At 35.7% G+C, this 72,089-nt stretch overlaps 1 protein-coding gene and 1 long non-coding RNA gene across 2 annotated transcripts; both read left to right on the forward strand.

Moving 5' to 3' along the window:
- Window positions 1–7,841: 7,841 nt before the first annotated feature.
- Window positions 7,842–40,345, forward strand: snx21 (sorting nexin family member 21). The gene is made up of 6 exons (XM_061925791.1): window positions 7,842–7,919; window positions 9,876–10,113; window positions 15,761–15,942; window positions 16,003–16,144; window positions 16,207–16,372; window positions 39,753–40,345. Exons 1-6 carry the CDS (start codon window positions 7,842–7,844, stop codon window positions 40,192–40,194), a joined length of 1,248 nt encoding a protein of 415 aa, XP_061781775.1. The 3' UTR covers window positions 40,195–40,345.
- On the forward strand, window positions 16,711–18,846 carry LOC133572782 (uncharacterized). The gene is made up of 2 exons (XR_009810576.1): window positions 16,711–17,121; window positions 18,340–18,846. It is a non-coding gene; the product is annotated as an uncharacterized lncRNA (long non-coding RNA).
- Window positions 40,346–72,089: the final 31,744 nt, after the last annotated feature.

Genomic DNA, 72,089 nt, shown 5'->3' on the forward strand with positions numbered 1-72,089 from the left:
TGTCAACAAACTTGTTAGCTTGTGTTGCTAACTGTTGCTAACGCAGCCCTTGGCGCGGCTGAGCTCCAAAGTTCGGCGTGAGAGAGTGACAAATGTTATGTTGGGGGTGATAACGAAGTACTTTGTTCACTTTACATGTCCGAATATTTCACATTATGTCGTCAAATGTTGCTGTCACGGAGCTAGTTAGCATGACGTTGTGATGCCTTCACGGACGCACGGGAAACGCACGCTCCCCTCATTTTGCCGGAAGTTCAATCCAAGCAGTGTCACAATATGACATACTTGCCAACCCTCCCGAATTTTCCGGGAGACTCCCGAAATTCAGCGCCTCTCCCCAAAACCTCCCGGGACAAATATTCTCCCGAAAATCTCCCGATTTTCAGCCGGAGCTGGAAGCCACGCCCCCTCCACCTCCAAAGGGACCTGAGTGAGGACAGCCTTTTTTCATGACCAGGGTGACAAGAACTAAATCATCCAGACTAGAGATGAATTGTATTATTATGTTTATTTTACCTAAAAATAAATATATTTATTAATTAAAAAAAAAAAAAAAAAAATACATTTTTACTATATTTTGCTAAAAACATCAAAATTAATTGTATTTTTATTTGTATTTTTTTGTGACTCCTTATTACATCCAGCCATAGAATTATACATTAAAATAAACATATTTGAAATAATTGATTTTAAATTATCATAATAATTCATTTAAAATGACCATATCTAATTATTAAAATAATTGCTTGTTTATCAACAACTTTAGCATTTTATTCATTACATTTTGAAACTCTCAGAAGCCAAGTTATGTTATATTCCTTCATATTTATTTATGCAAGTTTGAAGTATCTAAAATATAGATATAAATATCTAATTATCTAAACACAGTTTTGTTTGCATATTTTCAGGATGTAGATATCTATATATATATATATATATATATATATAAATATATATATATATATATATATATATATATATATATATATATATATATATATATATTAAGGCTGAAACGACGCGTCGACATAGTCGACGTCATCGGTTACGTAAATACGTCGACGTCGTTTTTATGCGTCGACGCGTCGCATATTTACGTCACACTGCCGTCATGGCGGAGCGCAAAGCAGACGATGCGAGCGGTGCGAGCGAGGGGAAAAAAGCACGCCAAAAGTCGTCAAAAGTGTGGGAGTATTTCAATAAACGGCCTTATAATGTTGTAGCGGCGAACAGCTGTCTCGTCAGCTGACGCGCGAGCTTTCAACCGTGGCTGTTTAGCAACCAGCCAAACCCCACTTAATAAAATTATATTTTATCTTAGAGCACATCCGCATCCCTATTCACCTAGGCAACCCCAGGAAATGTATATAATTGGGCATTATTTCGGCCAGTCGGCTTATATGATCAGAGCCGATCAGTTTACGTTCACGCGCAGGTATAACGCGGCGCGCTCCCGTCTCATCTGCTGGTGCGCGAGCCCGGTAATTAGACCGCTGTGTCAAATCAAGGAGTACAAAAGACGCCAGCGCAGAGTGGAAAAAGGTTTAGTTCATTACAGATAACCAAGAGTTGTGCCAAAAGTATGTAAGATTTAATATTTCTCTTCGTGGGTGTGGCGCACTTGTTGCGCTGGTGAGATGGGGGGGGGGGGCGGGGGAGTTGTGTGCATGTAGCGTGCTTAGTCTGGAGGCTAAATACACACAGTGTGTTATGTAACTGTTGTTTAGTGTTGATATTCTTTGCTTAGTTTGATAAATGTTGGAGCAGTTTGCTTCATCAGGAGGGTGAAGTCACTCAACTTCAAGTGTTGGATTTAACTGTGTTGGATCATTGGCTGCTGGTGAGGGCATAGAAAAAGGGGCATTTTTCTACCAGTAGACAGCGTTTAAGATTGAGTGTTTCACTGCTAAATTAATAATATATTTATATTGAATATGGATTTTAAATATGTATCTAAATAGGTGGTTAATTGGTTAGGTATTTATGTATTTGCATATTGGGTTTTCTGCTGCATTTATCTATTGTGTTTCTGGGTTTAAATGTATTTTATATGTATCTTGGTGCATTTATGTTGAGACCATTTATTTAAAATCTGTTTTAACTTAAAGGGAAAAGATGTGTCCATTTTCTTGCACTTGTTTAATGGTTAAGAGTTTGATTGCCTAATTAATAATTGTAAATTATGGGATTGATAATTGATTGATTTTTTACAGCATGTTTATCTTGTGGTGTTTTGTCCTTAAAGGTTTTTCACCTACTAAAGAAGCTAAAGGCTACTAAAGGCTACTAAAGACAGCTAATGACAACTAAAGAAACTAAAGTCTACTAACACTGCTAAAGACTGCTAAAAAGACTAAAGAAGAAAAAAGAAGCTGTTTCTTGGTTGGAAAAACTGTTGCAAACTAAAGGAAAATAAAAGGAAAAAGTAACTACGGTCTGGTCTTTTGAGTGAAATCCAGAAGCCACATTCAGCATTGGTACATCCCTTCAAGTGTGGGATAAGCACAGCGAAAAAAGCAAAACACTTGACAGTTGTTGTATGCACACTGTGTCGAGCGGAAATGGCCTATCATAGCAGCACAACGGCTATGAACGAACATTTGAAAAGAAAACACCTGACAGCGTTCTTGCCATCACCATCAACTAGTCAATGGTCCGCGTGAGTATACGTTGTCATCATTACACAAAAACATGAATGTGTCATTTGTATCTGCGTTGTAAATTCATAAACTAAAGCACCGTTTTGCTCTGAGAGGCGCGTTTGGCGTGCCTGTTCAGTGTTTACAAAGACGCGCTCCTCTTTAACGCTAACGTTAACTAGTTGTGCAAATACCTTTTACAACATTAACAGTTACATATACTATGTACAAACCAACAATTAACTTTCACTTTAATCATACTATCATTGTTGCGTTATTAAGCAAAATAAGCAATACTTTTACTTTTGTTGAAATGTTTACACTGTTACAGAATATTTCCTTTTGCACTTTTTTGTATTGGATGTTATTTTTGCACATTTTAAAGCAAAATAAGCAATACTTTTACTTTTGAAATGCTTATACTATTGCAGAATATTAAGATTTGCACTGGATGTTTACTTTTATATTTGCACATTAAAAAGCAAATAAGCTACTTTTAATTTTGTTAAATGTTAAAAGTTTTAAATGTTTACATTGTTACAGAATATTTTGTCATGTTGTTGTCAATGTTGACTGAGTGGCCATACTTTTTTTTTTTGTAAATAAAAGCCATGCCTTTTGAAAAAACTGGCCAACATTTATTTTTTCATCTTCATTTTAAATTAAAAAAATAATCGGTAAAAGGAAAAATAATCTATAGATTAATCGAAAAAATAATCTATAGATTAACCGATTAATCGAAAAAATAATCTATAGATTAATCGATAGAAAAATAATCGTTAGCTGCAGCCTTAATATATATATATATATATATATATATATATATATATATATATATATATATATATACATATATATATATATATGTATGAAATACTTGACTTGGTGAATTCTAGCTGTCAATATACGCCTCCCCTCTTAACCACGCCCCGCCCCACCCCCGACCACGCCCCCACCCCCACCTCCCGAAATCGGAGGTCTCAAGGTTGGCAAGTATGCAATATGATGTAATGATACATGCATTTTAATGGGAGCTATTTAAAAAAAAAATCTGTTTAAGTCGTGACTCACAAATAATAATAAGCACGAGAATCGTGCAACCGTGATAAGATCGATATTTTATTTTTATTTTCACATGTCTTGGGAGGTCTTTGTAGGCCAAAAGACTGGAATGTGTGTTTTTATATTACATTTTAGCAAACAACTGTGTCCAATAAAAGGGAATACTTGCAATATTGTGTTGATATTGAAACTTTGTGTCCTTTACTGTTACATTGTTACATACGTGACAAAGATCTGGCAGTCGCTCGGAAACTGGATCTAGTCCATCCTGCCTGTGGTGGTTCTGACCCGTCTTCTGTGAGTGTGTGTGCTAGGGTTCTATGGTATACCGGTGCTAGTATAGTATCGCGGTACTATACTCTATTTGAGAAGTACCGGTTCCCCCCCCTTTTTTTTTTTTTTACAGGCATTACAGCGCATCGTCACGTGGTGACATTGCTGGTTTTACCAGCAGAGGAGCATGTATGGCAGCGCACACACACAGAGTACTTACAAGCAGACACAGTGTGTAGACAGAAAAGGGAGAACGGACGCATTTTGGTGTAAAAAGTAAAGATAAAGTTGAAGTTATAACACTGAAACACCCTCAGGAAGAGCTGCTTTAACACATGGCTAACTAGTTAGCAGCTAACGTCCATCCACAGTGTTTTAGCTACTTCTAAATCACTCATCCTGGTCTCCATGGCAACAAATGAAGTAACATTATCACTGGAGGAGGAGGAATAGCTAAACATGCTTCACTACACACCGTAGGAGGATACAATAGCTCACCAGCATCACAATGTAAACAAACGCCATGGGTGGATCTACACCTGACATCCACTGTAATGATACCAAGTACAAGAGCGTATCTAGTCGATACTTCTATGATTACATCGATATTTCCTTTTTTCAAATGTATATTATGTTTATGAAGTCAGTAAATACGTCCCTGGACACATGAGGACTTTGAATATGACCAATGTATGATCCTGTAACTACTTGGTATCGGATCCATACCTAAATGTGTGGTATCATCCAAAACTAATGTCAAGTATCGAAGAAGAGAAGAATAAGTGATTATTACATTTGAACAGAAGTGTAGATAGAACATGTTAAAACAGAAAATAAGCAGATATTAACAGTAAATTAATCATCCATTTTTACAGTTTGTCCCTCATAATGTGTACAAAATAATAGGTGTATAAATGACACAATATGTTACTGCATAGACTAATTAGGAGTCTTTGTTTGTTTACTTACTACTAAAAGACAAGTTGTCTATTTTATTGAAGGACTAAATGACAATAATAAACATATGTTTCATCTACACTAACATTTTTTTGTTAAATCAAGACAATAATGACATTTTTTGTGGTCCCCTTTATTAAGAAAAGTACCGAAAAGTATTAAAAAGTATCGAATATATTTTGGTACCAGTACTGGTACCAAACTATTGGTATCGGGACAGCCCTAGACACAATCCAAACAACCTTCCCTAGTCATGGTCCCAAAAAAAAGAAATGCAAAATTGTGGATACGTGTTGAACGTTGTGGATATTATGAATAACATCCAAACACCATAAACATTTTTTTTTAAATACACTCATTTAAATCCATGAGAGTGCATGATGGGAAAAAAATATAAAACACTCTCCACACTTGTCCTTTATAATGTGTACAAAATAATAGGTGTATAAATGACACAATATGTTACTGCGTAGACTAATTAGGAGTCTTTGTTTGTTTACTTACTACTAAAAGACAAGTTGTCTAGTATGTTCACTATTTTATTTAAGGACTAAATGACAATAATAAACATATGTTTCATGTACACTAAAATAAAGACAATCTTGGCACTCAGCATCAAGGGTTGGAATTGGGGGTTAAATCACCAAAAATGATTCCCGGGCGTGGCCACCGCTGCTGCTCACTGCTCCCCTCACCTCCCAGGGGCGTGATCAAGGGTGATGGGTCAAATGCAGAGAATAATTTCGCCACACCTAGTGTGTGTGTGTGTGTGACTATCATTGCTACTTATTATTGTAATGACATTTTTTTGTGGTCCCCTTTATTTAGAAAATCAAGCAAAGTCCGTGTAGTTAGTCCGCCATGATTATCAAGCCAAACATCGCTAGTGCGCATGCGCCCGACTTTGTGTTGCCTAAAACGCATTAATAAATGATGTTTTTTTCTGTAATTAAAAAGAAAATAGTGAGTGTGTTCACTAGTGATGGGTTGATGAGGCGTCATGAAGCGTTTCGACACATTGCAAAACTGTATTGATACTGTGTCGATACTGTGTCACTAAATACTGACATCTGCTGGACATTAAAAATCCCTACAGGCAACCTATGGACCGACTCAACTGACACTGATTTGATGCCCTAGTACAGGGGTCACCAACCTTTTTGAAACCAAAAACTACTTCTTGGGTACTGATTAATGCGAAGGGCTACCAGTTTAATACACACTTAAATAAATAAATATATTGTCATTTGTAAGTGTGATTTAAACAAGAATAGCTAAATAAATACATTTATATATATAAAAAAATGGGTATTTCTGTCTGTCATTCCGTCGTACATTTTTTTTTCCTTTTACGGAAGGTTTTTTGTAGAGAATAAATGATGAAAAAAACACTTAATTGAACGGTTTAAAAGAGGAGAAAACACGAAAAAAATTAAAATACAATTTTGAAACATAGTTTATCTTCAATTTCGACTCTTTAAAATTCAAAATTCAACCGACAAAAAGAGAAAAACTAGCTTATTTGAATCTTTTTGAAAAAATAAAAGAAATAATTTATGGAACATCATTGGTAATTTTTCCTGATTAAGATACATTTTAAAATTTTGATGACATGTTTTAAATTGGTTAAAATCCAATCTGCACTTTGTTAGAATATTTAACAAATTGGACCAAGCTATATTTCTAACAAAGACAAATCAGTATTTCTTCTAGATTTTCCAGAAGAAAAATTTTAAAAGAAATTCAAAATACTTTGAAATAAGATTTAAATTTGATTCTACAGATTTTCTAGATTTGCCAGAATAATTTTTTAGAATTTTAATCATAGTAAGTTTGAAGAAATATTTCACAAATATTCTTCGTCGAAAAAACAGAAGCTAAAATATTTATTATTCTTTACAATAAAAAAAAAAAAAATTTTTTACTTGAACATTGATTTAAATTGTCAGGAAAGAAGAGGAAGAAATTTAAAAGGTAAAAAGGTATATTTGTTTAAAAATCCTAAAATCATTTTTAAGGTTGTATTTTTTCTCTAAAATTGTATTTCTAAAAGTAATAAGAAGCAAAGTAAAAAAATAAATGAATTTATTTCAACAAGTGAAGACCCATCCATCCATCCATTTTCTACCGCTTATTCCAAGTGAAGACCAAGTCTTTAAAATATTTTCTTGGATTCTATTTGAGTTTTGTCTCTTTTAGAATTAAAAATGTCGAGCAAAGCGAGACCAGCTTGCTAGTAAATAAATACAATTTAAAAAATAGAGGCAGCTCACTGGTAAGTGCTGCTCTTTGAGCTATTTTTAGAACAGGCCAGCGGGCGACTGATCTGGTCCTTACGGGCTACCTGGTGACCACGTTGGTGACCCCTGCCCTAGTATATACAATAATATAAACCAAGTCATTCTATTTCATTTAGGATTATTTCATATCTTCATTTAAATAAAAATATATTTTTATCTTTTTTAGATACAGTCAATAAATAATGTGAACATGTATCATAACATGGAAATCTAAGAGAACGTGTTGTGGATGATTGTGGACTGGGAATTTTTTTTAATTTTATTTTTTTACACATTTTTATTAAAAAAAAAAAAAAAAAGTTTTTCCGACGTATTACATTTTAGACGATTTCTCTTCTTAGTTATTATTTCTCCGGCTGTAGAAAAGAGCCGCTCACAGGGCACAGAGGAGGCGACACAGTTGGCGTATCGGTCACGTGACCAAAACAGCTCATGATCGGTCACGTGACTTTCTAAAAGCGGTACGCGCACCGGCACAGGGTTTCGCTCTATGAGCTCGACGCATGCGCCGATGCATCGGTGTTGCCGGACCCATCACTAGTGTTCACAAACCTCCTAATGGAAGATGGCTAACTTTTCCCCTCTGCATGCCCTCAGGCCTGGCGGTGCCATGGCGTCCCGGCTGCTGGACCGCTTGAAGCGCTCGCTCTTTAAAGGCGATCAGGGGGCGGGGCCTGAGCAGGAAGCTGCGGTCGGAGCGGCGGCGGAGCGGGGGCGGAGCGAGGACCGCTGGGAGGCGGAGCTCGAAGAGGAGGACGAGTGCGTGACGGAGCGACTCGGCGGCACGCTGTCCTTCGACAGCCGTGGCGAGGCGGAGGATGAGGCGGAGGCGGAGGGGTCGGGGCTGGACAGCGACTCGGACTTCCTGGGAGAATCCATAGAGGAGGGGCTTAGCAGTACAGGTGAGAAGGCGCCACCTGTAACGGCCAGTGACGTGCGGTGAGGTTGATGACTGGTGAGGCACTGACTTCATCACAGTCAGATTTACAAACATATGAACCCTAAAGAGTATCTTATTCACCATTTGATTGGCAGCAGTTAACGCAGTGGTTCTCAAACTTTTTTTGTCATCCCCCACTTTGGACAAGGGGGAGTTTTCAAGCCCCACCTTCCCCCATCGCCCCAACAGAGCGCTAATGCCAAGCTTTAACATTTTCAAATTTATTGAACATCAAGTTGTATACATTCGAACTCAATAACATAAAATAACATTAAGTTCAATAATAAATAAAATAACTGTGCAGCTGTGGTATAACTTGCATCAAGTTCAATAATAAATAAAATAACTTCCATCAAGTTCAATAATAAATAAAACAAAAGTGTTATAACTTGCATCAAGTTCAATAATAAATCAAAAAAAGTGTTATAACTTGCATCACGTTCAATAATAAATCAAAAAAACTGTTATAACTTGCATCAAGTTCAATAATAAATCAAAAAAGTGTTATAACTTGCATCACGTTCAATAATAAATCAAAAAAGTGTTATAACTTGCATCAAGTTCAATAATAAATCAAATAAAAGTGTTATAACTTGCATCAAGTTCAATAATAAATCAAAAAAAGTGTTATAACTTGCATCAAGTTCAATAATAAATCAAAAAGTGTTATAACTTGCATCACGTTCAATAATAAATCAAAAAAAGTGTTATAACTTGCATCAAGTTCAATAATAAATCAAATAACTTGCATCAAGTTCAATAATAAATCAAAAAAAGTGTTATAACTTGCATCAAGTTCAATAATAAATAAAACAAAAGTGTTATAACTTGCATCAAGTTCAATAATAAAAAAAAGTGTTATAACTTGCATCAAGTTCAATAATAAATCAAATAAAAGTGTTATAACTTGCATCAAGTTCAATAATAAATCCAATAACTTGCATCAAGTTCAATAATAAATCAAAAAAAGTGTTATAACTTGCATCAAGTTCAATAATAAATAAAACAAAAGTGTTATAACTTGCATCAAGTTCAATAATAAATCAAAAAAAGTGTTATAACTTGCATCAAGTTCAATAATTAATCAAATAACTTGCATCAAGTTCAATAATAAATCAAATAACTTGCATCAAGTTCGATAATAAATCAAAAAAAGTGTTATAACTTGCATCAAGTTCAATAATAAATAAAACAAAAGTGTTATAACTTGCATCAAGTTCAATAATAAATAAAAGTGTTATAACTTGCATCAAGTTCAATAATAAATCAAATAAAAGTGTTATAACTTGCATCAAGTTCAATAATAAATCCAATAACTTGCATCAAGTTCAATAATAAATCCAAAAAAGTGTTATAACTTGCATCAAGTTCAATAATAAATCAAAAAAGTGTTATAACTTGCATCAAGTTCAATAATAAATAAAACAAAAGTGTTATAACTTGCATCAAGTTCAATAATAAATCAAAAAAAGTGTTATAACTTGCATCAAGTTCAATAATTAATCAAATAACTTGCATCAAGTTCAATAATAAATACAATAAAAGTGCCACTTTGCAATCTTTGCAAAAAAAAAAAGGAGGAGCTATGCATTTGGCAAGACAGGGCAAGTGACAGCACTTTCCCCCAGGAGAGCCACCTTGCTTCACTGTGAAACAGCACGGCTGCTGGACCGCTTGAAGCGCTCGCTCTTTAAAGGCGATCAGGGGGCGGGGCCTGAGCAGGAAGCTGCGGGCGGAGCGGCGGCGGAGCGGGGGCGGAGCGAGGACCGCTGGGAGGCGGAGCTCGAAGAGGAGGACGAGTGCGTGACGGAGCGACTCGGCGGCACGCTGTCCTTCGACAGCCGTGGCGAGGCGGAGGATGAGGCGGAGGGGGAGGGGTCGGGGCTGGACAGCGACTCGGACTTCCTGGGAGAATCCATAGAGGAGGGGCTTAGCAGTACAGGTGAGAAGGCGCCACCTGTAACGGCCAGTGACGTGCGGTGAGGTTGATGGCTGGTGAGGCACTGACTTCATCACAGTCAGATTTACAAACATATGAACCCTAAAGAGTATCTTATTCACCATTTGATTGGCAGCAGTTAACGCAGTGGTTCTCAAACTTTTTTTGTCATCCCCCACTTTGGACAAGGGGGAGTTTTCAAGCCCCATCTGCCCCCATCGCCCCAAAAGAGCGCTAATGCCAAGCTTTAACATTTTCAAATTTATTGAACATCAAGTTGTATACAATCGAACTCAATAACATAAAATAACATTAAGTTCAATAATAAATAAAATAACTGTGCAGCTGTGGTATAACTTGCATCAAGTTCAATAATAAATAAAGTAACTTCCATCAAGTTCAATAATAAATAAAACAAAAGTGTTATAACTTGCATCAAGTTCAATAATAAATCAAAAAAAGTGTTATAACTTGCATCACGTTCAATAATAAATCAAAAAAACTGTTATAACTTGCATCAAGTTCAATAATAAATCAAAAAAGTGTTATAACTTGCATCACGTTCAATAATAAATCAAAAAAGTGTTATAACTTGCATCAAGTTCAATAATAAATCAAATAAAAGTGTTATAACTTGCATCAAGTTCAATAATAAATCAAAAAAAGTGTTATAACTTGCATCAAGTTCAATAATAAATCAAAAAGTGTTATAACTTGCATCACGTTCAATAATAAATCAAAAAAAGTGTTATAACTTGCATCAAGTTCAATAATAAATCAAATAACTTGCATCAAGTTCAATAATAAATCAAAAAGTGTTATAACTTGCATCACGTTCAATAATAAATCAAAAAAAGTGTTATAACTTGCATCAAGTTCAATAATAAATCAAAAAAAGTGTTATAACTTGCATCAAGTTCAATAATAAATCAAAAAGTGTTATAACTTGCATCACGTTCAATAATAAATCAAAAAAAGTGTTATAACTTGCATCAAGTTCAATAATAAATCCAATAACTTGCATCAAGTTCAATAATAAATCAAAAAAAGTGTTATAACTTGCATCAAGTTCAATAATAAATAAAACAAAAGTGTTATAACTTGCATCAAGTTCAATAATAAAAAAAAGTGTTATAACTTGCATCAAGTTCAATAATAAATCAAATAAAAGTGTTATAACTTGCATCAAGTTCAATAATAAATCCAATAACTTGCATCAAGTTCAATAATAAATCAAAAAAAGTGTTATAACTTGCATCAAGTTCAATAATAAATCAAAAAAGTGTTATAACTTGCATCAAGTTCAATAATAAATAAAACAAAAGTGTTATAACTTGCATCAAGTTCAATAATAAATCAAAAAAAGTGTTATAACTTGCATCAAGTTCAATAATTAATCAAATAACTTGCATCAAGTTCAATAATAAATACAATAAAAGTGCCACTTTGCAATCTTTGCAAAAAAAAAAAAGGAGGAGCTATGCATTTGGCAAGACAGGGCAAGTGACAGCACTTTCCCCCAGGAGAGCCACCTTGCTTCACTGTGAAACAGCACGGCTGTATGATCAGCTCCCATTTCCTCACACAGTGCAGAGAACAGTCGCGCTTTCAGTGGTCGTGTTTTGATCAAATTTACCGCGCTCACAACGTCTGTTAAAACCTCATTGAGTTCGGGGCTGAGCTGCCTTGACGCGAGTGCTTCCCGGTGAATGACACAGTGTGTGCCCGTCACATTTTTGTTTCTCTGCAGGCGCTGGCTCTGGCTCGACGACCTTTGAGGTGTGAGTCACAAATGTATATATTTGTGTAATTGTGATCCACACATTAGCCTGCTACCCATCCGCTCGAAAGTTTGTTCCGCTTAGCCCCGCCCCCATTAGTTACTGTTGCTATGTCTGTCAAACTTTCGCTCGTACCGAGAAATATAAAGCCTACAGTAAAAATAAGTACCGGTAATTTCCATTTATTTATATAGCGGATTTCACAGACAGAATCACAAAGTGATTTACAGTGTGTATAGAAAATGAAAGCATAGTAAAAAAAATAATCTAAGAATATAATAATTTAAAAAAAAATTTAAAGTGAAATTTCCTCCCGTTCCTCGCGCCCCACCTGTCATGTCTCCATTCCCCACCAGTGGGGCGCGCCCCACACTTTGAGAAACGCTGAGTTAACGGGTTATGTTTAAAAGCTCATACCAGCATTCTTCCCTGCTTGGCACTCAGCGTCAAGGCTTGGAATTGGGGGTTAAATCACCAAAAATGATTCCCAGGCCGCTGCTGCCCACTGCTCCCCTCACCTCCCAGGGGGTGATCAAGGGGATGGGTCAAATGCAGAGGACAAATTTCATTACACCTAGTGTGTGTGTGACAATCATTGCTACTTTAACTTAACTTTAACTTTATACATACAAACTGTAGCACACAAAAAAGCACATTTAATAAAAAAAAACGTTATTATGGTCTTACCTTTACTTAGAAATGAAGTCCATGCGCCGCAACTAAAGCCCTCACTTCAACTTTCCACGTGCAAGATTGAATCTATTTAAAAAAGTGTAACCGAGGGTTTATAAATGTCGCCTATACTGTATGAAACTACAAAATAGCAAACACGGAGGCTCCAGTTTACACGAGGACCACTTTATTTACCTTCTTTCAAAAACCTCCGCTCCTCTCCAACGTGTCATCACTTCCGCTATTAGCGCCTTCAAAATAAGAGCTCAAGGCATATACTGTATAACAGCGCATAACAGGAACTTAACATCACAAAGAGGAAAGCCCATGAAAATAGGTTACAAAAGTTATTTAATAAGAAGCCAAAAAGTGCAAAAACAATAATAATCGTGTTGGAGGAGTTGTGAATTAGGTACACTTGCAGTCTGCAGGTGTACCTAATGTTGTGTCCCTGCAGTCATTCACAACTCCTCCAACACCCACATTATTGTTTTTGCACTTTTTGGCTTCTTATGAAATAATTTTTTAAAATAGATTCAATCTTGCACTGTCAGGACTTGATCTTGGGAGTTTGCTTTTCCAGGATGCAACAGAAAGTTGGCTCGTGCGAGACGGGAATGAAGGTACATGATTTATTATTATCAAAAAAGGGAATAAATGAAAGCGCGCACAGTGGCGCAGAATAAACTATAAAACCAAAAGACTATAGCAAAAAAAGTACAAACAAAAAACACGCACAATGGCGGAGAACAAACTATGAAACCAAAAAGACTATAAATATGGAACAAAAACTTACTTGGCTTGGACAAAAGTAGTTGCTTGAGGAATTGACATGAAAAGAAGTATCAGGCATGAACAGAGCATAAATGTGTTGTGGTCGTCAGGACGAACAACAGAAAATGAATGAACTTAAATACTATGGACATGATTAGTGAAAGCAGGTGCGTGACTCAAAACGTGAAACAGGTGCGTGACGTGACAGTTGCTATGGTGACAAACAAGAGTGCACAATGAGTCCAAACGTGGAACAGGTGAAACTAATGGGTAATCATGCAAACAAGACAAGGGAGTGAAAAGCCAGAAACTAAACAAAACATGACTTAGAACAAAACATGATTACACAGACATGACATGCACGTGGAAAGTTTAAGTGTGGGCTTTATGTTATGATCCGCTGCCCGGATCATATTTTTGTTTACGTTTTCAAGGTACTTGTGTTTTTTGTTAGTTTTGGACTCCTTGAGTGCCTGTTTTGTACACCTGAGTTTGTTGCCATGGCTGCTTATTATTTTCGCCTGCCGCGTGTGTTCCCTGTTTGTCATCACTGACATTATTATTTAAGCCTGCCTTCCCTGTCATTCTGTCTTGCTTCCTAGTTTGTTTTCACACAACAGATGACGACTTTTGTTTCCTGCTCTGAACCTGCTAGACTCCTTTTTACCTTCTAGCTCCCACGCTAGCTCTTTTAGTTTTTGCCTTCCGTGCTACGAGCACGTTTTTGTTTATTCCAGTATAATTTATTTCTTAAATAAATCATTTCTTACCTGCACGCTGTGTCCGAAGCCCGATCTGCATTCCTGGGCCCCGGTCGTCACACTTTAGTTGATATAACAATTCTACGGCGGGGGTGCAGGAGGCGAGCCTCAGCCAGTGCGTCTTTTGCAGCCGTTTTATGATCGCTCAGCACAAGAAATACGTTACACACATACAGTTGTTGACAAAATACACTGTACATTATATACCTCAGCTAACTAAACTATGGAAATGTATAATATAATTCATATAGCAATACGGTCTCACTGCACAGCAGGCCAGCAGTTAGCCGAGTCATTGCGCAATCCATGTTGAGGCACTGAGTGACGTGCCTCAACTGGCTGCTGTTCACCGCACCGTCTCTTCTCAGTATTTGAACGGCAAATGTGAAAATTCAGCGATTTTGAATAAAAATAATCTAAAACTGGTAAAGTTAAATGGAAAATAACTTTATAGTATAATCACTGGATACTAGAGATGCGCGGATAGGCAATTATTTCATCCGCAACCGCATCAGAAAGTCGTCAACCATCCGCCATCCACTCGATCTAACATTTGATCAGAACCGCATCCGCCCGCACCCGCCCGTTGTTATATATCTAATATAGACGATGCAAGGCATTAGTGAGGTTATAAAGCTTTTGCCTGTTAAAGAAAGGAGACTGATCCAATGCAGCACAGACATTTGCGTGCCACGCTGTCACGACCCAGACGCACACCAGTGCGCAATCATATGGGAGCCGCGCTGAGCGCACCTCCAAGCGCGTCTCACTGCCGGCGACGGCCGGGTATATGGGCCCGACGCTCCAGCGCCATCCATTTTCAGGGCTAGTTGATTCGGCAGGTGGGTTGTTACACACTTCTTAGCGGGTTCCGACTTCCATGGCCACCGTCCTAGCTGCTGTCTATATCAACCAGGGTGAGCCCCACCCCTTTCGTGAGCGCACTGCGCGCGGAGTGACCCCTGTTACGCGCCCCCGGCAACAGGGGTGGCGGGCAGGTAAGCTGCGCGGGCGGAGCGCGCGGAGTGACCCCTGTTACGAGCCCCCGGCCACGGGGGTGGCGGGCAGGTAAGCTGCTTACCTGCTGCGCGTGACGCCGGCCGCGGCGAAGGCGGACGAGGCGGGGTGTCGGTGCGGTGGGCGTGGTGGTGACCCTGGACGTGCGTCGGGCCCTTCTCGCGGATCGCCTCAGCTACGGCTCCCGGACCCCGGCGAGGCGTCCCTTCTCCGCTCCGTAAAAGTGTCCATCTCTTTTTTTTTTCTTCTTCTGTTGTGGCATATGCTGCAGGTGCCTGCTCGTTTTTCGTATGTGGGTAACAACATTTAACTATGTATATATATTTACCAATTGGTTTAACTGCCACCCGCCTGAATCTATTTAAAATCTAATTTTTTTTAATTTCAACCACCCGACCCGACCCGCGGATAAAATCTAATTTTTTTTAAATTTCATCCGCCCGATCCGCGGATAATCCGCGGACTCCGCGGTTGTGCCCGCAAACCGCGCATCTCTACTGGATACATATAACAATTTAATTAATTTTTTTTTCCTTTTACATTTTTTTTCTTTCCATGATGAGGCGGGGCCTCACCTGCCTCTAGTGACTGCACGTCACTGGTAACGGCGTACATATTTATTGATTGAGCTCATCGTTATTTTAGACGCCAGTCCTGTCGGCCCCTCCCCCTCCGGCCCGCTGACTCGGCAGCTGCAGGACAGCTGGCGGAGCCTGCGTGGGCTGGGCGGAGGAAGCCCCGCCCACAAGATGCATCGCCAGGCGGACGGTTTGTCGTTTGAGGTGACGGACGCCAGCGTGGTGCAGGACGGCTCCTCCAAGTACGTGGTGAGTTGGGAAACGGGAGGAAGGTCATCGGGCTTTTTCACTGCTGCGCTCTCCCGCCAGCTCTACACCGTCCACGTGGTCCAGTCCGGCGGCAGCGACAAGACCCCGGCCGTCATCACCCGCCGCTATTCCGACTTCCGCCGGCTGCACGCCACCCTCCGCCGTCGCCACGGGGACCAGATGGAGCGCGTGGTCTTCCCGCGTAAGCCAGCGTCTTCCGTCACGTGGGCGGCGCCGTGGTCACTCCCTGTTTGCCCCCCGCAGGTAAGAAGATGCGCAAGAACTTCACGGCCGAGACCATCGCCAAGCGCAGCCGCGCCTTCGAACAGTACCTGTCTCACCTGTGCGCCCTCTCTGGCCTCGGGGGGGCGCTGTGTGTGCGGCAGTTCTTCTACCTGGCCGACCTGCAGACTGGACAGCTGCTCATCAGGTGACACCTTCTTCTACAAGCAGGAAGTTAGTTTGATGACGTAGAGGAAGTAATAATATGATGTCCACTTGAAGGCCGATCTGGAAAGTAGGAATCTAGAGCGCTACGGTTAAGATGTCAGGTTCAAACACCAAACTATCTATTACACAAGACAAGAAGAAGGAATCAGGCAGAGTTAAATTTTTCAAATGAGGAGAAACGTATGGGGCTGCACCCTCAGTTCCAGTTCCACCCTACGCTCTAAGGTACAGTCCCACATGCTCCTCTATTTATTCAGGAGGTCCCTAGTTAACATCACTGAGGCTGAGGCTGCTTCTGAAGGGAGGGGTAATGCAAGCAGCCCCAGCAGACACAATACGTGATTATTCAGAATGGAAATGTGCTGACACTCGTCATTTCGCCCTGTCTCTGTTTTGTCTGCGTTGAGGTACTCGATGTCCGTCCTTGGCTGTCAGCAGGCAGGGTCTGGAAACAAACTGCCGACAGGAGACAACTCGCAAAACAAGATTACAAGTTGTGTGCCTTTGCACTGATGGAAAAGTACAACTTCAGCACAATTGATAATAACTATAGCAACTGCCTTTAAGCATAAGAGTTGTGTGATAACTTATACATAATTATTCTAACACACCTTCTTCTAGAAGCAGGAAGTTAGTTTGATTGATGACGTAGAGAAAGTAATAATATGATGTCCACTTGAAGGTCGATCTAGAAAGTAGGAATCTAGAGCGCTACGGTTAAGATGTCAGGTTCAAACACCAAACTATCTATTACACAAGACAAGAAGAAGGAATCAGGCATAGACAAAGTTTTCATTTTCACATGTGGAGAAACGTATGGGGCTGCACACTCAGTTACAGTTCCACCCTACGCTCTAAGGTACAGTCCCACGTGCTCCTCTATTTATTCGGGAGGTCCCTAGTTAACATCACTGAGGCTGCTTCTGAAGGGAGGGGTAAGGCAAGCAGCCCCAGCAGACACAATACGTGATTATTCAGAATGGAAATGTGCTGACACTCGTCATTTCGCCCTGTCTCTGTTTTGTCTGCGTTGAGGTACTCGATGTCCGTCCTTGGCAGTCAGCAGGCAGGGTCTGGAAACAAACTGCCGACAGGAGACAACTCGCAAAACAAGATTACAAGTTGTGTGCCTTTGCACAGATAGAATAGTACAACTTCAGCACAATTGATAATAACTATAGCAACAGCCTTTAAGCATAAGAGTTGTGTGATAACTTATACATAATTATTCTAACACACCTTCTTCTAGAAGCAGGAAGTTAGTTTGATGACGTAGAGAAAGTAATAATATGATGTCCACTTGAAAGTAGGAATCTAGAGCGCTACGGTTAAGATGTCAGGTTCAAACACCAAACTATTACACAAGACAAGAAGAAGGAATCAGGCATAGACAAAGTTCACATTTTCACATGAGGAGAAACGTATGGGGCTGCATCCTCAGTTACAGTTCCACCCTATGCTCTAAGGTACAGTCCCACGTGCTCCTCTATTTATTCGGGAGGTCCCTAGTTAACATCACTGAGGCTGCTTCTGAAGGGAGGGGTAAGGCAAGCAGCCCCAGCAGACACAATACGTGATTATTCAGAATGGAAATGTGCTGACACTCGGGATTTCGCCCTGTCTCTGTTTTGTCTGCGTTGAGGTACTCGATGTCCGTCCTTGGCTGTCAGCAGGCAGGGTCTGGAAAGAAACTGCCGACAGGAGACAACTCGCAAAACAAGATTACAAGTTGTGTGCCTTTGCACAGATAGAAAAGTACAACTTCAGCACAATTGATAATAACTATAGCAACGGCCTTTAAGCATAAGAGTTGTGTGATAACTTATACATAATTATTCGAACACACCTTCTTCTAGAAGCAGGAAGTTAGTTTGATGACGTAGAGAAAGTAATAATATGATGTCCACTTGAAAGTAGGAGTCTAGAGCGCTACGGTTAAGATGTCAGGTTCAAACACCAAACTATCTATTACACAAGACAAGAAGCAAGGAATCAGGCAGAGACAGAGTTCAAATTTTCACATGAGGAGAAACGTATTGTGCTGCACACTCAGTTCCAGTTCCACCCTATGCTCTAAGGTACAGTCCCACGTGCTCCTCTATCTATTCGGGAGGTCCCTAGTTAACATCACTGAGGCTGCGATGGCGTAAAGAAGGCACAATAACAAACGCAGAATGAATCTGTCATGTCTGTGTGACCGTGTTTTGTATTAGTCATGTTTTGTTTAGTTATTGGACTCTTTAGTTTCTGGCTTTTCGCTCCCTTGTCTTGTTTCCATGGTTACCCGTTAGTTTCACCTGCTCCACGTTTGGACTCATTGTGCACTCTTGTTTGTCACCATAGCAACCCATTAGTTTTCACCTGTCACGTCACGCACCTGTTTTGAGTCACGCACCTGTTTTCGTTAATCACGTCTGTAGTATTTAAGTTCATTGTTTTCAGTTTGTCTTCCTGGCGACATCCCGCATTTATGCTTCCGCACACTCTCCACACACCCTTATGACCCTCGCTGCTCCTTTTTTCATGCCGGTTTCTCGTCCAAGTAAGTTTTCTTTGTTCATGCCATAGTTTGCAAGTTTTGTTTAATTGTTCATAGTTTCTGCCTTTGTGCAAGTTTTGTGTTATTTCACGCCACGTATGGTCCAAATCTTTTGCACCTCGGGAGAACAAACCTAGCCATCAAAGATATCATTCTACACATTGAGTCTATTAGAGTGCTAAAAGAGTTAATCAATAATCAATATATCAGTGTGCAGCTTTTTAAACATCACGTCCTTTTTGTGTTTTGTTGTTTGTTTCCATTGCTGCTATTTGAACTGGTTTTTTTTACAAATACATAAACAAAGTTAATTGTTTTGGTTGGGTTTTTTTTAGCAATTTGCCTTTCTTTTCTTTTTAATTCACAACATTTTAATAATCATTTAAATTTTTGTAACATCTGAATGAGCAGCACAGGTACAGTACTAGGGTTGTTCCCATACCAATAGTTTGGTACCGGTACCAAAATAATTTTGATACTTTTCTAAATTAAGGGGACCACAAAAAATGTCATTATTGTCTTTATTGTAACAAAAACTCTTAGAGTACATGAAACATATGTTTATTATTGTCATTTAGTCCTAATCCATGGGTGGATCTACACCTGACATCCACTGTAATGATACCAAGTACAAGAGTGTATCTAGTCGATACTACTGAAGACAAGATGACGGGAGAAGACCAGATGACGGGGGGGGGGACCATATGACGGGGAAAGACAAGGTGACGGGGGAAGACAAGGTGACGGGGGAAGACAAAGTGATGGGGGAAGACAAGATGATACTACTATGATTTCATTGATGTTTTTTATCATCACAAAATCTTTGTTTCCCTTTTTAAAAAATGAATATTATGTTTATAAAGTGAGTAAATACGTCCCTGGACACACGAGGACTTTGATAATGACCAATGTATGATCTTGTAACTACTTGGTATCGAATCGATACCTAAATGTGTGGTATCATCCAAAACTAATGTCAAGTATCAAAGAAGAGAAGAATAAGTGATTATTACATTTTAACAGAAGTGTAGATAGAACATGTTAAAACAGAAAATAAGCAGATATTAAAATAAAATAAAATTTTTTACAGTTTGTCCCTCATAATGTGTACACAATAATAGGTGTATAAATGACACAATATGTTACTGCATAGACTAATTAGGAGTCTTTGTTTGTTTACTTACTACTAAAAGACAAGTTGTCTAGTATGTTCACTATTTTATTTAAGGACTAAATGACAATAATAAACATATGTTTCATCTACACTAAGATGTTTTGTTACAATAAAGACAATAATGTCATTTTTTGTGGTCCCCTTTATTTAGAAAAGTATCGAAAGTATTGAAACAAATTTTAGTGCCCGTACTGGTACCAAACTATTGGTATCGGGACAACCCTAGACACAATCCAAACAACCTTCCCTAGTCATGGTGCAAAAAAAAAAATGCAAAATTGTGGCTACGTATGAACTTTGTATATATTATGAAACATTTTTACAGTTTGTCCCTTTATAATGTGTACAAAATAATAGGTGTATAAATGACACAATATGTTACTGCATAGACTAATTAGGAGTCTTTGTGTTTACTTACTACTAAAAGACAAGTTGTCTAGTATGTTCACTATTTTATTTAAGGACTAAATGACAATAATAAACATATGTTTCATCTACACTAACATTTTTTGTTACAATAAGACAATAATGACATTTTTTGTGGTCCCCTTTATTTAGAAAAGTATCGAAAGTATTGAAACAAATTTTAGTGCCCGTACTGGTACCAAACTATTGGTATCGGGACAACCCTAGACACAATCCAAACAACCTTCCCTAGTCATGGTGCAAAAAAAAAAAAGCAAAATTGTGGCTACGTATGAACTTTGTATATATTATGAAATTTTTTTACAGTTTGTCCCTTTATAATGTGTACAAAATAATAGGTGTATAAATGACACAATATGTTACTGCATAGACTAATTAGGAGTCTTTGTTTGTTTACTTACTACTAAAAGACAAGTTGTCTAGTATGTTCACTATTTTATTTAAGGACTAAATGACAATAATAAACATATGTTTCATCTACACTAAGATGTTTTGTTACAATAAAGACAATAATGTCATTTTTTGTGGTCCCCTTTATTTAGAAAAGTATCGAAAGTATTGAAACAAATTTTAGTGCCCGTACTGGTACCAAACTATTGGTATCGGGACAACCCTAGACACAATCCAAACAACCTTCCCTAGTCATGGTGCAAAAAAAAAATGCAAAATTGTGGCTACGTATGAACTTTGTATATATTATGAAACATTTTTACAGTTTGTCCCTTTATAATGTGTACAAAATAATAGGTGTATAAATGACACAATATGTTACTGCATAGACTAATTAGGAGTCTTTGTTTGTTTACTTACTACTAAAAGACAAGTTGTCTAGTATGTTCACTATTTTATTTAAGGACTAAATGACAATAATAAAATATATGTTTCATCTACACAAACATTTTTTGTTCAAATAAAGACAATAATGACATTATTTGTGGTCCCCTTTATTTAGAAAAGTATCGAAAGTATTGAAACAAATTTTAGTGCCCGTACTGGTACCAAACTATTGGTATCGGGACAACCCTAGACACAATCCAAACAACCTTCCCTAGTCATGGTGCAAAAAAAAAAAAAGCAAAATTGTGGCTACGTATGAACTTTGTATATATTATGAAACATTTTTACAGTTTGTCCTTTATAATGTGTACAAAATAATAGGTGTATAAATGACACAATATGTTACTGCATAGACTAATTAGGAGTCTTTGTTTGTTTACTTACTACTAAAAGACAAGTTGTCTAGTATGTTCACTATTTTATTTAAGGACTAAATGACAATAATAAACATATGTTTCATCTACACTAACATTTTTTGTTACAATAAAGACAAAAATGTCATTTTTTGTGGTCCCCTTTATTTAGAAAAGTATTGAAAGTATTGAAACAAATTTTAGTGCCCGTGCTGGTACCAAACTATTGGTATCGGGACAACCCTAGACACAATCCAAACAACCTTCCCTAGTCATGGTGCAAAAAAAAAACCGCAAAATTGTGGCTACGTATGAACTTTGTATATATTATGAAACATTTTTACAGTTTGTCCCTTTATAATTTGTACAAAATAATAGGTGTATAAATGACACAATATGTTACTGCAGACTAATTAGGAGTCTTTGTTTGTTTACTTACTACTAAAAGACAAGTTGTCTAGTATGTTCACTATTTTATTTAAGGACTAAATGACAATAATAAACATATGTTTCATGTACACTAACATTTTTTGTTACAATAAGACAATAATGACATTTTTTGTGGTCCCCTTTATTTAGAAAAGTATCGAAAGTATTGAAACAAATTTTAGTGCCCGTACTGGTACCAAACTATTGGTATCGGGACAACCCTAGACACAATCCAAACAACCTTCCCTAGTCATGGTGCAAAAAAAAAAAGCAAAATTGTGGCTACGTATGAACTTTGTATATATTATGAAACATTTTTACAGTTTGTCCCTTTATAATGTGTACAAAATAATAGGTGTATAAATGACACAATATGTTACTGCATAGACTAATTAGGAGTCTTTGTTTGTTTATTTACTACTAAAAGACAAGTTGTCTAGTACGGTCACTATTTTATTTAAGGACTAAATGACAATAATAAACATATGTTTCATCTACACTAACATTTTTTGTTACAATAAAGACAATAATGACATTTTTTGTGGTCCCCTTTATTTAGAAAAGTATCGAAAGTATTGAAACAAATTTTAGTGCCCGTACTGGTACCAAACTATTGGTATCGGGACAACCCTAGACACAATCCAAACAACCTTCCCTAGTCATGGTGCAAAAAAAAAAGCAAAATTGTGGCTACGTATGAACTTTGTATATATTATGAAACATTTTTACAGTTTGTCCCTTTATAATGTGTACAAAATAATAGGTGTATAAATGACACAATATGTTACTGCATAGACTAATTAGGAGTCTTTGTTTGTTTACTTACTACTAAAAGACAAGTTGTCTAGTATGTTCACTATTTTATTTAAGGACTAAATGACAATAATGAACATATGTTTCATCTACACTAACATTTTTTGTTACAATAAAGACAATAATGACATTTTTTGTGGTCCCCTTTATTTAGAAAAGTATCGAAAGTATTGAAACAAATTTTAGTGCCCGTACTGGTACCAAACTATTGGTATCGGGACAACCCTAGACACAATCCAAACAACCTTCCCTAGTCATGGTGCAAAAAAAAAAAAAGCAAAATTGTGGCTACGTATGAACTTTGTATATATTATGAAACATTTTTACAGTTTGTCCCTTTATAATGTGTACAAAATAATAGGTGTATAAATGACACAATATGTTACTGCATAGACTAATTAGGAGTCTTTGTTTGTTTACTTACTACTAAAAGACAAGTTGTCTAGTATGTTCAACATTTTATTTAAGGACTAAATGACAATAATAAACATATGTTTCATCTACACTAACATTTTTTAGTAAAATAAAGACAATAATGACATTTTTTGTGGTCCCCTTTATTTAGAAAAGTATCGAAAGTATTGAAACAAATTTTAGTGCCCGTACTGGTACCAAACTATTGGTATCGGGACAACCCTAGACACAATCCAAACAACCTTCCCTAGTCATGGTGCAAAAAAAAAAAAAGCAAAATTGTGGCTACGTATGAACTTTGTATATATTATGAAACATTTTTACAGTTTGTCCCTTTATAATGTGTACAAAATAATAGGTGTATAAATGACACAATATGTTACTGCATAGACTAATTAGGAGTCTTTGTTTGTTTACTTACTACTAAAAGACAAGTTGTCTAGTATGTTCACTATTTTATTTAAGGACTAAATGACAATAATAAACATATGTTTCATCTACACAAACATTTTTTGTTCAAATAAAGACAATAATGACATTATTTGTGGTCCCCTTTATTTAGAAAAGTATCGAAAGTATTGAAACAAATTTTAGTGCCCGTACTGGTACCAAACTATTGGTATCGGGACAACCCTAGACACAATCCAAACAACCTTCCCTAGTCATGGTGCAAAAAAAAAAAAGCAAAATTGTGGCTACGTATGAACTTTGTATATATTATGAAATTTTTTTACAGTTTGTCCCTTTATAATGTGTACAAAATAATAGGTGTATAAATGACACAATATGTTACTGCATAGACTAATTAGGAGTCTTTGTTTGTTTACTTACTACTAAAAGACAAGTTGTCTAGTATGTTCACTATTTTATTTAAGGACTAAATGACAATAATAAACATATGTTTCATCTACACTAAGATGTTTTGTTACAATAAAGACAATAATGTCATTTTTTGTGGTCCCCTTTATTTAGAAAAGTATCGAAAGTATTGAAACAAATTTTAGTGCCCGTACTGGTACCAAACTATTGGTATCGGGACAACCCTAGACACAATCCAAACAACCTTCCCTAGTCATGGTGCAAAAAAAAAAAAAATGCAAAAAGCAAAATTGTGGATACGTGTGAACGTTGTTTGTATTATGAAACATTTTTACAGTTTGTCCCTCATAATGTGTACAAAATAATAGGTGTATAAATGACACAATATGTTACTGCATAGACTAATTAGGAGTCTTTGTTTGTTTACTTACTACTAAAAGACAAGTTGTCTAGTATGTTCACTACTTTATTTAAGGACTAAATGACAATAATAAACATATGTTTCATCTACACAAACATTTTTTGTTCAAATAAAGACAATAATGACATTATTTGTGGTCCCCTTTATTTAGAAAAGTATCGAAAGTATTGAAACAAATTTTAGTGCCCGTACTGGTACCAAACTATTGGTATCGGGACAACCCTAGACACAATCCAAACAACCTTCCCTAGTCATGGTGCAAAAAAAAAATGCAAAATTGTGGCTACGTATGAACTTTGTATATATTATGAAACATTTTTACAGTTTGTCCCTTTATAATGTGTACAAAATAATAGGTGTATAAATGACACAATATGTTACTGCATAGACTAATTAGGAGTCTTTGTTTGTTTACTTACTACTAAAAGACAAGTTGTCTAGTATGTTCACTATTTTATTTAAGGACTAAATGACAATAATAAACATATGTTTCATCTACACTAAGATGTTTTGTTCAAATAAAGACAATAATGACATTATTTGTGGTCCCCTTTATTTAGAAAAGTATCGAAAGTATTGAAACAAATTTTAGTGCCTGTACTGGTACCAAACTATTGGTATCGGGACAACCCTAGACACAATCCAAACAACCTTCCCTAGTCATGGTGCAAAAAAAAAAAGCAAAATTGTGGCTACGTATGAACTTTGTATATATTATGAAACATTTTTACAGTTTCTCCCTTTATAATGTGTACAAAATAATAGGTGTATAAATGACACAATATGTTACTGCATAGACTAATTAGGAGTCTTTGTTTGTTTACTTACTACTAAAAGACAAGTTGTCTAGTATGTTCACTATTTTATTGAAGGACTAAATGACAATAATAAACATATGTTTCATCTACACTAACATTTTTTGTTACAATAAAGACAATAATGACATTTTTTGTGGTCCCCTTTATTTAGAAAAGTATCGAAAGTATTGAAACAAATTTTAGTGCCCGTACTGGTACCAAACTATTGGTATCGGGACAACCCTAGACACAATCCAAACAACCTTCCCTAGTCATGGTGCAAAAAAAAACCCGCAAAATTGTGGCTACGTATGAACTTTGTATATATTATGAAACATTTTTACAGTTTGTCCCTTTATAATGTGTACAAAATAATAGGTGTATAAATGACACAATATGTTACTGCATAGACTAATTAGGAGTCTTTGTTTGTTTACTTAGTACTAAAAGACAAGTTGTATAGTATGTTCACTATTTTATTTAAGGACTAAATGACAATAATAAACATATGTTTCATCTACACTAAGATGTTTTGTTACAATAAAGACAATAATGTCATTTTTTGTGGTCCCCTTTATTTAGAAAAGTATCGAAAGTATTGAAACAAATTTTAGTGCCCGTACTGGTACCAAACTATTGGTATCGGGACAACCCTAGACACAATCCAAACAACCTTCCCTAGTCATGGTGCAAAAAAAAAAATGCAAAATTGTGGCTACGTATGAACTTTGTATATATTATGAAACATTTTTACAGTTTGTCCCTTTATAATGTGTACAAAATAATAGGTGTATAAATGACACAATATGTTACTGCATAGACTAATTAGGAGTCTTTGTGTTTACTTACTACTAAAAGACAAGTTGTCTAGTATGTTCACTATTTTATTTAAGGACTAAATGACAATAATAAACATATGTTTCATCTACACTAACATTTTTTGTTACAATAAGACAATAATGACATTTTTTGTGGTCCCCTTTATTTAGAAAAGTATCGAAAGTATTGAAACAAATTTTAGTGCCCGTACTGGTACCAAACTATTGGTATCGGGACAACCCTAGACACAATCCAAACAACCTTCCCTAGTCATGGTGCAAAAAAAAAATGCAAAATTGTGGCTACGTATGAACTTTGTATATATTATGAAACATTTTTACAGTTTGTCCCTTTATAATGTGTACAAAATAATAGGTGTATAAATGACACAATATGTTACTGCATAGACTAATTAGGAGTCTTTGTTTGTTTACTTACTACTAAAAGACAAGTTGTCTAGTATGTTCACTATTTTATTTAAGGACTAAATGACAATAATAAAATATATGTTTCATCTACACAAACATTTTTTGTTCAAATAAAGACAATAATGACATTATTTGTGGTCCCCTTTATTTAGAAAAGTATCGAAAGTATTGAAACAAATTTTAGTGCCCGTACTGGTACCAAACTATTGGTATCGGGACAACCCTAGACACAATCCAAACAACCTTCCCTAGTCATGGTGCAAAAAAAAAAATGCAAAATTGTGGCTACGTATGAACTTTGTATATATTATGAAACATTTTTACAGTTTGTCCTTTATAATGTGTACAAAATAATAGGTGTATAAATGACACAATATGTTACTGCATAGACTAATTAGGAGTCTTTGTTTGTTTACTTACTACTAAAAGACAAGTTGTCTAGTATGTTCACTATTTTATTTAAGGACTAAATGACAATAATAAACATATGTTTCATCTACACTAACATTTTTTGTTACAATAAAGACAAAAATGTCATTTTTTGTGGTCCCCTTTATTTAGAAAAGTATTGAAAGTATTGAAACAAATTTTAGTGCCCGTGCTGGTACCAAACTATTGGTATCGGGACAACCCTAGACACAATCCAAACAACCTTCCCTAGTCATGGTGCAAAAAAAAAAACGCAAAATTGTGGCTACGTATGAACTTTGTATATATTATGAAACATTTTTACAGTTTGTCCCTTTATAATTTGTACAAAATAATAGGTGTATAAATGACACAATATGTTACTGCAGACTAATTAGGAGTCTTTGTTTGTTTACTTACGACTAAAAGACAAGTTGTCTAGTATGTTCACTATTTTATTTAAGGACTAAATGACAATAATAAACATATGTTTCATGTACACTAACATTTTTTGTTACAATAAGACAATAATGACATTTTTTGTGGTCCCCTTTATTTAGAAAAGTATCGAAAGTATTGAAACAAATTTTAGTGCCCGTACTGGTACCAAACTATTGGTATCGGGACAACCCTAGACACAATCCAAACAACCTTCCCTAGTCATGGTGCAAAAAAAAAAAGCAAAATTGTGGCTACGTATGAACTTTGTATATATTATGAAACATTTTTACAGTTTGTCCCTTTATAATGTGTACAAAATAATAGGTGTATAAATGACACAATATGTTACTGCATAGACTAATTAGGAGTCTTTGTTTGTTTACTTACTACTAAAAGACAAGTTGTCTAGTATGTTCACTATTTTATTTAAGGACTAAATGACAATAATAAACATATGTTTCATCTACACTAACATTTTTTGTTACAATAAAGACAATAATGACATTTTTTGTGGTCCCCTTTATTTAGAAAAGTATCGAAAGTATTGAAACAAATTTTAGTGCCCGTACTGGTACCAAACTATTGGTATCGGGACAACCCTAGACACAATCCAAACAACCTTCCCTAGTCATGGTGCAAAAAAAAAAGCAAAATTGTGGCTACGTATGAACTTTGTATATATTATGAAACATTTTTACAGTTTGTCCCTTTATAATGTGTACAAAATAATAGGTGTATAAATGACACAATATGTTACTGCATAGACTAATTAGGAGTCTTTGTTTGTTTACTTACTACTAAAAGACAAGTTGTCTAGTATGTTCACTATTTTATTTAAGGACTAAATGACAATAATGAACATATGTTTCATCTACACTAACATTTTTTGTTACAATAAAGACAATAATGACATTTTTTGTGGTCCCCTTTATTTAGAAAAGTATCGAAAGTATTGAAACAAATTTTAGTGCCCGTACTGGTACCAAACTATTGGTATCGGGACAACCCTAGACACAATCCAAACAACCTTCCCTAGTCATGGTGCAAAAAAAAAAAAGCAAAATTGTGGCTACGTATGAACTTTGTATATATTATGAAACATTTTTACAGTTTGTCCCTTTATAATGTGTACAAAATAATAGGTGTATAAATGACACAATATGTTACTGCATAGACTAATTAGGAGTCTTTGTTTGTTTACTTACTACTAAAAGACAAGTTGTCTAGTATGTTCACTATTTTATTTAAGGACTAAATGACAATAATAAACATATGTTTCATCTACACTAACATTTTTTGTTACAATAAAGACAATAATGACATTTTTTGTGGTCCCCTTTATTTAGAAAAGTATCGAAAGTATTGAAACAAATTTTAGTGCCCGTACTGGTACCAAACTATTGGTATCGGGACAACCCTAGACACAATCCAAACAACCTTCCCTAGTCATGGTGCAAAAAAAAAAAGCAAAATTGTGGCTACGTATGAACTTTGTATATATTATGAAACATTTTTACAGTTTGTCCCTTTATAATGTGTACAAAATAATAGGTGTATAAATGACACAATATGTTACTGCATAGACTAATTAGGAGTCTTTGTTTGTTTACTTACTACTAAAAGACAAGTTGTCTAGTATGTTCACTATTTTATTTAAGGACTAAATGACAATAATAAACATATGTTTCATCTACACTAACATTTTTTGTTACAATAAAGACAATAATGACATTTTTTGTGGTCCCCTTTATTTAGAAAAGTATCGAAAGTATTGAAACAAATTTTAGTGCCCGTACTGGTACCAAACTATTGGTATCGGGACAACCCTAGACACAATCCAAACAACCTTCCCTAGTCATGGTGCAAAAAAAAAAAAAGCAAAATTGTGGCTACGTATGGACTTTGTATATATTATGAAACATTTTTACAGTTTGTCCCTTTATAATGTGTACAAAATAATAGGTGTATAAATGACACAATATGTTACTGCATAGACTAATTAGGAGTCTTTGTGTTTACTTACTACTAAAAGACAAGTTGTCTAGAATGTTCACTATTTTATTCAAGGACTAAATGACAATAATAAACATATGTTTCATCTACACTAACATTTTTTGTTACAATAAAGACAATGACATTTTTTGTGGTCCCCTTTATTTAGAAAAGTATCGAAAGTATTGAAACAAATTTTAGTGCCCGTACTGGTACCAAACTATTGGTATCGGGACAACCCTAGACACAATCCAAACAACCTTCCCTAGTCATGGTGCAAAAAAAAAAAGCAAAATTGTGGCTACGTATGAACTTTGTATATATTATGAAACATTTTTACAGTTTGTCCCTTTATAATGTGTACAAAATAATAGGTGTATAAATGACACAATATGTTACTGCATAGACTAATTCGGAGTCTTTGTTTGTTTACTTACTACTAAAAGACAAGTTGTCTAGTATGTTCACTATTTTATTTAAGGACTAAATGACAATAATAAACATATGTTTCATCTACACTAACATTTTTTGTTACAATAAAGACAATAATGACATTTTTTGTGGTCCCCTTTATTTAGAAAAGTATCGAAAGTATTGAAACAAATTTTAGTGCCCGTGCTGGTACCAAACTATTGGTATCGGGACAACCCTAGACACAATCCAAACAACCTTCCCTAGTCATGGTGCAAAAAAAAAAAGCAAAATTGTGGCTACGTATGAACTTTGTATATATTATGAAACATTTTTACAGTTTGTCCCTTTATAATTTGTACAAAATAATAGGCGTATAAATGACACAATATGTTACTGCAGACTAATTAGGAGTCTTTGTTTGTTTACTTACTACTAAAAGACAAGTTGTCTAGTATGTTCACTATTTTATTTAAGGACTAAATGACAATAATAAACATATGTTTCATCTACACTAACATTTTTTGTTACAATAAAGACAATAATGACATTTTTTGTGGTCCCCTTTATTTAGAAAAGTATCGAAAGTATTGAAACAAATTTTAGTGCCCGTGCTGGTACCAAACTATTGGTATCGGGACAACCCTAGACACAATCCAAACAACCTTCCCTAGTCATGGTGCAAAGAAAAAAGCAAAATTGTGGCTGCGTATGAACTTTGTATATATTATGAAACATTTTTACAGTTTGTCCCTTTATAATGTGTACAAAATAATAGGTGTATAAATGACACAATATGTTACTGCATAGACTAATTAGGAGTCTTTGTTTGTTTACTTACTACTAAAAGACAAGTTGTCTAGTATGTTCACTATTTTATTTAAGGACTAAATGACAATAATAAACATATGTTTCATCTACACTAACATTTTTTGTTACAATAAAGACAATAATGACATTTTTTGTGGTCCCCTTTATTTAGAAAAGTATCGAAAGTATTGAAACAAATTTTAGTGCCCGTACTGGTACCAAACTATTGGTATCGGGACAACCCTAGACACAATCCAAACAACCTTCCCTAGTCATGGTGCAAAAAAAAAAAAAGCAAAATTGTGGCTACGTATGAACTTTGTATATATTATGAAACATTTTTACAGTTTGTCCCTTTATAATGTGTACAAAATAATAGGTGTATAAATGACACAATATGTTACTGCATAGACTAATTAGGAGTCTTTGTTTGTTTACTTACTACTAAAAGACAAGTTGTCTAGTACGGTCACTATTTTATTTAAGGACTAAATGACAATAATAAACATATGTTTCATCTACACTAACATGTTTTGTTACAATAAAGACAATAATGTCATTTTTTGTGGTCCCCTTTATTTAGAAAAGTATCGAAAGTATTGAAACAAATTTTAGTGCCCGTACTGGTACCAAACTATTGGTATCGGGACAACCCTAGACACAATCCAAACAACCTTCCCTAGTCATGGTGCAAAAAAAAAAAAAGCAAAATTGTGGCTACGTATGAACTTTGTATATATTATGAAACATTTTTACAGTTTGTCCCTTTATAATGTGTACAAAATAATAGGTGTATAAATGACACAATATGTTACTGCATAGACTAATTAGGAGTCTTTGTGTTTACTTACTACTAAAAGACAAGTTGTCTAGTATGTTCACTACTTTATTTAAGGACTAAATGACAATAATAAACATATGTTTCATCTACACTAACAATTTTTGTTACAATAAAGACAATAATGACATTTTTTGTGGTCCCCTTTATTTAGAAAAGTATCGAAAGTATTGAAACAAATTTTAGTGCCCGTACTGGTACCAAACTATTGGTATCGGGACAACCCTAGACACAATCCAAACAACCTTCCCTAGTCATGGTGCAAAAAAAACCCCGCAAAATTGTGGCTACGTATGAACTTTGTATATATTATGAAACATTTTTACAGTTTGTCCCTTTATAATGTGTACAAAATAATAGGTGTATAAATGACACAATATGTTACTGCATAGACTAATTAGGAGTCTTTGTTTGTTTACTTAGTACTAAAAGACAAGTTGTATAGTATGTTCACTATTTTATTTAAGGACTAAATGACAATAATAAACATATGTTTCATCTACACTAAGATGTTTTGTTACAATAAAGACAATAATGTCATTTTTTGTGGTCCCCTTTATTTAGAAAAGTATCGAAAGTATTGAAACAAATTTTAGTGCCCGTACTGGTACCAAACTATTGGTATCGGGACAACCCTAGACACAATCCAAACAACCTTCCCTAGTCATGGTGCAAAAAAAAAAATGCAAAATTGTGGCTACGTATGAACTTTGTATATATTATGAAACATTTTTACAGTTTGTCCCTTTATAATGTGTACAAAATAATAGGTGTATAAATGACACAATATGTTACTGCATAGACTAATTAGGAGTCTTTGTGTTTACTTACTACTAAAAGACAAGTTGTCTAGTATGTTCACTATTTTATTTAAGGACTAAATGACAATAATAAACATATGTTTCATCTACACTAACATTTTTTGTTACAATAAGACAATAATGACATTTTTTGTGGTCCCCTTTATTTAGAAAAGTATCGAAAGTATTGAAACAAATTTTAGTGCCCGTACTGGTACCAAACTATTGGTATCGGGACAACCCTAGACACAATCCAAACAACCTTCCCTAGTCATGGTGCAAAAAAAAAAAAGCAAAATTGTGGCTACGTATGAACTTTGTATATATTATGAAATTTTTTTACAGTTTGTCCCTTTATAATGTGTACAAAATAATAGGTGTATAAATGACACAATATGTTACTGCATAGACTAATTAGGAGTCTTTGTTTGTTTACTTACTACTAAAAGACAAGTTGTCTAGTATGTTCACTATTTTATTTAAGGACTAAATGACAATAATAAACATATGTTTCATCTACACTAAGATGTTTTGTTACAATAAAGACAATAATGTCATTTTTTGTGGTCCCCTTTATTTAGAAAAGTATCGAAAGTATTGAAACAAATTTTAGTGCCCGTACTGGTACCAAACTATTGGTATCGGGACAACCCTAGACACAATCCAAACAACCTTCCCTAGTCATGGTGCAAAAAAAAAATGCAAAATTGTGGCTACGTATGAACTTTGTATATATTATGAAACATTTTTACAGTTTGTCCCTTTATAATGTGTACAAAATAATAGGTGTATAAATGACACAATATGTTACTGCATAGACTAATTAGGAGTCTTTGTTTGTTTACTTACTACTAAAAGACAAGTTGTCTAGTATGTTCACTATTTTATTTAAGGACTAAATGACAATAATAAAATATATGTTTCATCTACACAAACATTTTTTGTTCAAATAAAGACAATAATGACATTATTTGTGGTCCCCTTTATTTAGAAAAGTATCGAAAGTATTGAAACAAATTTTAGTGCCCGTACTGGTACCAAACTATTGGTATCGGGACAACCCTAGACACAATCCAAACAACCTTCCCTAGTCATGGTGCAAAAAAAAAAAATGCAAAATTGTGGCTACGTATGAACTTTGTATATATTATGAAACATTTTTACAGTTTGTCCCTTTATAATGTGTACAAAATAATAGGTGTATAAATGACACAATATGTTACTGCATAGACTAATTAGGAGTCTTTGTTTGTTTACTTACCACTAAAAGACAAGTTGTCTAGTATGTTCACTACTTTATTTAAGGACTAAATGACAATAATAAACATATGTTTCATCTACACTAACATTTTTTGTTACAATAAAGACAATAATGACATTTTTTGTGGTCCCCTTTATTTAGAAAAGTATCGAAAGTATTGAAACAAATTTTAGTGCCCGTACTGGTACCAAACTATTAGTATCGGGACAACCCTAGACACAATCCAAACAACCTTCCCTAGTCATGGTGCAAAAAAAAAAGCAAAATTGTGGCTACGTATGAACTTTGTATATATTATGAAACATTTTTACAGTTTGTCCCTTTATAATGTGTACAAAATAATAGGTGTATAAATGACACAATATGTTACTGCATAGACTAATTAGGAGTCTTTGTTTGTTTACTTACTACTAAAAGACAAGTTGTCTAGTATGTTCACTATTTTATTTAAGGACTAAATGACAATAATAAACATATGTTTCATCTACACTAAGATGTTTTGTTACAATAAAGACAATAATGTTTATTTTTTGTGGTCCCCTTTATTTAGAAAAGTATCGAAAGTATTGAAACAAATTTTAGTGCCCGTACTGGTACCAAACTATTGGTATCGGGACAACCCTAGACACAATCCAAACAACCTTCCCTAGTCATGGTGCAAAAAAAAAAAAGCAAAATTGTGGCTACGTATGAACTTTGTATATATTATGAAACATTTTTACAGTTTGTCCCTTTATAATGTGTACAAAATAATAGGTGTATAAATGACACAATATGTAACTGCATAGACTAATTAGGAGTCTTTGTGTTTACTTACTACTAAAAGACAAGTTGTCTAGTATGTTCACTATTTTATTTAAGGACTAAATGACAATAATAAACATATGTTTCATCTACACTAAGATGTTTTGTTACAATAAAGACAATAATGTCATTTTTTGTGGTCCCCTTTATTTAGAAAAGTATCGAAAGTATTGAAACAAATTTTAGTGCCCGTACTGGTACCAAACTATTGGTATCGGGACAACCCTAGACACAATCCAAACAACCTTCCCTAGTCATGGTGCAAAAAAAAAAAAAATGCAAAATTGTGGCTACGTATGAACTTTGTATATATTATGAAACATTTTTACAGTTTGTCCCTTTATAATGTGTACAAAATAATAGGTGTATAAATGACACAATATGTTACTGCATAGACTAATTAGGAGTCTTTGTTTGTTTAATTACTACTAAAAGACAAGTTGTCTAGTATGTTCACTACTTTATTTAAGGACTAAATGACAATAATAAACATATGTTTCATCTACACTAAGATGTTTTGTTACAATAAAGACAATAATGTCATTTTTTGTGGTCCCCTTTATTTAGAAAAGTATCGAAAGTATTGAAACAAATTTTAGTGCCCGTACTGGTACCAAACTATTGGTATCGGGACAACCCTAGACACAATCCAAACAACCTTCCCTAGTCATGGTGCAAAAAAAAAAATAATGCAAAATTGTGGCTACGTATGAACTTTGTATATATTATGAAACATTTTTACAGTTTGTCCCTTTATAATGTGTACAAAATAATAGGTGTATAAATGACACAATATGTTACTGCATAGACTAATTAGGAGTCTTTGTTTGTTTACTTACCACTAAAAGACAAGTTGTCTAGTATGTTCACTACTTTATTTAAGGACTAAATGACAATAGTAAACATATGTTTCATCTACACTAACATTTTTTGTTACAATAAAGACAATAATGACATTTTTTGTGGTCCCCTTTATTTAGAAAAGTATCGAAAGTATTGAAACAAATTTTAGTGCCCGTACTGGTACCAAACTATTAGTATCGGGACAACCCTAGACACAATCCAAACAACCTTCCCTAGTCATGGTGCAAAAAAAAAAGCAAAATTGTGGCTACGTATGAACTTTGTATATATTATGAAACATTTTTACAGTTTGTCCCTTTATAATGTGTACAAAATAATAGGTGTATAAATGACACAATATGTTACTGCATAGACTAATTAGGAGTCTTTGTTTGTTTACTTACTACTAAAAGACAAGTTGTCTAGTATGTTCACTATTTTATTTAAGGACTAAATGACAATAATAAACATATGTTTCATCTACACTAAGATGTTTTGTTACAATAAAGACAATAATGTTTATTTTTTGTGGTCCCCTTTATTTAGAAAAGTATCGAAAGTATTGAAACAAATTTTAGTGCCCGTACTGGTACCAAACTATTGGTATCGGGACAACCCTAGACACAATCCAAACAACCTTCCCTAGTCATGGTGCAAAAAAAAAAAATGCAAAATTGTGGCTACGTATGAACTTTGTATATATTATGAAACATTTTTACAGTTTGTCCCTTTATAATGTGTACAAAATAATAGGTGTATAAATGACACAATATGTTACTGCATAGACTAATTAGGAGTCTTTGTTTGTTTAATTACTACTAAAAGACAAGTTGTCTAGTATGTTCACTATTTTATTTAAGGACTAAATGACAATAATAAACATATGTTTCATCTACACTAAGATGTTTTGTTACAATAAAGACAATAATGTTTATTTTTTGTGGTCCCCTTTATTTAGAAAAGTATCGAAAGTATTGAAACAAATTTTAGTGCCCGTACTGGTACCAAACTATTAGTATCGGGACAACCCTAGACACAATCCAAACAACCTTCCCTAGTCATGGTGCAAAAAAAAAAAAATGCAAAATTGTGGCTACGTATGAACTTTGTATATATTATGAAACATTTTTACAGTTTGTCCCTTTATAATGTGTACAAAATAATAGGTGTATAAATGACACAATATGTTACTGCATAGACTAATTAGGAGTCTTTGTTTGTTTACTTACCACTAAAAGACAAGTTGTCTAGTATGTTCACTACTTTATTTAAGGACTAAATGACAATAATAAACATATGTTTCATCTACACTAACATTTTTTGTTACAATAAAGACAATAATGACATTTTTTGTGGTCCCCTTTATTTAGAAAAGTATCGAAAGTATTGAAACAAATTTTAGTGCCCGTACTGGTACCAAACTATTAGTATCGGGACAACCCTAGACACAATCCAAACAACCTTCCCTAGTCATGGTGCAAAAAAAAAAGCAAAATTGTGGCTACGTATGAACTTTGTATATATTATGAAACATTTTTACAGTTTGTCCCTTTATAATGTGTACAAAATAATAGGTGTATAAATGACACAATATGTTACTGCATAGACTAATTAGGAGTCTTTGTTTGTTTACTTACTACTAAAAGACAAGTTGTCTAGTATGTTCACTATTTTATTTAAGGACTAAATGACAATAATAAACATATGTTTCATCTACACTAAGATGTTTTGTTACAATAAAGACAATAATGTTTATTTTTTGTGGTCCCCTTTATTTAGAAAAGTATCGAAAGTATTGAAACAAATTTTAGTGCCCGTACTGGTACCAAACTATTGGTATCGGGACAACCCTAGACACAATCCAAACAACCTTCCCTAGTCATGGTGCAAAAAAAAAAAAGCAAAATTGTGGCTACGTATGAACTTTGTATATATTATGAAACATTTTTACAGTTTGTCCCTTTATAATGTGTACAAAATAATAGGTGTATAAATGACACAATATGTAACTGCATAGACTAATTAGGAGTCTTTGTGTTTACTTACTACTAAAAGACAAGTTGTCTAGTATGTTCACTATTTTATTTAAGGACTAAATGACAATAATAAACATATGTTTCATCTACACTAAGATGTTTTGTTACAATAAAGACAATAATGTCATTTTTTGTGGTCCCCTTTATTTAGAAAAGTATCGAAAGTATTGAAACAAATTTTAGTGCCCGTACTGGTACCAAACTATTGGTATCGGGACAACCCTAGACACAATCCAAACAACCTTCCCTAGTCATGGTGCAACAAAAAAAAAGCACAATTGTGGCTACGTATGAACTTTGTATATATTATGAAACATTTTTACAATTTGTCCCTTTATAATGTGTACAAAATAATAGGTGTATAAATGACACAATATGTTACTGCAGACTAATTAGGAGTCTTTGTTTGTTTACTTACTACTAAAAGACAAGTTGTCTAGTATGTTCACTATTTTATTTAAGGACTAAATGACAATAATAAACATATGTTTCATCTACACTAACATTTTTTGTTACAATAAGACAATAATGACATTTTTTGTGGTCCCCTTTATTTAGAAAAGTATCGAAAGTATTGAAACAAATTTTAGTGCCCGTACTGGTACCAAACTATTGGTATCGGGACAACCCTAGACACAATCCAAACAACCTTCCCTAGTCATGGTGCAAAAAAAAAAAGCAAAATTTTGGCTACGTATGAACTTTGTATATATTATGAAACATTTTTACAGTTTGTCCCTTTATAATGTGTACAAAATAATAGGTGTATAAATGACACAATATGTTACTGCGTAGACTAATTAGGAGTCTTTGTGTTTACTTACTACTAAAAGACAAGTTGTCTAGTATGTTCACTATTTTATTTAAGGACTAAATGACAATAATAAACATATGTTTCATCTACACTAACATTTTTTGTTACAATAAAGACAATAATGAAATTTTTTGTGGTCCCCTTTATTTAGAAAAGTATCGAAAGTATTGAAACAAATTTTAGTGCCCGTACTGGTACCAAACTATTGGTATCGCGACAACCCTAGACACAATCCAAACAACCTTCCCTAGTCATGGTGCAAAAAAAAAAGCAAAATTGTGGCTACGTATGAACTTTGTATATATTATGAAACATTTTTACAGTTTGTCCCTTTATAATGTGTACAAAATAATAGGTGTATAAATGACACAATATGTTACTGCATAGACTAATTAGGAGTCTTTGTTTGTTTACTTACTACTAAAAGACAAGTTGTCTAGTATGTTCACTATTTTATTTAAGGACTAAATGACAATAATAAACATATGTTTCATCTACACTAACATTTTTTGTTACAATAAGACAATAATGACATTTTTTGTGGTCCCCTTTATTTAGAAAAGTATCGAAAGTATTGAAACAAATTTTAGTGCCCGTACTGGTACCAAACTATTGGTATCGGGACAACCCTAGACACAATCCAAACAACCTTCCCTAGTCATGGTGCAAAAAAAAAAAAGCAAAATTGTGGCTACGTATGAACTTTGTATATATTATGAAACATTTTTACAGTTTGTCCCTTTATAATGTGTACAAAATAATAGGTGTATAAATGACACAATATGTTACTGCATAGACTAATTAGGAGTCTTTGTTTGTTTACTTACTACTAAAAGACAAGTTGTCTAGTATGTTCACTATTTTATTTAAGGACTAAATGACAATAATAAACATATGTTTCATCTACACTAACAATGTTTGTTACAATAAAGACAATAATGACATTTTTTGTGGTCCCCTTTATTTAGAAAAGTATCGAAAGTATTGAAACAAATTTTAGTGCCCGTACTGGTACCAAACTATTGGTATCGGGACAACCCTAGACACAATCCAAACAACCTTCCCTAGTCATGGTGCAAAAAAAAAAAAAAGCAAAATTGTGGCTACGTATGAACTTTGTATATATTATGAAACATTTTTACAGTTTGTCCCTTTATAATGTGTACAAAATAATAGGTGTATAAATGACACAATATGTTACTGCATAGACTAATTAGGAGTCTTTGTGTTTACTTACTACTAAAAGACAAGTTGTCTAGTATGTTCACTATTTTATTGAAGGACTAAATGACAATAATGAACATATGTTTCATGTACACTAACATTTTTTGTTACAATAATGACATTTTTTGTGGTCCCCTTTATTTAGAAAAGTATCAACATACACGTTGGTACCGAGACAAACCTTTTACAATACAGAGTTACAATATCATGCACTGCATTCACAGGCAGTCCCATTATAAAGTGTTTTCAGGGCAATGTATTAAATGTATCTGTGGCGGGCCACCTAAGTTGATGTATGGCGAGCGCTGCTTCTAGGGGCGTGGCCATAAAGGGGTTCCAGCCTAGTGTGGTTTCTGGTGATGCAATAACTCCTGCCAGATGTTTCTGATTGGACATGTCTCGTGTCCAGGGTGGGGCGGTACCAGGAGGCCCTGGGTCCGCTGCTCAACGCCAAGAGGCTCCAGGACAAACTGGGCGGGGCCATCCCCTGCGATCCTGACTGTCCGGCCCCGCCTCCCCCGGGCTCCTCCCACTGGCTGTTCACGCTGGTGGGACTCGCCTGTTGCTTCCAGGAAGTGGACCAGCAGGAGGAGGCCCGGGACCACGTGGACCGCGCCCTCCGCCTCCTGGCCCCCGCCGGCGAGAAGCCAGGTCCGGACAGGCCGCACCCACTCCTGCTGCCGCTCTTACGGGCCGCGGTGCGCCTGTCCTGGCAGACGGGGAGGGACAAGCGGCGGTGGGAGGAGCTTCTGCGGGCGCTGGAGGAGCAGTGGGCGGGGCTTGGCGATCAGCCAAGCATCAAGGAGTTTCTGGTCAAATGTGACCTGCAGGAAGACCAGGAGGAGGTCTAGTCGCACGTGCACGCCCGTTAACAACAAACATTCCTTTTATTACACTTTTTATTATGATTGCTAGATGTCATATTTCCATTATTTTGAAGAAAAACGGGATATTTTCTATTGGATGTTAAACGGATTGTAAATAAATATTATTATCATAGTTCTTAGAAAATATGTGGAGAGGAAAATGTTATGTTTTTTCATAGAAGATATGCTTTTTATCGAGTGAATTACGTGTGTGTGTGTTGTATTTCTACCCTTCTTGAAACACCAACAAGGAAAAGTAAGCGAAATCTTGGTCCCAATACGGAAAAGCATTGCATCTAATAGAGAGCCAAATACTAGAGTCCGTGAACATTGCTCCAAAGTCAGGATTTTTTTGTTGATTTAATGTGCGTACAAAAGTGTGACACTTCAATCAAAAGTGAAGGGTATGTGTTAGCGACATCATTTTTATCATTAGACGGTGTACCTAATGAAGTGGCCATGTGGTGTGTATTCCTCTGTGTGTGTGTGTGTGTGTGTGTGTGTGTGTGTGTGTGTGTGTGTGTGTGTGTTCTTGTATTTCTACCCTTCTTGAGACACCGACAAGGAAAAGTAAGCCAAATCTTGGTCCCAATAGGGAAAAGCATTGCATCTAATAGAGAGCCAAATACTAGAGTCCGTGAACATTGCTCCAAAGTCAGGATTTTTTTTTTGTTGATTTAATGTGCGTACAAAAGTGAACATTGACAGGTGCAAAGGCAGCAATATATAATAAAACCAGACGGAAGCTAAAGAAGGACTTCCTCTATTCATCCCCGAAAAAATTAATTGTTAGCTTCTACAGCTGGGTTGTCCAAAGTGCGGCACAGGGGCCATCTGTGGTCCCTGACTCCTTTGTCATCGGCCTTAGGCACGTTACACAAAACAAAAAAAATAGAGATCTCATTTGCACCCCCTGGTGGTGACATCTATCAAAATGAGGGTGGACCCAAAAAAGGAGGGATTTTTCTAATTGACTGTGTGTCGCTTTTAAAAGTGCTCCCCCTCCTGGTCAACATATGAAATAACAAGTGTGTGTAAAAAATGTGAAGTGCTCCCCCTCTGGTCAACATATGTAATAACAAGTGTGTGTAAAAATTTAAAATTATTACAATTTAAAAGTGTGACCCCTCTGGTCAACATATGAAATAACAAGTGTGTGTAAAAATGTGAAGTGCTCCTCCTTTGGTCAACATATGTAATAACAAGTGTGTGTAAACATTTAAAATTATTACAATTTAAAATTTAAAAGTGCTCCTCCTCTGGTCAACATATGTAATAACAAGTGTGTGTAAACATTTAAAATTATTACAATTTAAAATTTAAAAGTGCTCCTCCTCTGGTCAACATATGTAATAACAGGTGTGTGTAAAAATGTGAAGTGCTCCCCCTCTGGTCAACATATGTAATAACAAGTGTGTGTAAAAATTTAAAATTATTGCAATTTAAAATTTAAAAGTGTGCCCCCTCTGGTCAACATATGAAATAACAAGTGTGTGTAAAAATGTGAAGTGCTCCCCCTCTGGCCAACATATGTAATAACAAGTGTGTGTAAAAATGTAAAATTATTACAATTTAAAATTGAAAAGTGTGCCCCCTCTGGTCAACATATGAAATAACAAGTGTGTGTAAAAATGTGAAGTGCTCCTCCTCTGGTCAACATATGTAATAACAAGTGTGTGTAAAATTGTAAAATTATTACAATTTAAAAGTGTGCCCCCTCTGGTCAACATATGAAATAACAAGTGTGTGTAAAAATGTGAAGTGCTCCCCCTCTGGTCAACATATGTAATAACAAGTGTGTGTAAACATTGAAAATTATTACAATTTAAAATTTAAAAGTGCTCCCCCTCTGGTCAACATATGAAATAACAAGTGTGTGTAAAAATGTGAAGTGCTCCCCCTCTGGTCAACATATGTAATAACAAGTGTGTGTAAAAATTTAAAATTATTACAATTTAAAATTTAAAAGTGTGCCCCCTCTGGTCAACATATGAAATAACAAGTGTGTGTAAAAATGTGAAGTGCTCCCCCTCTGGTCAACATATGTAATAACAAGTGTGTGTAAAAATTTAAAATTATTACAATTTAAAATTTTAAAGTGTGCCCCCTCTGGTCAACATATGTAATAACAAGTGTGTGTAAAAATTTAAAATTATTACAATTTAAAATTTAAAAGTGCTCCCCCTCTGGCCAACATATGCAATAACAAGTGTGTGTAAAAATTTGAAGTGCTGCCCCTCTGGCCAACATATGTAATAACAAGTGTGTGTAAAAATTTAAAATTATTACAATTTAAAATTTAAAGAGTTTGCCCCCTCTGGTTAACATATGAAATAACAAGTGTGTGTAAAAATGTGAAGTGCTCCCCCTCTGGTCAACATATGAAATAACAAGTGTGTGTAAAAATGTGAAGTGCTCCCCCTCTGGTCAACATATGTAATAACAAGTGTGTGTAAAAATGTAAAATTATTACAATTTAAAAGTGTGCCCCCTCTGGTCAACATATGAAATAACAAGTGTGTGTAAACATGTGAAGTGCTCCTCCTCTGGTCAACATATGTAATAACAAGTGTGTGTAAAAATTTAAAATTATTACAATTTAAAATGTAAAAGTGTTCCCCCTCTGGTCAACATATGAAATAACAAGTGTGTGTAAAAATGTGAAGTGCTCCTCCTCTGGTCAACATATGTAATAACAAGTGTGTGTAAAAATTTAAAATTATTACAATTTAAAAGTGCGCCCCCTCTGGTCAACATATGAAATAACAAGTGTGTGTAAAAATTTGAAGTGCTGCCCCTCTGGCCAACATATGAAATAACAAGTGTGTGTAAGAAATTGAAATGCGCCCCCTCTGGCCAACATATGTAATAACAAGTGTGTGTAAGAAATTGAAATGCGCCCCCTTTGGCCAGAATGAATACCAAAAAATTAAATAAATATGTATATAGCGACATACTGTAATAACTTTAAGTAAATAATGACGATTAAAAAGCAATTACAAACAAAAAAACAAAAATATTGAATTCACTAAAAGCTTACCTGTTGTAAATACACATCTTTATATATCTAGAAAGGCTGGTCCTAAAGAGGTGGGCATTTTTCTCAGGTCTCAAGAAGGTAACAAATACAATAATGTGTGTGTGTGTGTGTGTGTGTGTGTGTGTGTGTGTGTGTGTGTGTGTGTGTGTGTGTGTGTGTGTGTGTGTGATGCTGGTTGAAACTTGCTTGTAAGGTGACAAGAGTGGATGTGGTTGCCATGGAGACCAGTGTGCGGGATGGAAATAGACTCTTGATTTAAGGGACCATGTGACCGTGATGATGTCATCGCCTCGCTTTTATAAAATCTGACTTTAGTTGAACGCTAGTTTACTTTGTTGCATTTAAAGGGAGCAGAAGTGGAAAGTGTTTATTTGGGGGGGGGGGGGCAGTCGTGGCCCGGGAGTAAAGTGCCCCAATAAAGCACTTCATCTTTTCTTACTCAACGTAGTCGCTCTTTTTCAATTTTTGACAGAAAAGTTGCATGAATTGTCTTTTCAACGTGAGAACAATCTGAACGTGCAAACACATATTTAAATTAGCTAAAATGTTACCATTTTAATGTTGGCATACTTGCAAGTTGGCACCAGGTATCAAAATATTTTTTATTTTAGGTTTAAACGTCGGTAATATTTAAAAAAGTTTAAAAAAAAAAAATCTGGCATTGAACCGTTAGCATACTTACAAGATGGCACCAAGTAAAGAAATCTACGGTTTAGAGGTCAAAATGAGCTAAAATGCTAGCATAAATGTTACCTTTTTAATGTTGGCATACTTGCAAGTTGGCACCAGGTATCAAAATATTTTTTATTTTAGGTTTAAACGTCTGAAATATGAAAAACAAATCTGGCCTAAACCGTTAGCATACTTACAAGATGGCACCAAGTAAAGAAATCTACGGTTTAGAGGTCAAAATGAGCTAAAATGCTAGCAAAAATGTTACCATTTTAATGTTGGAATACTTGCAAGTTGGCACCAGGTATCAAAATCTTTTTTTATTTTAGGTTCAAACGTCTGAAATATGAAAAACAAATCTGGCCTAAACCGTTAGCATACTTACAAGATGACACCAAGTAAGGAAATCTACAATCCGGAGGTCAAAATTAGCTAAAATGTTACCTTTTTAATGTTGGCATACTTGCAAGTTGGCACAAGGTATCAAAATATTTTTTATTTTAGGTTTAAACGTCGGTAATATTTAAAAAAATTAAAAGAAAAAAAATCTGGCATTAACCGTTAGCATACTTACAAGATGGCACCAAGTAAAGAAATCTACGGTTTAGAGGTCAAAATGAGCTAAAATGCTAGCATAAATGTTACCTTTTTAATGTTGGAATACTTGCAAGTTGGCACCAGGTATCAAAATATTTTTTATTTTAGGTTTAAACGTCTGAAAGATAAAAAACAAATCTGGCCTAAACCGTTAGCATACATACAAGATGGCACCAAGTAAAGAAATCTATGATTTAGAGGTCAAAATGAGCTAAAATGCTAGCATAAATGTTACCTTTTTAATGTTGGAATACTTGCAAGTTGGCACCAGGTATCAAAATATTTTTTATTTTAGGTTTAAACGTCTGAAATATGAAAAAACTAATCTGGCATAAACCGTTAGCATACTTACAAGATGGCACCAAGTAAGGAAATCTACGATTCATAGGTCAAAAGTAGCTAAAATTTTACCTTTTTAATGTTGGCATACTTGCAAGTTGGCACCAGGCATCAAAATATTTTTTATTTTAGGTTTAAACGTTGGTAATATTTAAAAAAATAAATTAAAAAAATCTGGCACTAACCGTTAGCATACTTACAAGATGGCACCAAGTAAAGAAATCTACAGTTTAGAGGTCAAAATGAGCTAAAATGCTAGCATAAATGTTACCTTTTTAATGTTGGCATACTTGCAAGTTGGCACCAGGTATCAAAATATTTTTTATTTTAGGTTTAAACGTCGGAAATATATTTAAAAAAAAAAAGTGGCCTAAACCGTTAGCATGCTTACAAGATGGCACCAAGTAAGGAAATCTACGATTCATAAGTTAAAATGAACAAAAGAATCAAAATGTTACCATTTTAATGTTAGCATACTTGCAAGTTGGCACCAGGTATCAAAATATTTTTTATTTTAGGTTTAAACGTCTGAAAGATAAAAAACAAATCTGGCCTAAACCGTTAGCATACATACAAGATGGCACCAAGTAAAGAAATCTATGATTTAGAGGTCAAAATGAGCTAAAATGCTAGCATAAATGTTACCTTTTTAATGTTGGAATACTTGCAAGTTGGCACCAGGTATCAAAATATTTTTTATTTTAGGTTTAAACGTCTGAAATATGAAAAAACTAATCTGGCATAAACCGTTAGCATACTTACAAGATGGCACCAAGTAAGGAAATCTACGATTCATAGGTCAAAAGTAGCTAAAATGTTACCATTTTAATGTTGGCATACTTGCAAGTTGGCACCAGGTATCAAAATATTTTTTATTTTAGGTTTAAACGTCGGTAATATTTAAAAAAATTAAAAGAAAACAAATCTGGCATTAACCGTTAGCATACTTACAAGATGGCACCAAGTAAAGAAATCTACGGTTTAGAGGTCAAAATGAGCTAAAATGCTAGCATAAATGTTACCTTTTTAATGTTGGAATACTTGCAAGTTGGCACCAGGTATCAAAATATTTTTTATTTTAGGTTCAAACGTCTGAAATATGAAAAACAAATCTGGCCTAAACCGTTAGCATACATACAAGATGGCACCAAGTAAGGAAATATACGATTCATAGGTTAAAAGTAGCTAAAATGTTACCTTTTTAATGTTGGCATACTTGCAAGTTGGCACAAGGTATCAAAATATTTTTTATTTTAGGTTTAAACGTCGGTAATATTTAAAAAAATTAAAAGAAAACAAATCTGGCATTAACCGTTAGCATACTTACAAGATGGCACCAAGTAAAGAAATCTATGATTTAGAGGTCAAAATGAGCTAAAATGCTAGCATAAATGTTACCTTTTTAATGTTGGAATACTTGCAAGTTGGCACCAGGTATCAAAATATTTTTTATTTTAGGTTTAAACGTCTGAAATATGAAAAAACTAATCTGGCATAAACCGTTAGCATACTTACAAGATGGCACCAAGTAAGGAAATCTACGATTCATAGGTCAAAAGTAGCTAAAATGTTACCATTTTAATGTTGGCATACTTGCAAGTTGGCACCAGGTATCAAAATATTTTTTATTTTAGGTTTAAACGTCGGTAATATTTAAAAAAATTAAAAGAAAACAAATCTGGCATTAACCGTTAGCATACTTACAAGATGGCACCAAGTAAAGAAATCTACGGTTTAGAGGTCAAAATGAGCTAAAATGCTAGCATAAATGTTACCTTTTTAATGTTGGAATACTTGCAAGTTGGCACCAGGTATCAAAATATTTTTTATTTTAGGTTCAAACGTCTGAAATATGAAAAACAAATCTGGCCTAAACCGTTAGCATACATACAAGATGGCACCAAGTAAGGAAATATACGATTCATAGGTTAAAAGTAGCTAAAATGTTACCTTTTTAATGTTGGCATACTTGCAAGTTGGCACAAGGTATCAAAATATTTTTTATTTTAGGTTTAAACGTCGGTAATATTTAAAAAAATTAAAAGAAAACAAATCTGGCATTAACCGTTAGCATACTTACAAGATGGCACCAAGTAAAGAAATCTACGGTTTAGAGGTCAAAATGAGCTAAAATGCTAGCATAAATGTTACCTTTTTAATGTTGGAATACTTGCAAGTTGGCACCAGGTATCAAAATATTTTTTATTTTAGGTTCAAACGTCTGAAATATGAAAAAACAAATCTGGCATAAACCGCTAGCATACTTACAAGATGGCACCAAGTAAGGAAATATACGATTCATAGGTTAAAAGTAGCTAAAATGTTACCTTTTTAATGTTGGCATACTTGCAAGTTGGCACCAGGTATCAAAATATGTTTTATTTTAGGTTTAAACGTTGGTAATATTTAAAAAAATAAATTAAAAAAATCTGGCACTAACCGTTAGCATACTTACAAGATGGCACCAAGTAAAGAAATCTACGGTTTAGAGGTCAAAATGAGCTAAAATGCTAGCATAAATGTTACCTTTTTAATGTTGGCATACTTGCAAGTTGGCACCAGGTATCAAAATATTTTTTATTTTAGGTTTAAACGTCGGAAATATCAAAAAAAAAAGTGGCCTAAACCGTTAGCATACTTACAAGATGGCACCAAGTAAGGAAATCTACGATTCATAAGTGAAAATGAACAAAATAATCAAAATGTTACCATTTTAATGTTAGCATACTTGCAAGTTGGCACCAGGTATCAAAATATTTTTTATTTTAGGTTCAAACGTCTGAAATAGGAAAAACAAATCTGGCCTAAATCGTTAGCATACTTACAAGATGGCACCAAGTAAGGAAATCTACGATTCGGAGGTCAAAATTAGCTAAAATGTTACCTTTTTTTCATGTTGGCATACTTGCAAGTTGGCACCAGGTATCAAAATATTTTTTATTTTAGGTTTAAACGTCGGTAATATTTAAAAAAAAAAAAGTTTTTAAATCTGGCATTAACCGTTAGCATACTTACAAGATGGCACCAAGTAAAGAAATCTACGGTTTAGAGGTCAAAATGAGCTAAAATGCTAGCATAAATGTTACCTTTTTAATGTTGGAATACTTGCAAGTTGGCACCAGGTATCAAAATATTTTTTATTTTAGGTTTAAACGTCGGAAATATAAAAAAAAAAAAAAAGTGTCCTAAACCGTTAGCATACTTACAAGATGGCACCAAGTAAGGAAATCTACGATTCATAAGTTAAAATGAACAAAATAATCAAAATGTTACCATTTTTATGTTAGCATACTTGCAAGTTGGCACCAGGTTGTCATGATCTGTGGTCTGGATCATGTTTTGTTTAGTTATGTTCTGTTAGTTTTGGACTCCTTTAGTTCCTGTTTGTGCAACTTCCTGACTTTGTTTTGGTTGCCATGGTTGCTAATTACGTTCACCTGTCTCTGCTTAGTGTTCGGCCGCTCACCTGCTGCCCGAGCACTAATCAGAGACATTATTTAAGCCTGCCATTGCCGGTCAGTGGGCCTGGCGTCATTGTTTGTTTCATGTCATGCCATAGTTTATGCTGTTTGTTCGCTTTGTTTTATTTGCTTCATGCTACGTAAGTTCTTTGTTTCATGCCAAAGTTACGTGTTTATTTCTTGTCCATAGTCCATGCTAATAGTAGCATTAGCTTCGAGTGCGACTTGTTTTCTGTTTTTTTTCGTAATACTTTGATATTTTGTGGAATAAATAATGTTCCAACCTGCACGCCGTGTCCGCAGTGGTCCGTCTGCATTTCGGGAGAACAAAGCCCGCAGCAAGCTGCGACCCAAACGTGATACAGGTATAAAAATATTTTCTTTTGGTTGAAACGTACCAAGTTAGCAAAAGTGTAGCATAAGCCGTTAGCATACTTACAAGATGGCACCAAGTAAGGAAATGTGTTGCTTATAGATTTAAATCTTCAAAATTAGCTAAAATGCTAGCAAAAATGTGAAGGTGTTATGTTAGCATACTTGCAAAATGGCGCCAGGTATCCCATTCTATTATTTTTTTACATGACGGGTTAGGGTTAGGGTTAGGGGTTAGGGTTAGGGTTACCTAACCCTAACCCTAACCCCTAACCCTAACCCCTAACCCTAACCCTAACCCTAACCCTAACCCTAACCCTAACCCTAACCCTAACCCTAACCCCTAACCCTAACCCTAACCCTAACCCTAACCCTAACCCTAACCCAAAGCTAAATTGTAGCCTAAAGCGTTAGCATGAGCTACAAATCCATTGTACCTAATCCATTGTCCCGCTTCCTTTATGTTTCTAGACATGTTTTCTTCAGGTGACGTGCTGCTCGTCAGGTCACATGGTCACCATCAGGTGAGGTGCTGCTCGTCAGGTCACATGGTCACCATCAGGTGAGGTGCTGCTCGTCAGGTCACGTGGTCACCATCAGGGGCTGTGGCAGTAAATATGTCCTTGACAGGCACGTCTCCATGGCGACAGCGACGAGAGCCCAGTTTCCCTAGAAACAGCAGTTGCCGGGGCAACAGAGGGGGAGCTGTGAAGCGAAGGCGATGGTTTCGCTCGCACTTTGGACAAAACTGACCTTTGACCTCCCATCTGACTTCCACACGTTGACAGAATGAAAGCTGGCGAGGGATGTATTATTTATAAAAGTGAGACCCTTCACTGTTGCCATGGTGATGGGAATTTGTTCATCATTAATAAGATAATGTGTGACAAAATGACACTATGACTATTTCATACTTTTTCAATCTTAGTTTTGGTATTATATATATATATATATGTATATATATATATATATATATATATATATATATATATATATATATATATATATATATATATGTCTTAATAAGGTTATCCAAAAAATAGTGCTCGATACCGTAGTAGAGCGCAATATATGTATGTGTGGGAAAAAAATCACAAGACTATCTCATCTCTACAGGCCTGTTTCATGAGGGGGGGTACCCTCAATCATCAGGAGATTTTAATGGGAGCATTCGCATACCATGGTTTATATAGGGCACAGAGTGGGTGGGTACAGGCTGGCGTAGGGGCGTGGTGATTGGCTCATGTGTTACCTAGGAGGTGTTTCCGTCTATGGCGGCATGTTGTTACAATTTCGCTGCGCTTGTTGAGGGATGACAGGTCTGGACGGTAAATAATAAACAGTTTTTCTTTCAAGCATAGGTTGCATCTTTTATTACCACTATTGTAAGGTGTGCTGGATGCAAGAATTTGCCATGTTATTGAATATTCAACATTATTGTCTTTGAGGTCCCAAATGTGTTTGCTGAGTTCTGTGGTATTTCGCAGGTTTTTGTTCCTGAAAGAAGCCTTGTGATTGTTCCATCTGGTTTTGAATTCTCCCTCGGTTAATCCTACATATGTGTCGGATGTGTTAATGTCCTTGCGTATTACCTTAGATTGGTAGACAACTGATGTTTGTAAGCACCCCCCGTTGAGAGGGCAATCAGGTTTCTTTCGACAGTTACATCCTTTGTTGGTTTTGGAGTCGCTCTGTCTGGGGGCCGACGGCTCATTTGCAATTGTTTTGTTGTGGTTTGAGATGATTTGTCGTATATTGTTCATGCAGCTGTAGCTCAATTTAATGTTGTTCTTGTTGAATACTTTTCTTAGGGTGTTGTCTTTGGGAAAGTGTTTGTCAATCAGATTGAGGAATTTGTGTCCAATGTTCGTTGAGACGTTTTTGCTGTATGGGGGGTTGTACCAGATGATGTCGTTTCGTTTTCTGTTCTTTTTTGGCTGGTTTCCTGGCGTGGGTTCATAGGTGAGGGTGAAATTGTATCCGCTTTCATCAAGGGCTTTTTGGTACGGGGGGGTTGCTTGGTCAAATTCAGCTTTGCTACGTATGTATGCTATGTATGTATATATATATATATATATATATATATATATATATATATATATATATATATATATATATATATATATATATATATATATATATATATATATATATATATATATATGTATGTATGTATGTATATATATAAAAATGTATGTAATACGAATATATATATTATATGTATATTATATGTAATACATAAATCTATATGATGTATATTTACTATATATATATATATCCATCCATCCATCCATCCGTTTTCTACTGCTTGTCCTATATATATATATATATATATATATATATATATATATATATATATATATATATATATATATATATATATATATATATATATATATATATATATATATATGTATATATATATAAAATAGAAAAATGAGAAATGTACCCTAAAATCACTAAGAATAAAGTATACAGTTTAGTATTTAAAGCAATAAAGTGCATTTAACTAAACAAAACCAAACCAAAAAAGAAAAAGTCGTTTTATTTCACACTTTAATGGCACACAAGTTCACCTCCACTGGTCACATGACCCTCTCAGAAATATACTGACTTCACCTCCTGAGACCCACGACATCATCCATCCATCCACTTTTTCTACCGTTTGTCCCTTTCGGGGTCGCAGAGGGTGCTGGAGCCTAAATGATGTTTTGTGGAAAATAATACTTGACTGAGGTGAAAATGATGACAGTTGTACTCAGTGGGTTTACTTGAAGTCATGTCCACTGCAGTGGACAACAGGCTAAAGTGATCACCTTGTCTACACCCGTCACCTTGTCTATCATCTTGTCTTCACCCGTCATCTTGTCTTCCCCCGTCACCTTGTCTTCCCCCGTCACCTTGTCTTCCCCCGTCACCTGGTCTTCTCTCGTCATCTGGTCTTCCCCCGTCATCTTGTCTTCACCCGTCAACTTGTCTTCCCCCGTCACCTTGTCTTCCCCCGTCACCTGGTCTTCTCTCGTCATCTGGTCTTCCCCCGTCATCTTGTCTTCACCCGTCAACTTGTCTTCCCTCGTCATCTTATCTTCCCCCGTCATCTTGTCTTCACCTGTCATCTTGTCTTCCCCCGTCACCTTGTCTTCCCCCGTCATCTTGTCTTCCCCCGTCATCTTGTCTTCCCTCGTCATCTTGTCTTCCCCGTCATCTTGTCTTCCCTCCCTCGTCATCTTGTCTTCACCCGTCACCTTGTCTATCATCTTGTCTTCACCCGTCACCTTGTCTATCATCTTGTCTTCACCCGTCATCTTGTCTTCCCCCGTCACCTTGTCTTCCCCCGTCACCTTGTCTTCCCCCGTCACCTGGTCTTCTCTCGTCATCTGGTCTTCCCCCGTCATCTTGTCTTCACCCGTCAACTTGTCTTCCCTCGTCATCTTATCTTCCCCCGTCATCTTGTCTTCACCTGTCATCTTGTCTTCCCCCGTCACCTTGTCTTCCCCCGTCATCTTGTCTTCCCCCGTCATCTTGTCTTCACCCGTCACCTTGTCTATCATCTTGTCTTCACCCGTCATCTTGTCTTCCCTCGTCATCTTGTCTTCCCCCGTCATCTTGTCTTCACCCGTCATCTTGTCTTCCCTCGTCATCTTGTCTTCCCCGTCATCTTGTCTTCACCCGCAATCTTGTCTTCACCCGTCACCTTGTCTTCACCCGTCATCTTGTCTTCACCCGTCATCTTGTCTTCCCCCGTCATCTTGTCTTCACCCGTAATCTTGTCTTCCCTCGTCATCTTGTCTTCCCTCGTCATCTTGTCTTCACCCGTCATCTGGTCTTCCCTCGTCATCTTGTCTTCCCCCGTCATCTTGTCTTCACCCGTCATCTGGTCTTCACCCGTCATCTTGTCTTCACCCGTCATCTTGTCTTCACCCGTCATATTGTCTTCCCCCGTCATCTTGTCTTCACCCGTCATCTTGTCTTCACCCGTCATCTGGTCTTCACCCGTCACCTTGTCTTCCCCCGTCATCTTGTCTTCACCCGTCACCTTGTCTTCCCTCGTCATCTTGTCTTCCCCCGTCATCTTGTCTTCCCCCGTCATCTTGTCTTCACCCGTCACCTTGTCTTCACCCGTCATCTTGTCTTCCCCCGTCATCTTGTCTTCCCTCGTCATCTTGTCTTCCCCGTCATCTTGTCTTCCCCCGTCATCTTGTCTTCACCCGTCACCTTGTCTTCACCCATCATCTTGTCTTCCCCCGTCATCTTGTCTTCACCCGTCATCTTGTCTTCACCCGTCATCTTGTCTATCATCTTGTCTTCACCCGTCATCTTGTCTTCCCCCGTCACCTTGTATTCCCCCGTCACCTTGTCTTCACCCGTCACCTTGTCTTCACCCGTCATCTTGTCTTCACCCGTCATCTTGTCTTCCCCCGTCATCTTGTCTTCCCTCGTCATCTTGTCTTCCCCGTCATCTTGTCTTCCCCCGTCATCTTGTCTTCACCCGTCACCTTGTCTTCACCCATCATCTTGTCTTCCCCCGTCATCTTGTCTTCACCCGTCATCTTGTCTATCATCTTGTCTTTACCCGTCATCTTGTCTTCCCCCGTCACCTTGTATTCCCCCGTCACCTTGTCTTCACCCGTCACCTTGTCTTCACCCGTCATCTTGTCTTCACCCGTCATCTTGTCTTCACATGTCATATTGTCTTCCCCCGTCATCTTGTCTTCACCCGTCATCTTGTCTTCACCCGTCATCTGGTCTTCACCCGTCACCTTGTCTTCACCCGTCATCTTGTCTTCACCCGTCACCTTGTCTTCCCTCGTCATCTTGTCTTCCCCCGTCATCTTGTCTTCCCCCGTCATCTTGTCTTCACCCGTCACCTTGTCTTCACCCGTCATCTTGACTTCACCCGTCATCTTGTCTTCACCCGTAATCTTGTCTTCACCCGTCACCTTGTCTTCCCTCGTCATCTTGTCTTCACCCGTCATCTTGTCTTCACCCGTCACCTTGTCTTCACCCGTCATCTTGTCTTCACCCGTCATCTTGTCTTCCCCTGTTATCTTGTCTTCCCCTGTCACCTTGTCTTCCCCCGTCACCTTGTCTTCACCCGTCATCTTGTCTTCACCCGTCATCTTGTCTTCACCCGTCATCTTGTCTATCATCTTGTCTTCACCCGTCATCTTGTCTTCCCCCGTCACCTTGTCTTCACCCGTCATCTTATCTTCACCCGTCATCTTGTCTCCCCCCCGTCATCTTGTCTTCCCCCGTCATCTTGTCTTCACCCGTCATCTTGTCTTCCCTCGTCATCTTGTCTTCCCCCGTCATCTTGTCTCCCCCCGTCATCTTGTCTTCCCCCGTCATCTTGTCTTCACCCGTCATCTTGTCTTCACCCGTCACCTTGTCTATCATCTTGTCTTCACCCGTCATCTTGTCTTCACCCGTCACCTTGTCTTCACCCGTCATCTTGTCTTCCCTCGTCATCTTGTCTTCCCCCGTCATCTTGTCTTCACCCGTCATCTTGTCTTCCCTCGTCATCTTGTCTTCCACCGTCATCTTGTCTCCCCCCGTCATCTTGTCTTCCCCCGTCATCTTGTCTTCACCCGTCATCTTGTCTTCACCCGTCACCTTGTCTATCATCTTGTCTTCACCCGTCACCTTGTCTTCCCTCGTCATCTTGTCTTCCCCCGTCATCTTGTCTTCACCCGTAATCTGGTCTTCACCCGTCACCTTGTCTTCCCTCGTCATCTTGTCTTCACCCGTCATCTTGTCTTCCCCCGTCATCTTGTCTTCACCCGCAATCTTGTCTTCACCCGTCATCTTGTCTTCACCCGCAATCTTGTCTTCACCCGTCACCTTGTCTTCACCCGTAATCTTGTCTTCCCTCGTCATCTTGTCTTCCCCCGTCATCTTGTCTTCACCCGTCATCTTGTCTTCCCCCGTCATCTTGTCTTCACCCGTCATCTTGTCTTCCCTCGTCATCTTGTCTTCCCCGTCATCTTGTCTTCACCCATCACCTGGTCTTCTCCCGTCACCTGGTCTTCTCCCGTCATCTGGTCTTCCCCCGTCATCTGGTCTTCCCCCTTCATCTTGTCTTCCCCCGTCACTTTGTCTTCCCCCGTCACCTTGTCTTCCCCCGTCACCTTGTCTTCCCCCGTCATCTGGTCTCCCCCCGTCATCTGGTCTTCTCCCGTCATCTGGTCTTCCCCCGTCATCTGGTCTTCACCCGTAATCTTGTCTTCAGTAGTATCGACTAGATACACTCCTGTACTTGGTATCATTACAGTGGATGTCAGGTGTAGATCCAGCCATGGCATTTGTTTACATTGTGACGGCGGTGAGCTATTGTATCCTCCTACGGTGTGTAGTGAAGCATGTTTAGCTATTCCTCCTCCTCCAGTGATAATAATACTTGTAAGAAATGTACTTTATTCGTCGCCATGGAGGCCAGGATTAGTGATTTAGAAGTATCTAAAACACTGTGGATGGATGTTAGCCATGTTTTGAAGCAGCTCTTCCTGAGGGTGTTTCAGTGTTATAACTTCACCTTTATCTTGACTTTTTACACCAAAATGCGTCCGTTCTCCCTTTTCTGTCTACACACCGTGTCTGCTTGTAAGTACTCTGTGTGTGTGCGCTGCCGAACATGCTTCTCTGCTGAATATAATGACGTGGTGGACCGGTACTTTTTAGGAGGCGGTATAGTACTGAATATGTTTGGTGGCGACTTGTCCTACCGTCCGAATGCAGCTGAGATCCTGAAAGGGACTAGCGGTAGAAAATGGATGGATGGATGATTCCTTAGTATCATGGTACTATACTAGTGTTGGTATACTGTACAACAACCCTACTCGTGACCATTTGATGAAGTTTTGAAGTTGGTGAATAAACGGCACATGAGTGCCAGGATGTTCTCTACACCAGTGGACCCCCAACCTTTTTTTGCACCACGGACCGCTTTAATGTAGGCATCGTTTTCAGGGACCCGACTTCCCACTTGTGAAAACTCCAAGTCACTATAACGCTGAATTAGTGGGAGCCCTGGACTTGTTTCTTTGCAATGATGGAAAGCAGCCTTTGGCTCCAATACATTGCAAAAGCCTGAAAATAATATGTCAATAAAATACCTTATTTTCTTTCTTTACTTTCTTATTTTCTTACTAAAGGTTAATTAGGTTTTTTTTTGTACAAACCCCGTTTCCATATGAGTTGGGAAATTGTGTTAGATGTAAATATAAACGGAATACAATGATTTGCAAATCCTTTTCAAGCCATATTCAGTTGAATATGCTACAAAGACAACATATTTCATGTTCAAACTCATAAACTTTTTGCAAATAATAATTAACTTAGAATTTCATGGCTGCAACACGTGCCAAAGTAGTTGGGAAAGGGCATGTTCACCACTGTGTTACATGGCCTTTCCTTTTAACAACACTCAGTAAAGGTTTGGGAACTGAGGAGACACATTTTTGAAGTGGAATTCTTTCCCATTCTTGCTTGATGTACAGCTTAAGTTGTTCAACAGTCCGGGGGTCTCCCTTGTGCTATTTTAGGCTTCATAATGCGCCACACATTTTCGATGGGAGACAGGTCTGGACTGCAGGCGGGCCAGGAGAGTACCAGCACTCTTTTTTTACGAAGCCACGCTGTTGTAACACGTGCTGAATGTGGCTTGGCATTGTCTTGCTGAAATAAGCAGGGGCGTCCATGGTAACGTTGCTTGGATGGCAACATATGTTGCTCCAAAAGCTGTATGTACCTTTCAGCATTAATGGTGCCTTCACAGATGTGTAAGTTACCCATGTCTTGGCCACTAATACACCCCCATACCATCACACATGCTGCCTTTTCACACTTTGCGCCTAGAACAATCCGGATGGTTCTTTTCCTCTTTGGTCCGGAGGACACGACGTCGACAGTTTCCAAAAACAATTTGAAATGTGGACTCGTCAGACCACAGAACACTTTTCCACTTTGTATCAGTCCATCTCAGATGAGCTCGGGCCCAGCGAAGTCGACGGCGTTTCTGGGTGTTGTTGATAAAACGGTTTTCGCCTCGCATAGGAGAGTTTTAACTTGCGCTTACAGATGTAGCGACCAACTGTAGTGACTTAAAGTCGGTTTCTGAAGTGTTCCTGAGCCCATGTGGTGATGTCCTTTACACACGGATGTGGCTTGTTGATGCAGTACAGCCTGAGGGATCGAAGCTGCTTACGTGCAGTGATTTCTCCAGATTCTCTCAACCCTTTGATGATATTACGGAGCGTAGATGGTGAAATCCCTAAATTCCTTGCAATAGCTGGTTGAGAAAGGTTTTTCTTAAACCGTTCAACAATTTGCTCAGGCATTTGTTGACAAAGTGGTGACCCTCGCCCCATCCTTGTTTGTGAATGACTGAGCATTTCATGGAATCGACTTTTATACCCAATCATGGCACCCACCTGTTCCCAATTAGCCTGCACACCTGTGGGATGTTCCAAATAAGTGTTTGATGAGCATTCCTCAACTTTATCAGTATTTATTGCCATCTTTCTCAGCTTCTTTGTGTTGCTGGCATCAAATTCTAAAGTTAATGATTATTTGCAAAAAAAAAATAAAGTTTATGAGTTTGAACATCAAATATGTTGTCTTTGTAGCATATTCAACTGAATATGGCTTGAAAAGGATTTGCAAATCATTGGATTCCGTTTATATCTAACACATTTTCCCAACTCATATGGAAACGGGGTTTGTAGTTTGACAGGGGGAAAAAAATAGTGTCCAATATTGCAACAAATATTATAGTATCTAACTTTTATGGTCAAAATCCAAATAAATACTTAAATATCTGCTTAATTTATGGTTTCGAAGCAAGTTATCCATCAAATTGTACACTATAAAAATGACCAATAGATTTTACTGTAAAATTTAGGGAGTTTTTTATTGCATAAGTTGGGGGGAAAAAACAACCAATGTTTTTTTTGTTTTTTTTTTACAGTAAAATTCTGTGGACTGAGCTGTCAGTTTGTTTGTTTTTTTAAATCCACGGTTGATGATTGTGTGGTGCCACATTTTATTATGGTAAAAAACTGGCAGTCGCCAAAATAAAATGAAACAGCGGTACTGTATATCTATTTACAATAATATGTTGTAAATAATAAAATAACAGCATATATTTTACAGTAAAAGTCTGGCAACTAAGCTGTCAGTTTTTTTCTGTAAAAAAAAAGTGGTCAAATCCACAGATTTTGTTTACTCATTACGCCATTTTTTTTTTTAATATTCAAATTCATAGGCAAGTGTCATGTCTGTGTAATCATGTTTTGTTTTGTTTAGTTATTGGGACTCTTTAGTTTCTGGCTTTGCACTCCCCTTGTCTTGTTTCCATGGCTACCCATTAGTTTCACCTGTTTGGACTCATTGTGCACTCTTGTTTGTCACCATAGCAACCCATTAGTTTTCACCTGCCCTCACGACTCACGCACCCGTCTTTAATCATGTCACTATTATTTAAAGCCATTGTTGCCGGGAAGTCTCCCTGGCGACATCGTACCCCTGACTCTCTGCTTCACACTTTGTTTACCTCTGCGCACTTCATGCCCTGTCCAAGTAAGTTTTTGTTTATTAATGCCACAGTTAGTGTTTTTGTTTCATTGTTCATAGTTTCTGCCTTTTTGCAAGTTTTGTGTTTATAGCCAAGTTTTGGGTTTTAGTGATGGGTTGATGAGGCGTCATGAAGCGTTTCGACACATTGCAAAACTGCATTGATACTGTGTCGATACTGTGTCACTAAATACTGACATCTGCTGGACATTAAAAATCCCTACAGGCAACCTATGGACCGACTCAACTGACACTGATTTGATGCCCTAGTACAGGGGTCACCAACCTTTTTGAAACCAAAAACTACTTCTTGGGTACTGATTAATGCGAAGGGCTACCAGTTTGATACACACTTAAATAAATAAATATATTGTCATTTGTAAGTTACACGTAAGTGTGATTTAAACAAGAATAGCTAAATAAATGAATTTATATATATAAAAAAATGGGTATTTCTGTCTGTCATTCCGTCGTACATTTTTTTTTCCTTTTACGGAAGATTTTTTGTAGAGAATAAATGATGAAAAAAACACTTAATTGAACGGTTTAAAAGAGGATAAAACACGAAAAAAATTAAAATAAAATTTTGAAACATAGTTTATCTTCAATTTCGACTCCTTTAAAATTCAAAATTCAACCGACAAAAAGAAGAGAAAAACTAGCTTATTTGAATCTTTTTGAAAAAATCTAAAAAATAATTTATGGAACATCATTAGTCATTTTTCCTGATTTAAGATACATTTTAGAATTTTGATGACATGTTTTAAATTGGTTAAAATCCAATCTGCACTTTGTTAGAATATTTAACAAATATATATTTCTAACAAAGACAAATCAGTATTTCTTCTAGATTTTCCAGAGCAAAAATTTTAAAAGAAATTCAAAATACTTTGAAATAAGATTTAAATTTGATTCTACAGATTTTCTAGATTTGCCAGAATAATTTTGTTTTGAATTTTAATCATAGTAAGTTTGAAGAAATGTTTCACAAATATTCTTTGTCGAAAAAACAGAAGCTAAAATATTTATTATTCTTTACAATAATAAAAAAAATTTTTTTACTACGGAAGGTTTTTTGTAGAGAATAAATGATGAAAAAAACACTTAATTGAACGGTTTAAAAGAGGAGAAAACACGAAAAAATTTTAAATAAAATTTTGAAACATAGTTTATCTTCAATTTCGACTCTTTAAAATTCAAAATTCAACCGACAAAAAGAAGAGAAAAACTAGCTTATTTGAATCTTTTTGAAAAAATTAAAAAAAGAATTTATGGAACATCATTAGAAATTTTTCCTGATTAAGATACATTTTAGAATTTTGATGACATGTTTTAAATTGGTTAAAATCCAATCTGCACTTTGTTAGAATATTTAACAAATATATATTTCTAACAAAGACAAATCAGTATTTCTTCTAGATTTTCCAGAGCAAAAATTTTAAAAGAAATTCAAAATACTTTGAAATAAGATTTAAATTTGATTCTACAGATTTTCTAGATTTGCCAGAATAATTTTTTTGAATTTTAATCATAGTAAGTTTGAAGAAATGTTTCACAAATATTCTTCGTCGAAAAAACAGAAGCTAAAATATTTATTATTCTTTACAATAATAAAAAAAATGTTTTTACTTGAACATTGATTTAAATTGTCAGGAAAGTGTCATGTCTGTGTAATCATGTTTTGTTTTAAGTCATATTTTGTTTAGTTTCTGGCTTTTCACTCCCTTGTCTTGTTTGCATGATTACCCATTAGTTTCACCTGTTCCACGTTTGGACTCATTGTGCACTCTTGTTTGTCACCATAGCAACCATTAATTTTCACCTGTCACGTCACGCACCTGTTTCACGTTTTGAGTCACGCACCTGCTTTCACTAATCATGTCCATAGTATTTAAGTTCATTCATTTTCTGTTGTTCGTCCTGACGACCTCAACACATTTATGCTCTGTTCATGCCTGATACTTCTTTCCATGTCAATTCCTCAAGCAACTATTTTTGTCCGAGCCAAGTAAGTTTTTGTTCCATATTTATAGTCTTTTTGGTTTCATAGTTTGTTCTCCGCCATTGTGCGTGTTTTTTGTTTGTACTTTTTTGCTATAGTCTTTTGGTTTCATAGTTTATTCTCCGCCACTGTGCGCGCTTTCATTTATTCCTTTTTTTTGATAATAATAAATCATGTACCTTCATTCCCGTCTCGCACGAGCCAACTTTCCGTTGCATCCTGGAAAAGCACACACCCCGGACCAAGTCATGACAGAAAGAAGAGGAAGAAATTTAAAAGGTAAAAAGGTATATTTGTTTAAAAATCCTAAAATCATATTTAAGGTTGTATTCTTTCTCTAAAATTGTATTTCTAAAAGTAATAAGAAGCAAAGTAAAAAATAAATGAATTTATTTAAACAAGTGAAGACCCATCCATCCATCCATTTTCTTCCGCTTATTCCAAGTAAAGACCAAGTCTTTAAAATATTTTCTTGGATTTTCAAATTCTATTTGAGTTTTGTCTCTTTTAGAATTAAAAATGTCGAGCAAAGCGAGATCAGCTTGCTAGTAAATAAATAAAATTACCCATTAGTTTCACCTGTTCCACGTTTGGACTCATTGTGCACTCTTGTTTGTCACCATAGCAACCATTAGTTTTCACCTGTCACGTCACGCACCTGTTTCACGTTTTGAGTCACGCACCTGCTTTCACTAATCATGTCCATAGTATTTAAGTTCATTCATTTTCTGTTGTTCGTCCTGACGACCTCAACACATTTATGCTCTGTTCATGCCTGATACTTCTTTCCATGTCAATTCCTCAAGCAACTATTTTTGTCCGAGCCAAGTAAGTTTTTGTTCCATATTTATAGTCTTTTTGGTTTCATAGTTTGTTCTCCGCCATTGTGCGTGTTTTTTGTTTGTACTTTTTTGCTATAGTCTTTTGGTTTCATAGTTTATTCTCCGCCACTGTGCGCGCTTTCATTTATTCCTTTTTTTTGATAATAATAAATCATGTACCTTCATTCCCGTCTCGCACGAGCCAACTTTCCGTTGCATCCTGGAAAAGCACACACCCCGGACCAAGTCATGACAGAAAGAAGAGGAAGAAATTTAAAAGGTAAAAAGGTATATTTGTTTAAAAATCCTAAAATCATATTTAAGGTTGTATTCTTTCTCTAAAATTGTATTTCTAAAAGTAATAAGAAGCAAAGTAAAAAATAAATGAATTTATTTAAACAAGTGAAGACCCATCCATCCATCCATTTTCTTCCGCTTATTCCAAGTAAAGACCAAGTCTTTAAAATATTTTCTTGGATTTTCAAATTCTATTTGAGTTTTGTCTCTTTTAGAATTAAAAATGTCGAGCAAAGCGAGATCAGCTTGCTAGTAAATAAATAAAATTACCCATTAGTTTCACCTGTTCCACGTTTGGACTCATTGTGCACTCTTGTTTGTCACCATAGCAACCATTAGTTTTCACCTGTCACGTCACGCACCTGTTTCACGTTTTGAGTCACGCACCTGCTTTCACTAATCATGTCCATAGTATTTAAGTTCATTCATTTTCTGTTGTTCGTCCTGACGACCTCAACACATTTATGCTCTGTTCATGCCTGATACTTCTTTCCATGTCAATTCCTCAAGCAACTATTTTTGTCCGAGCCAAGTAAGTTTTTGTTCCATATTTATAGTCTTTTTGGTTTCATAGTTTGTTCTCCGCCATTGTGCGTGTTTTTTGTTTGTACTTTTTTGCTATAGTCTTTTGGTTTCATAGTTTATTCTCCGCCACTGTGCGCGCTTTCATTTATTCCTTTTTTTTTATCATAATAAATCATGTACCTTCATTCCCGGCTCGCACGAGCCAACTTTCCGTTGCATCCTGGAAAAGCACACACCCCGGACCAAGTCATGACAGAAAGAAGAGGAAGAAATTTAAAAGGTAAAAAGGTATATTTGTTTAAAAATCCTAAAATCATATTTAAGGTTGTATTCTTTCTCTAAAATTGTATTTCTAAAAGTAATAAGAAGCAAAGTAAAAAATAAATGAATTTATTTAAACAAGTGAAGACCCATCCATCCATCCATTTTCTACCGCTTATTCCAAGTGAAGACCAAGTCTTTAAAATATTTTCTTGGATTTTCAAATTCTATTTGAGTTTTTTCTCTTTTAGAATTAAAAATGTCCAGCAAAGCGAGACCAGCTTGCTAGTAAATAAATACAACTAAAAAAAAAATAGAGGCAGCTCACTGGTAAGTGCTGCTCTTTTGAGCTATTTTTAGAACAGGTGTGAACTGGTCCTTACGGGCTACCTGGTGACCGCGGGCACCGCGTTGGTGACCCCTGCCCTGGTATATACAATAGTGATGGGTCCGGCAACACCGATGCATCGGCGCATGCGTGTCTTTTCTACAGCCGGAGAAATAATAACTAAGAAAAGAAATCGTCTAAAATGTAATACGTCGGAAAAACTTTTTTTTTTTTTAATAAAAATGTGTAAAAAAAATAAAATTAAAAAAATTCCCAGTCCACAATCATCCACAACACGTTCTCTTAGATTTCCATGTTATGATACATGTTCACATTATTTATTGACTGTATCTAAAAAAGATACAAATATATTTTTATTTAAATGAAGATATGAAATAATCCTAAATGAAATACAATGACTTGGTTTATATTATTGTATATACTAGGGCAGGGGTCACCAACGCGGTGCCCGCGGTCACCAGGTAGCCCGTAAGGACCAGATCAGTCGCCCGCTGGCCTGTTCTAAAAATAGCTCAAAGAGCAGCACTTACCAGTGAGCTGCCTCTATTTTTTTAATTGTATTTATTTACTAGCAAGCTGGTCTCGCTTTGCTCGACATTTTTAATTCTAAAAGAGACAAAACTCAAATAGAATTTGAAAATCCAAGAAAATATTTTAAAGACTTGGTCTTCACTTGGAATAAGCGGTAGAAAATGGATGGATGGATGGGTCTTCACTTGTTTAAATAAATTCATTTATTTTTTACTTTGCTTCTTATTACTTTTAGAAATACAATTTTAGAGAAAAAATACAACCTTAAAAATGATTTTAGGATTTTTAAACAAATATACCTTTTTACCTTTTTAAATTTCTTCCTCTTCTTTCCTGACAATTTAAATCAATGTTCAAGTAAAAAAAATTTTTTTTTTTTATTGTAAAGAATAATAAATATTTTAGCTTCTGTTTTTTCGACGAAGAATATTTGTGAAATATTTCTTCAAACTTACTATGATTAAAATTCAAAACAATTATTCTGGCAAATCTAGAAAATCTGTAGAATCAAATTTGAATCTTATTTCAAAGTATTTTGAATTTCTTTTAAAATTGTTGTTCTGGAAAATCTAGAAGAAATACTGATTTGTCTTTGTTAGAAATATAACTTGGTCCAATTTGTTAAATATTCTAACAAAGTGCAGATTGGATTTTAACCAATTTAAAACATGTCATCAAAATTCTAAAATGTATCTTAATCAGGAAAAATGACTAATGATGTTCCATAAATTATTTTTTTAATTTTTTCAAAAAGATTCAAATAAGCTAGTTTTTCTCTTCTTTTTGTCGGTTGAATTTTGAATTATAAAGAGTCGAAATTGAAGATAAACTATGTTTCAAAATTTTATTTTAAATTTTTTCGTGTTTTCTCCTCTTTTAAACCGTTCAATTAAGTGTTTTCTTTCATCATTTATTCTCTACAAAAAACCTTCCGTAAAAGGAAAAAAAATGTACGACGGAATGACAGACAGAAATACCCATTTGTTTATATATATAAATGTATTTATTTAGCTATTCTTGTTTAAATCACACTTACGTGTAACTTACAAATGACAATATATTTATTTATTTAAGTGTGTATCAAACTGGTAGCCCTTCGCATTAATCAGTAGCCAAGAAGTAGTTTTTGGTTTCAAAAAGGTTGGTGACCCCTGTACTAGGGCATCAAATCAGTGTCAGTTGAGTCGGTCCATAGGTTGCCTGTAGGGATTTTTAATGTCCAGCAGATGTCAGTATTTAGTGACACAGTATCGACACAGTATCAATACAGTTTTGCAATGTGTCGAAACGCTTCATGACGCCTCATGTATATTATACAATAATATAAACCAAGTCATTGTATTTCATTTAGGATTATTTCATATCTTCATTTAAATAAAAATATATTTTTATCTTTTTTAGATACAGTCAATAAATAATGTGAACATGTATCATAACATGGAAATCTAAGAGAACGTGTTGTGGATGATTGTGGACTGGTAATTTTTTTAATTTTATTTTTTTTTACACATTTTTATAAAAAAAAAAAAAAAAAAGTTTTTCCGACGTATTACATTTTAGACGATTTCTCTTCTTAGTTATTATTTCTCCGGCTGTAGAAAAGAGCCGCTCACAGGCATCATCTGGCGCCCTAGGCAAGATTTTAGGTGGCGCCCCCCCCACATCGGCAGTGAAGTGTATATACTCACAAGAAACCGAATAGCTTTGTCTTTGACCTTTTTTTTTTTACTTAAAGAAAGCAAATTAACAATCAGAATAGTTAACAAGATAAAAAAAATATGAATAAATAAATGAATGCAAAAAATAAAAAATGAATATATGAAATACAATATTTTTTACATACATATTGCTTAATTAACATTAATGATGTGCACTTTAACAACTAGGCTTACAACTATACCTAATATATAAAGGGGTGGAAAAGTGACTATTACCTGCAGGGCAAACATTAGCTAACCAGAAGGCAATAACAATGTAAACAAAAAACACCTGCTTAAAAGATCTAATACAAATGTCCCTGAGGAATGTAAGGTGGGAGTACTGTAATTACCTAACGTTACATTATTATTTCCCATAACAATTTAGCCCCCTCCACAATATTAACCCGACGTTAAAACAGAATTAGCAATTGCCGAATCATGTAACATTAGCTTAATGCTAAAAAGCCAGGTTACTATCACATTCTGTAACAGACAAATAATTTCATGTAGGCTAACGTTACCTACCTGCTACCTCTTGTCTTTTTCTCGTTTCTCCTCCTCTTCTTTTCTCTTTTTTCTTCCCTGGGCACCTGACAGTTTTGGCCGTTTTGACATCTTGTGTTGATTTTTTTGATGTGGTGACGTCCAAAAAGAGTCATGATACGGGAAGGGAGGGGGCGGCGTAATGTTGTAACAAATAATATTTCTATTATATAGGCTTTACTTTGCATTTTAATTAACGTGGGATTATTTTTTGTATTTAGAAATAATAGTACCAACTTTTTTTTTTTTTTTTTCCTCCAACATTTGTGGCACTGGCGTGGCGCCCCCTGATGGACGGCGCCCTTAGCATTTGCCTATACGGCCTATGCCACGGGCCGGCCCTGCTCACAGGGCACAGAGGAGGCGACACAGTTGGCGTATCGGTCACGTGACCAAAACAGCTCATGATCGGTCACGTGACTTTCTAAAAGCGGTACGCGCACCGACACAGGGTTTCGCTCTATGAGCTCGACGCATGCGCCGATGCATCGGTGTCACTAGTTCATGGTTTCTGCCTTTGTGCAAGTTTTGTGTTTATAGCCAAGTTTTGTACCTCCACTGTTTCTTTTTTTGAGTGTTAAAATGAAATATGTCTTCACCTTCCCGCCATGTCCGGTCCAAATGTTCATTTGCACCACGGGAGAACAAACCACGCCATAGTCCAAGTCCTGACAGGCAAGTTCATGAATGATTTACTGTTACAAGCGGCCCTCTATTGGCAGCATGACTGCGGTGTGGCCCCTCAATGAAAACCACTTTGACACCCCTGGTCTAGTTAAGTGGGAGAAAATGCAATCCTTTATAAATTATTCAATGTTTCTCTCTCCGGCCCGGTAGCAAATGCTTCACGGACCGGTTCCGGCCCCTGGACCGGTGGTTGGGGATCCCCGCTCTACACAGTGCAGCAGTTAAAAATAGATAAAAATAAAAACGTTATGCTCATTTGCATTAAAACAAAATCAGTGTGGCCTAAAAAAAAAATCAGGAGGTGAAAGTTTTCCTGAGTGCTGTTGAAGGAGAAAGTTGCTCCCGACAATCAAACTAACGAGCCGCGTCCTGATTGGACGAGGAGCAGGCCTTGATGAAGTTGACTTGAGCGATGGTCGGGGGGAGGTCACATGCTCGGCGCGGCTTATTGCTCACTGTCAATAACAAACGTCAACAAACACGTCACCTGTAGCGCGGGAAGGCGAGGAGCATCCCTATGCCGTACTTATATATAAAAAATAATTATCAAATATAGGAGATTGTCCACAAAACCAAAGTAGCACATCTTTGGCGACTAAATTCTACAAAGGTCTGAGCTGAAAAGACGCCCATAAAAGGTCGTCGACACTTCCTTGCAGAGAGTTCTCCTCATCCTCTCTTTTCAGTTCTTTTTCTGACACTCTACTAATTGTACTAATTGTACTAATTCACCACATGAATTGTGTGCATTATGTACTCTCTTTACTCTTATTTACAGCTCAAGGCTGAAATATGCTCTTGCTATACATAGCTTGACACCAGCTCCCTTTTTCTTTGGGAGGCGCACCTTTTACCACCTGTGTGAAGTTGCCCCCCCCCCCCCCCCCCCCACTTCTTTTTACACTTGTATGACGGTGAAGACTGTTAAAATAAAGTAAAAATTAAGCATGGCCCTAGTTTGACCCTAAACAGACTAATTGTTTATACTTTATTTTCTATGGCAACAATTGGTTGAAAACTCAAAGAAATCTAAGATGAAAAAAGTTTAACTTCTTTTTACACTTGCATGACAGTAAAGACTTCAAAATAAAATAAAAACTAAGTATGACCCTAGTTTGACCCTGGAACACACTATTTTTTAATGTACTTAAAAATGTAAGATGAAAAAAGTTTAACTTCTTTTTACACTTGCACGACAGTAAAGACTTCAAAATAAAATAAAAACTAAGCATGACCCTAGTTTGACCCTAAACAGACTAATTGTTTATGCTTTATTTTCTATGGCAACAATTGGTTCCAAACCCAAACAAATCCAAGATGAAAAAAGTTGAACTTCTTTTTACACTTGTATGACAGCAAAAACTGTTAAAAAGCCCTAAGCATGACCCTAGTTGGACCCTGGAACACACTATTTTTTTTTATATACTTAAAAATTTAAGATGGAAAAAAGTTTAACTTCTTTTTACACTTGCACGACAGTAAAGACTTCAAAATAAAATAAAAACTATGCATGACCCTAGTTTGACCCTAAACAGACTAATTGTTTATACTTTATTTTCTATGGCAACAATTGGTTCCAAACCCAAACAAATCCAAGATGAAAAAAGTTGAACTTCTTTTTACACTTGTATGACAGCAAAAACTGTTAAAAAGCCCTAAGCATGACCCTAGTTGGACCCTGGAACACACTATTTTTTTTATATACTTAAAAATTTAAGATGAAAACAGTTTAACTTCTTTTTACACTTGCATGACAGTAAAGACTTCAAAATAAAATAAAAACTAAGCATGACCCTAGTTTGACCCTAAACTGACTAATTGTTTATACTTTATTTTCTATGGCAACAATTGGTTCCAAACCCAAACAAATCCAAGATGAAAAAAGTTGAACTTCTTTTTACACTTGTATGACAGCAAAAACTGTTAAAAAGCCCTAAGCATGACCCTAGTTGGACCCTGGAACACACTATTTTTTTTATATACTTAAAAATTTAAGATGGAAAAAAGTTTAACTTCTTTTTACACTTGTATGACAGCAAAAACTGTTAAAAAGCCCTAAGCATGACCCTAGTCGGACCCTGGAACACACTATTTTTTTTATATACTTAAAAATTTAAGATGAAAAAAGTTGAACTTCTTTTTACACTTGTATAAGTGGTGAAGAATGTTACAATCTGAGATCAAATATTGCCTAAACACTTCAAGGTGGCCACAGTTTGACCCTGGGACAGACTATTTCTATTTCCTCTGATGAAATGTGAGGTTTGGTGACTAAACGGCGGTGTTAGCATGAGGTTAGCGTTAGCAGGCAGTGTCTAGGCAGGTGATTCTCCTCCCAGATGTGACAGTTTGTGTGCGCTCCACAAAGGCCGTAAAAAGCGGTGAATTTGCAGCGACATAAATGTACATTTTTCTAGCACTGCTTTACTTCTTTTCCTTTTTGTGTTCCCGTTAAGAATGTTAAAATGTGACTTAAAACATTCCCTGTACACTTAATAAAGCTTCCATGATGGCCACAGTTTGACCCTGGAACAGACCATTTACAGGTATCTTTGTTTCAACGGCAGTTAAGTTACTTTTAGATAAGAATATTAAAGTATGACTTAAAACATTGTTTATACACTTAATAAAGCTTTATGATGACCACAGTTTGACTAAATGAGAAAAGTCAGGAAAAAAAATGTATTTGCCGTTTTGGGGCGAATTCGACTTGTTTGGGTGGCTGGAGATGAATAATAAGACGTTAATAACATAACGACTATAAAACATTTACAGTTATAAACTATAGTTAGACAAATTGAATTGCAGCGACAACAAAAAAAATCTGGAAAAGTTTGGGGAGATTTAGACACGGTGGGGGATTGGTTATGAATCATAACACGTTAATAACATGTTAATAACATGTTAATAACAACTATAAAACAATGATTTAAAAACTATGATAGACATAAAAGTCTCGCAGCACAAATGATTGTGACAAGTTTTGGGCAGATTTAGACATGGTTGGGGGGGCTGGTTATGAATAATATGTTAATAACAGGTTAATAACATGTTAATAAACATGTTAATAACATGCTAATAACATAACTATAAAACAATGATTTAAAAACTATAATAGACACAAAAGTCTTGCAGCATAAACGATTGTGACATGTTTTGGGCAGATTTAGACATGGTTGGGGGTGGGGGGGCTGGTTATGAATAATAACACGTTAATAACATGTTAATAACATAACAACTATAAAACAATGATTTAAAAACTATACTAGACATAAAAGTCTTGCAGCACAAATGATTGTGACAAGTTTGGGAAGATTTAGACATGGTGGGGGGGCTGGTTATGAATAATAACACATTAATAACATGTTAATAACATAACAACTATAAAATAATGATTTAAAAAACTACAATAGACATCAAAGTCTTGCAGCACAAATGATTGTGACAAGTTTGGGCAGATTTAGACATGGTTGGGGGGGTTGGTTATGAATAATAACACGCTAATAACATGTTAATAACACGTTAATAACATGTTAATAACAACTATAAAACAATGATTTAAAAACTATAATAGACATAAAAGTCTTGCAGCACAAATGATTGTGACAAGTTTTGGGCAGATTTAGACATGGTTGGGGGGGCTGGTTATGAATAATAACATGTTAATTACATGTTAATAACATGTTAATAACATGTTAATAACATAACAACTATAAAATAATGATTTAAAAAACTATAATAGACATAAAAGTCTTGCAGCACAAATGATTGTGACAAGTTTGGGCAGATTTAGACATGTGAGGGGCTGGTTATGAATAATACCATGTTAATAACTTGTTAATAACATGTTAATAACATAACAACTATAAAACAAAGATTTAAAAACTATACTAGACATCAAAGTCTTGCAGCACAAATGATTGTGACAAGTTTGGGCAGATTTAGACATGGTGGGGGGCTGGTTATGAATAATAACACATTAATAACATGTTAATAACATGTTAATAAACATGTTGCTAACAAGTTAATAACAAAACAACTATAAAACAATGATTTAAAAAAACTACAATAGACATAAAAGTCTTGCAGCACAAATGATTGTGACAAGTTTGGGCAGATTTAGACATGTGAGGGGCTGGTTATGAATAATAACATGTTAATAACATGTTAATAACAAGTTAATAACAAAACAACTATAAAACAATGATTTAAAAAACAATAATAGACATAAAAGTCTTGCAGCACAAATGATTGTGACAAGTTTGGGCAGATTTAGACATGGTGGGGGGCTGGTTATGAATAATACCACATTAATAAAATGTTAATAACATTTTAATAACATGTTAATAAACATGTTGATAACAAGTTAATAACAAAACAACTATAAAACAATGATTTAAAAAACTATAACAGACATAAAAGTCTTGCAGCACAAATTATTGTGACAAGTTTGGGCAGATTTAGACATGGTTGGAGGGGCTGGTTATGAATAATAACACGCTAATAACATGTTAATAACATGTTAATAACAACTATAAAACAATGATTTAAAAACTATGATAGACATAAAAGTCTTCCAGCACAAATTATTGTGACAAGTTTTGGGCAGATTTAGACATGGTTGGGGGGGCTGGTTATGAATAATAACATGTTAATTACATGTTAATAACATGTTAATAACATGTTAATAACATAACAACTATAAAAAAAAAAGATTTAAAAACTATAATAGACATAAAAGTCTTGCAGCCAAATGATTGTGACAAGTTTGGGAAGATTTAGACATGGTGGGGGGGGGGGGCTGGTTATGAATAATAACCCGTTAATAACATGTTAATAACACATTAATAACATGTTACTAACATAACAACTATAAAACAATGATTTAAAAATTATAATATACATAAAAGTCACGCAGCACAAATGATTGTGACAAGTTTTGGGGAGATTTAGACATGGTTGGGGGGGCTGGTTATGAATAATAACACGTTAATAACATGTTAATAACACGTTAATAACATGTTACTAACATAACAACTATAAAACAATGATTTAAAAACTATAATAGACATAAAAGTCTCGCAGCACAAATGATTTTGACAAGTTTTGGCAAGATTTAGACATGGTGGGGGGCTGGTTATGAATAATAACACGCTAATAGCAGGTTAATAACACGTTAATAACATGTTAACATAACAACTATAAAACAATGATATAAAAACTATAATAGTTGGACAAAAGTCTTGCAGCACAAACGATTGTGACGTGTTTTGGGCAGATTTAGACATGGTTGGGGTGGGGGGGCTGGTTATGAATAATAACATGTTAATAACATGTTAATAACATAATAACTATAAAACAAAGATTTAAAACGATAATAGACATAAAAGTCTTGAAGCACAAATGATTGTGACAAGTTTGGGCAGATTTAGACATGGTTGGAGGGGCTGGTTATGAATAATAACACGTTAATAACATGTTAATAACACGTTAATAACATGTTAATAACATAACAACTATAAAACAATGATTTAAAAACTATACTAGACATAAAAGTCTTGCAGCACAAATGATTGTGACATGTTTGGGCAGATTTAGACATGGTGGGGGGCTGGTTATGAATAATAACACATCGATAACATGTTAATAACATGTTAAAAAACATGTTAATAACAAGTTAATAACATAACAACTATAAAATAATGATTTAAAAAACTATAATAGACATAAAAGTCTTGCAGCACAAATGATTGTGACAAGTTTGGGCAGATTTAGACATGTGAGGGGCTGGTTATGAATAATAACATGTTAATAACATGTTAATAACAAGTTAATAACAAAACAACTATAAAACAATGATTTAAAAAACAATAATAGACATAAAAGTCTTGCAGCACAAATGATTGTGACAAGTTTGGGCAGATTTAGACATGGTGGGGGGCTGGTTATGAATATTAACACATTAATAACATGTTAATAACATGTTAATAAACATGTTAATAACAAGTTAATAACAAAACAATATAAAACAATGATTTAAAAAACAATAATATACATCAAAGTCTTGCAGCACAAATGATTGTGACAAGTTTGGGCAGATTTAGACATGGTGG

This window comes from Nerophis lumbriciformis, linkage group LG01 (assembly GCF_033978685.3).
Source record: "Nerophis lumbriciformis linkage group LG01, RoL_Nlum_v2.1, whole genome shotgun sequence".
In the NCBI taxonomy this organism is placed as follows: Eukaryota; Metazoa; Chordata; class Actinopteri; order Syngnathiformes; family Syngnathidae; genus Nerophis; species Nerophis lumbriciformis.

What these genes read in the sequence shown, in the direction of transcription:
- snx21 (XM_061925791.1), top strand. Translation starts at nt 7,842, where the DNA reads ATGGCGTCCCGGCTGCTGGACCGCTTGAAGCGCTCGCTCTTTAAAGGC. An exon ending in CGGGGCCTGAGCAGGAAGCT is followed by an intron (nt 7,920 to 9,875) that starts GCGGTCGGAGCG and finishes AAAGGCGATCAG; the next exon opens with GGGGCGGGGCCTGAGCAGGA. An exon ending in GGAGCGCGTGGTCTTCCCGC is followed by an intron (nt 16,145 to 16,206) that starts GTAAGCCAGCGT and finishes TGCCCCCCGCAG; the next exon opens with GTAAGAAGATGCGCAAGAAC.